The 72089-nt window shown below is 40.2% G+C and overlaps 2 protein-coding genes across 2 annotated transcripts; one reads left to right on the top strand and one right to left on the bottom strand.

Moving 5' to 3' along the window:
- Positions 1-15874: 15874 nt before the first annotated feature.
- On the top strand, positions 15875-34397 carry LOC148115634 (vomeronasal type-2 receptor 26-like). The gene is made up of 4 exons (XM_087885192.1): positions 15875-15888; positions 16420-16705; positions 32936-33062; positions 33496-34397. The coding sequence occupies exons 1-4, from the start codon at positions 15875-15877 to the stop codon at positions 34395-34397; spliced, it is 1329 nt and encodes a 442-aa protein (XP_087741318.1).
- Positions 34398-57075: 22678 nt separating this feature from the next.
- Positions 57076-58166, bottom strand: LOC148115633 (uncharacterized). The gene has a single exon (XM_087885092.1). It carries the CDS (start codon positions 58123-58125, stop codon positions 57076-57078), a length of 1050 nt encoding a protein of 349 aa, XP_087741218.1. The 5' UTR covers positions 58126-58166.
- Between the last annotated feature and the right edge of the window lie 13923 nt (positions 58167-72089).

Raw genomic sequence — 72089 nt, 5'->3', positions numbered from 1 at the left:
ACATGGGGCTGCCCTTGAAGACCACCCAGAGGCTTCAGCTGGTGCAGAATGCGGCCGCACGGGTAGTAATGGGAGTGTCCTGACACTCTCATGTTACACCTCTCCTGCGGACCTGCATTGGATACTGGTTGCCCTCCAGGTGAGATTCAAGGTGCTGGTAATTGCCTATAAAGCCCTACATGGCTTAGGCCCGGGGTATCTGGCAGACCATCTGCGGCCAGCGACAGCTCCCCATTGCCCGGTGTGTTCCCACAGGAAGGGCCTCCTTGGGGTACCATCGGCCAGACAATGTCAGCTGGTGATCCCTAGGGAGTGGGCCTTCCCTGTGGGTGCACCTACCCTGTGGAATCAGCTCCCCCTGGAGCTCCGGGTGGCCCCTAACCTCCGCTCTTTCTGCCGTGACCTTAAAACTTGACTCAGCCTTCCATCCTTTCTAAGGTAGGTAAATTGAGGACTCAGTTTGTGGGGGCAATAAGCTGACTTTGTATAAATATACAAAAGTATGAAGGCTATTGCTTAACGCATTGTAAGCCGCCCTGAGTCTCCGGAGAAGGGTGGCATATAAATCAAAATTTTTTTAAAAAAACATGGTTATTCTGCCTGGCTGGTTTGGACTGAAGGGGGTTTTAAAAGGGATTTTAATTGTCTTCCTATAATCTTATTGGGTATTTTAACATTGATTTGGCTTGTTTTTATTGTTGTGAGCCGCCCTGAGTCCCCTCAGAGATAGGGTGGCATACAAATTCAAATAATAAATAAATAAATTTTGGCTGTACCAATATTTATTCATGTTGCTTTTTAATATGCACTTCTTGTAGACAAATTATATCAAACTTTAATTTTTCTAATTTATGAAATATCATTTTTCTTTTGATAGCTAAATTAAGTCCATTTATGTTCATTATAATCAGTTTTTCTCTCTTCCATGTTTATATATTATATTTGATCTTTAATCTGCTTTATATATTATATTTGATCTTTAATCGGCCCCGATGGGGCCATACAGGGGCAACTCTATGGGTTGTGTTTTGACTCCATGTTTGGTTGAGCCTTGCTGGATGGTGATGTACTGAAAGGGCTTTGGGATTGCTATGATGGTTCTGCCTGAAGCAGGTAGATCTTTGTTATGTAGAATAGACTGGCTCAGGCCTTAATGACCCATTGACAAAGGTGGGGGGGGGGGCTGAGTTTCTGCCTCTCTTTTATGGGAAATATTCTTCCCTTTTAATATATCCTAAAATATCTCATTTTCCTAGGACGGGGGGGGGGTGCTAACTTCCTACACTACCAATAACTTCTCTTTCATCTTAGATCAACTATAATGTCATCAACCAGATGGCTGAGCAAAATCATCATTTTCCTTCTTCATATCGGATGACCCCAAATAAAGAACCTCCTTACTCAGCAATTGTCCAGCTGCTCCTACAGTTCCAATGGACGTGGATCGGCCTCCTCTCTCAGGACAATGAAATAGGAGAAAAATTCAAAAGACGCTTAGAAGTTCTAGCTCTAAAAAATGGGATTTGCATTGTCCTCTCAGGAACTGTCCCAGAAGCAAATATGCAGATAAGTGCTGGAGAAACTCACATTCAAGAAAAAAGGGAAAAGTTCCTTTCTCTTATCAAGAGTCAAATAAAAATTATAGTATTCCAACTGGATTTTCAGGCCTCAGGAATGTTAGCAGTAATATTACAAATAATTGATACGACTAATACATCCATTGTGGGAAGGGTGTGGATTGCAACAACTTTGACAGTTTTAAGTGTAGGTAGTTTTGACCTCTTGGTTGATCTCCAAAATAAAAATGCTTTGTTTTCCTTCCACATCCAGACAAAGAGAAGGACTCAGTATTATGACAAATCTTATGCATCCATGGTCTTATTGTATGGAAAGGAAGTGTTCCAATGTTCTTATTCAAGTCCTGTGTTATCTAAGAAAGTTTGGAAAAAATGCAGAGAAAAAGAGAATTGGGAATTCCCACCCCATGATGTGATTGCAAGAATCCTGTCTCAGGATTCCTCCAGTATTTCCCAAATAATTCAAATTGTGGCCTGGGTCCTCAGTGCTGCCTCCTCCTCCCAACGGAGCAAGAGGAGAATGCAAGTTGGAGAACATCAACCACCCCAGATTGTACAGCCATGGCAGGTAAGTCTTCTCCCTTGAGGTTCCATTGATTCTCCCCTTCCAATTCCTCAATATTAAAATAGATGTAGAAAGGGGTGAGATATTCCAAAGAACAGTTGCCCAGTTTGTGGTATTTGAGAGTGAGTGTCAACTCTGAAGCTGACCTGACTGAGGCCATGTTGGAAGCTTCAGTGTTGCTACACTGGAGCTGAGAGGTAGAGAGGGAGGGGAGGGATAGAGATAGCTGGAGTTTTGTAGCCAAAACAAAATACTTTTTCCTGGGAACCAAATAAATTCCCACTGATGGCCGGAGGGAGGATGAGTAAAATCACCAGGAAACCAGATGACACCTTGATTGGACCATGTGACTGATTGTTTGGAAAGGGGAGGTGAAAATTAGGTGAAAACTGTGGGAACATTTAGAGTCAGTTTTCACCAGCCTATGCCTCTATGATATGTCCAATAAAACTGATATTTGAGGAACCTGCTTGCCTCAGAGTCCTGTTTGCTATGGGCGTATTACTTGGAACCCTGATGGAACCCTGAGTGACTTACATTTTGGTACAAAAAAAATAAATAATATTCATCATATTTGCTACAGTTGACAAGCATAATGTATATAATTCTCGTAATATTACACATATTTTGTTGAATTATAATCTTACATTATTAGTTATTCCATATTTCCATATTTTATTTTTATGCCAATCACCATATTCTGAGTGTCATTCCTTTTACTGCAAATAAAATATTAATAATTATATTTGTTATAATTAACAAGCTTTTAGGGTTTTAACAGGGTTTTATATTCAACAGGCTTTTATGGTTCTAATAGTAATACACATATTTATGCTCAACTCTAATCCTCTATTATTTAATTATTCAATATTTCAATATTTTATGTTGACGGCAAGCGGGCATGTGTAGGCCACCAGGGATGATTGCTACTGGTTCAGCGAATTGATGCCAATCATCCCTACCGGTTCTCCAAAACCGGTCCAAACCAGTAGGATTTTACCCCTGCTGTAACTGTTCTTGGTGTGTTTCAGCCTTCAGCCCCCTAATCATTTTTGTTGCTCATCTCTACAATCTTTCCAGAGTTTCAATACCTTTTTTATATTGTGTTGACCAGAACTGGATGCAGTATTCGAAATATGGTCTTACTAAGGCTTCGTAAAGCAATATTAGAACTTCATGGGATCTTGATTCTATCCCTTTATTAATACAGCTTGGATTGCATTGGCATTTTTGTCTGCTGCCACTCATTGGCTCATATTTAAGTGATTGTCCACTAGGACTCCAAAATCGTTCTCACAGTTACTGGCATTAAGCCAAATTTCACGTAGTCTTTGCCTATATTGTTGGTTTTTCTTGCCTAAGTATAAAACCTTACTTTTATCTAAGTTCAAGTTCATTTTGTTAGGTAGGGGCCCATGTTCAATTTGTCAAGATTTTTGTGGATCTTGAGCTTGTCTTCTGGGGTGTTGGCTATTCCTGCCAGTTTAGTGTCATCTGCAAATCTGATGAGTTCCCTTTCAATTCCCTCGCCTAGATCTTTTTTGAAGATATTGAAGAGTGCTGGGCCTAAAATGGAAACTTGGGGTTGCTTACTTCCCTCCACGTGGATGAGGTTCCCCAGAGGACTACATGTTGAATATAATTTGTTAGCCAGTTACAAAGCCACCTGATGGTGGTGGTGTTATCTATTCCATGTTTTCAAGAATGTGAGACAATGAATTACTTGGATGAGGGGATAGATTGGAAACTCATCAAATTTGCAGATGACACCAAGCTAGCAGGAATAGCCAACACTCAGGAAGATAGGCTTAAGATACAGAAGGATCCTGACAGACTTGAACATTGGGCGCTATCTAACAAAATGAAATTCAATGGAGAAAAAAGTAAGGTTCTACATTTAGGCAAGAAAAACAAAGTGCACAGATACAGTATATGTGGTACCTTGCTCAACAGTAGTAATTATGAGAGGGATCTTGGAATCCTAGTGGATAACCATTTAAATATGAGCCAGCAGTGTGCAGCAGCTGCCAAAAAAGCCAACACAGTTGTAGGCTGCATAAACAGAGGGATAGAATCAAGATCACAGGAAGGGTTAATAACACTTTATAATTCCTTGGTAAGGCCATACTTGGAATACTGCATCCAGTTTTGGTTGCCACGATGTAAAAAAGATGTGGAGACTCTAGAAAGAGTGCAGAGAAGAGCAACAAAGATGATAAGAGGACTGGAGGCTAAAACATATGAAGATCGGTTGCAGGAACTGGGCATGGCTAGTTTAATGAAAAGAAGGACTGGGGAGACAGTGGCAGTGTTCCAATATCTCAGGGGCTGCGACAAAGAAGAGGGAGTCAGGCTATTCTCCATTGTCCATGGCTATTCTTATTGTCTCTGCAGATAGGACAGGATGTAGTGAAGGATTGTATGATAGCATGGGGGCGAAATTTTGGATATCCCCTTGACTTCCAGCAATGGGAACAGATTTGGTTGAAAAATATGAAATTAACCATGGCCTCCTCATATAAAGAAAACATATATAAAATGATCTACCGGTGGCATCTACCCCCGGCGAGATTAGCTAAAATGTTTCCCAGGACATCTGCCTGCTGTTGGAAGTGTGGTTACAGCAATGGAACCTATTTTCACCAATGGTGGACCTGCCCGCAGGCGGTTAAATATTGGAAAAAAATACGGCAATGGATTTTGGAAATTACACAGATTAATTTGGAATTAAGACCAATTTTCCTATTGGGGGCAAAACCTTTGAATGTTAAATCAGATATATGGTTCTTGTTGATTCACATTATCACTGCAGCAAGATTAGCGTATGCGCAGGAGTGGAAAAATCAATACTTACTGATAGATTTGAAAATAATATATAAAATTAATGAGTGAGCGGAATCAGATAGACTAACTAGATTGATCAATGGTAAAAAAGATTCAGAATTTTATAACAGTTGAAAAGTATGGGTCCAGAAAAGGTGGGATAGAATAGATATATGATGATGTATATATATGATGGCAAATATGTATGTATAAAGGAATGATTTTATACTTATGGACAATGTAATCATATTATACCATGGTGGCAGGATTGTATATTTTATTTGTGTATTAGTGTATAGAATATATTAATAAAAATTATATATATAAGGAGAGATGCAACCTAGAACATAGGAAAAATTTCCTGAGAAATTTCTCTTCTCTTCTCTTCTCTTCTCTTCTCTTCTCTTCTCTTCTCTTCTCTTCTCTTCTCTTCTCTTCTCGTCTCGTCTCGTCTCGTCTCGTCTCTTCTCTTCTCTTCTCTTCTCTTCTCTTCTCTTCTCTTCTCTTCTCTTCTCTTCTCTTCTCTTCTCTTCTCTTCTCTTGTCTAAATATTTGAAAAAAAGCTGTAAATTCCTGGCGAATGACTGGAAGAATCTTCCCATGAAATGCTGAATCAATCTGTTTCAGACTGTAGTGGTGATTTGAACAGGTTGAATTATTCAGAGTAACTCCAATCCAGAATAACATTGAATAAAGGCTCAAATTGGAATGTTTTTTTTTTCCCTGCAGCTTCATAAATTCCTGAGAAACTTCCAACATCACAATATTTCCATAGATGGAATTTCTTTTGATGAAAATGGAGTTCCTGTTGGTGACTTTGATATCATGCACTGGACATCTCTTTTGAACAAATCAGATGTGGGGGTGAAAATTGGGAATGTAGAAAGACAAGCCTCCTCAGAAGTCAAGATTTCTGTCAATCAAAGTGCCATCCAATGGCCAACTTTATTTAACAAAGTAGTTGAGGCTGCTTGGATTTTGCTCTTCTATTTATCTCCATATGTGGAATTTTTTCTCCTCAGAAATAATTCTTATTGAGGCCAGTTGGGATAACTGCCAAATAAGAGAACTTAAAGCCTCATTAATTCATTGGATATTATTTTACTTTACAGGTTTTACAATAATCTACCACACACTGGAACCTGCTGCATTGTATTGAGGGATTTGCAATCTACATTATTAAACTGAGATATGTTGCCATAATTTACAGTACATCAAATTATCTTGTTTTCAGTAAGAGAAAATCCAGAATGTCTATGGAGATTCAGTCATCCTGCTCACAGTTGTGCCAAAGGTACTTTTTCAAAAGGCACCTAGGCTTTGTTTTCCCTTGAAAATGTTTCACTTCTCATCCAAGAAGTTTCTTCAGTTCAGACTGAATGGTGGAGGATGAAAAGATTTGGAACTGCTGAAAAGACAGTGTTGTAACCACAATCATTTGCACTATTCACGTGACTCTGAGGGCAGAGATAAATTCCAAGTGGCCTCAACAACTTTCAGAAAGACTGCTAACGACCCAATGACTGTAAGGAATATAAATCCTTCCATACTCCACCATTTAGTCAGAACTGAAGAAGCTTCTGGAATGAGAAGTGAAACATCTTCAAGGGAAAACAAAGATCAGTTGTCTTTTGAAAAAACACCCTTGGGAGAAAAATCCAGAATATGAAGGTTTAGCCTACTGGATTGCATAAAAGAAAGATATCACTAAGAATGTGGCGAAGGAAATGAGGGCAGCTAAAAAAGTCATTTACAAATGATGATACAATGATCAGTTGTAGGAGAGAAAGATAGGGACTCTAGAGAAAGCTAGATATTGGAGGTTTCCTGAGAAAGCAAAGATGGAGAAAATATATATACCGTATTTTTTGGAGTATGAGACACCCCTCTTATAGGGGGACGTAAAATAATATTTCAATGTTTCTTTCTGTGATAATGGCTGTGGCTTGAATGTGTTGAAGATCAAAGTAAAGAGTAGTCGATATAAAGGAAATTAGATTATTTAAGTAGGTTAAGATAAAGTTATAATATATGTATATAATAAGAAAGGGTCACCTTAAATGAGCTGTTAACAACAGAAAAATGATATGTATATAAGTGTTGTCTGTTTTGTGTTTGCTTTAATGTGTTTAAAATAAGAAAACTTTTTAATAAAAAAAAGACACCCCTCCCAACCATTGCATTTTTGCCCGCCCCAGACCCCTAGGAGCACTTTGCAGGCCTCCCAAACCCTTTGTGCATCCCTTTTTTGGGAAAAACAGGCCCGTTTTTTGCAAAACGGGATGCAAAGGGGTTTGGGAGGCCTACAGCATGCTCCTAGGAGTCTGGGGAGGACAAAAACTTTTTTTCTTGTTTTCCCCTCTTGGTATGTCTTATAGTCCGAAAAATACGGTAAGCATTCTCATACATGCCCTAAGGAGAAATACCTTTTGCAATGGAAATACTTTCCTTTGGAAAAAAGAATGAGGAAATGAGTCTGTTTTGGGATCTACAATGGAGATTGATAGAGAAAGAGAATGACCTTTCATTTGCCCCTTGCAAGTAGAGTCATTAAAGTTCATGCCATGACTTCTTGACTGATTTTGCTCAATGTGTTCCTGGGCTTCTGGAAGCCACTTGATTTCAGTAAATCCTTCTCATTCATGTATCACCCTGACTAATTTTTCTGTTTATGTTTAGATGGTGCCTTATTCAAGATGTACAGAAAGTTGCTCCCCAGGTTATGCCAAGCTTGTGAGAGAGGGAGCCCCAGTTTGCTGCTACGACTGTTCTCTGTGTATGGAAGGAACATTCTCTGGGCAAGAAGGTAGAGTAGGTGGCTCGAAAAATAACCCCAAAAAATTCAAGATACAATCAATATTCTATCTTGTTTTTGGGGGCGAGTATTTGATCAAGAAGTAAGAAAAACATTAAATTTCTTGAAGGCATCCATGAACTTCAAAGATTGGGCACTATCGCCAAATTTGGATGATGATGTGAGCATTAAAATAAATAATAAAAGTTTGCTGATTTCTACTGAGTTGCTACTTTCTTGCTTTGTTTTAGGAAAGAAGATTTGAGAACTGATAATCACATTCATCTTCATTCATTCATCTTTAAATAGAGTGTTAACTAATGTAGTATCGCATGGATATCCCTGGGCAGAAATATTATATTATTCTTTGAAAATGAAGTAATTGATTTCTGATGCGGTTTTCATGCTCCTAAAGCTGCAGAAACAAATTCATGCTAAGCATTTTTATTCCTCAGATGCAGCCCATTGTGAAAAGTGTCCAGATGACCAGTATTCCAATAAGAAGCAAGATCAATGTGTCCCCAAAAATATAAGCTTCTTATCCTATCAAGAATTGTTGGGACTCAGCCTGGCTTTCTTTGCCATCACTTTGTCCCTAACCACCGCCTTTATTCTGGGAATCTTCATGAAATACCGAGACACTCCCATAGTCAAAGCCAACAACTGTGAACTCACCTACATCCTCCTGGTTTCACTCCTGCTTTCTTTCTTGACTTCCCTTCTATTCATTGGTCGCCCTGTGAAAATGACCTGTCTCCTTGCTGTATCTTCCTTGCTGGCCAAGACTGTCATGGTGGTGGTGGCCTTTCTGGCCACAAAGCCAGGCAGCAGCATGAGGAAATGGCTGGGGAAGAGTCTGGCCAACTCTATTGTTTTATCCTGCTCTGGTGTTCAAGTAGGCCTCTGTATGATGTGGCTGGGAGTCTTTCCCCCATTCCCAGATTCTGACTTTCATTCCCAACCAGAACACATCCTGCTGCAGTGCAATGAAGGCTCTGTCACCATGTTCTACTCTGCTCTTGGCTACATGGGTTTTTTGGCTGCCATCTGTTTCTTGGTGGCATTTCTGGCTCGAAATCTGCCAGGGGCTTTTAATGAAGCCAAACTGATCACATTCAGCATGTTGGTTTTTTGTAGCGTTTGGATCTCCTTTGTTCCCACCTATCTGAGCACCAAGGGGAAATACATGGTAGCCGTGCAGATCTTCTCCATCCTGGCCTCTGGCCTCGGTTTACTGGGCTGCATCTTTATCCCCAAATGCTACATTATTATCCTGAGACCTGACATGAACACCAAAGAACATCTGAGGATAAAAAATGATTAAGTCTCTTTTGGTTGGTGTTTATTTTGGTACAGTTTACATGCAACATGAAATCACATACTTTGAAGTAATGTTTCATGTCTTGTCGCTTAACTTTCTTCATTCCATTTGAATTTTGAATTATAATAATTGAGTAATAAAATTGCTAAAACAACTCAAACTATTTGAAATAATCATATCCTTCAATTGTCCTAATCTGAATTCATATTATGACATTAATAAAATTTCTGAAACCAGGCCAGATAAACTATGACCATAGATGTTCTGATATGGTTTTAGATTAAATTAAAGTCTATGGCTAATGTTGATGTATGTTTTTGTTACTATATAGGTTGGTGTGCTGGTGTTATATTTTATTTTCTGGCGTGACGTTCTGACTTTGTTTAAAAAAAATAGTTAATTTCAAATATTATATATATATATATATATATATATATATATATATATATATATATATATTTGATTCATCTCTTCTGGCTCAATGATATAAGATCATTCATAGTTTGATAGATGACATAGATAGATAGATAGATAGATAGATAGATAGATAGATAGATAGATAGATAGATCTAGAAAGAGAAAAACAGAGTGACAGATAACTTTCTATAGATTAAGAATTGATAAAATATCAACATGAACATTGGAGCAACTTTAATTTTTTTCTCCGTCCCTTTGAATAAATTAATGAGACAAATTATTATTTTTGACAGTCTTCAATCAAAAGAAAAATATATACAATTCTGAATGATATTTTTTTTGGGGGGGGGAATCATGTAGATATGATGTGACAATGAAGATGTGTTTATGAGTAATAAAATTGGTTCCTGTTTTTTATCCATGTCCATATCTATTTCAATATCCATTTCTATTTCCATGTACTGTACATACAGTGTCTGTTTCTCTCTGTGTGTGTCCTGCCAAACTAGCAATTCAAAAGCATATAAATGCAAGTAGATAAATAGGTACCACTTCAGCGGGAAAGTGACAATGTTTCATGCACCTTCATTGCATAGTCATGCCAGCCACATGACCATGGAAGCATCTTCAGATAAAGGCTCTTTATTTGTGAATCAAAGATGAGCACTGCCCCTTGGGTTGGTCATGACTGACAGGGGAAATCTTTACCTATACCCACTTAAACCTTTACCTATAAATATATTAATATATTTTTGTGCATGTATCCTTTCTTTGTCTTTGTCTTTTTGTCAGTCAGCCCTTCGCTGTATTCCAAATTAGGAAAGCTACATCATATAAGTCAGTACTACTTTTATCTGACCTTGTCTTGGCAATGGTCTCTCAATGCCATTACCTCTGCCTTCTACACTCTCTTTCAATATAGAAAAAGCATTGGAAAAGCAAAGCAATTTCCATATATCTTAATTCACATACTGATCGGTTTCACTCATTATGCTAAATCAGGATTCTAGATTGTCCTAATTTTGATTTATGTCATTGTAGTGTCGAATCTATCCTAGCCACTTCTAGGTTATCTGTAAAGATAAAAAACATTTTTCCCTCCAATTGTTTACCATATCAAAGTGTCCAGACCCCAGCACTCAGTAAGAATGAACTCAACAAGAATAAAATAGGATACAAAACTCCACAGTCCCTTCCAACTCTGTTATTCTATTCTATTCTATTCTATTCTATTCTATTCTATTCTATTCTATTCTATTCTATTCTATTCTATTCTATTCTATTCTATTCTATTCTATTCTATTCTGCTCTGCTCTGCTCTGCTCTGCTCTGCTCTACTCTACTCTATTCTATTCTACCCTTTCCAAGCAGTTTACAGAGTCCGCCTATTGCCCCCAATAAGCTGGGTCCTCATTTTACCAAGCTCGGAAGGATGGAAGGCTGAGTCAACCTTGAGCCTGGTGAGATTCGATCTGCCAAACTGCTGTCAGCCAGTGATCAGCAGAAGTAGCCTGCAGTGCTGCACTTAACCACTGTATCACCATGGCTCATCATCAACAATAATAATAGGTGGTTCAATATGTCATGATCTGGAGTTAACTCATTCTGGAGTATAAAACGTTCATTGAAGAAGATGGCCTCATCCACATCAGACAAAATAAGAAGGAATTATAATGGCCCACTGCCTAGTTCAAGAGTGTTGAACTGTTTTTCCACATTTAAACCTTTACAATCTCAAGAATAAGTTTGGAGACTAAAAAACAATCAAACTTCACTGAATTGTTCCTTTCTCGGCTCTCAAATTAGGATTATTCTCCTGAGTCAAAGAAAACTCTTTTCTCCAACGGCACTTTTATGGCCAAGTCTCGTTCCCAATTCCCCTTCTAATTATCAAAATCACGATTATTTATTCTCCTTTGAACAAGGTTTATGGGATTTCCACCACCACAATTAGTGGCCAATCTATGTGACAACAAATGGGATAGACAGCATGTGATAATCTGATTTGTAACAGCCTCCTCTGATGAGATCAGAGTTTGGGGTAAAGTTGGGCAAATACTCTAGCAGTCTGAAATTGCAGATAGCTCTTCCAAATCTGGGGGCAAACTGGACCTTCTTCTCTGTAGTTGTGGTCTTTTTGTGATCTCTGAGCTTTAACTCTGTGCTGAATAAAGAACTCTAGGAAGGTTCTCCTGCAGTATACTGTATGTCAAATGTTGCTACTGCTGCATATACAGCTATTTCTGCTTCAGTTTCTGTCTCAAATTCCCTGTGCCAGTACGCTGATGAAATGTCCATTTAAGGTGATCATAGAAGAAAATGAGTGGTTCCATTACTACAAGCCAGGAGACTACTGGATTACAGGAATAATGTCTGGAATTGTAGCTCTGTTATACCCATTTTCATTCTCCAAGCCTCCAACCCATCAACTGAAAAGGTAATTGTCAACTCATCAAAGGATTATGGTGATTGATTTTAGTTGCTCCAATGTCATATATATATATATATATATATATATATATATATATATATATATATATATATATATATATATATATATATATATATATATATATATATATATATATATATAATTTTATTTTAATACAAACATTCCCTCTTTCAGTAAACAGAATGTTGTCTGAGTACACATTTTTGTGTCATGACAATTACAATTTACCACCATATTCATTATTTATATTTATTCTTATATTACTACTAATATTTAACATACCTACTCTCATAACATTTCTCTTCTTAACTTATTTGCCTTTATAATACATTGCTTTCATATTTATTCTCTAACCATTGACAGAATATTATAATAATCAGATTCTTCCTTTCCTTTGATTGCAAGTGTTAATCTATATATCTATGTGTCTTTTCTTTTATGTACACTGAGAGCCTATGCACCAAGACAAATTCCTTGTGTGTCCAATCACACTTGGCCAATAAAGAATTCTATTCTGTTCTGTTCTGTTCTGTTCTGTTCTATTCTGTTCTATTCATTTCTGCACATTCTAATATTTTCTTAATCATATTTTCATCTGAGGGATGTCTTCACTTTTAAAATTTTGTGCAAATACAATTCTAGCTGCAGTTATTACATGAATAATCAAGTATACATTTTCTTTATTATAAACTTCGGGTAGAATCCCCAACACAAATAGTTCAGGTTTTAAACTGATATGTTTCCATGTCATCTTCTCCAACCACATACCTCCAATGTCTTTTCTAGGAATGATTTCCTTTCCCCTATTCGTCACCTTGAGAAAGGCAAACCATTAGTGCTCATCCCAATTTGCTTTAGAGAAAAGGCTCTTGGGGAACCTGATGATTTTGTAAAACCTGAGTTTGCAAAGTTTCTTTTTAAGTTCTTCCACAAGTGTCAGCTTCAACACTGGGCAACAATGGGCACTGCCAACTCTCTCCCACAATGAATCTTGCCTGGATGAGGTCCTGCCTGCTTTCAAAATGATTACCTTGGTACTCTGGAGAGTCAGCAACATATTTATTCAGATTTATTTTATTTATTTATTAACAATGGTTAAACAGTAACTCCCAATAAAGTAAATGAATGACACCTTAAAATAGAGTGAGATCTCTGGTATTTTCTCCCTACTGTTTCTTCCCCTTCCTTACATTTATTCTATAATTTCTATCACCCTCTCCGCTCTTTCTTTCCACCCTTCAACACTTTTGTGGCTTCCCTGTTCCTTTTGGTTTAGATAAAAGGGATACTTTTTAAAAACTGAATTCAAGGAGGGGAGAGACTTTATGAGATAAATTAATGTTTAGTGGCAGAGGAATCCCATTAACTGTAGTTAACTGTAGAATATAGGACAATAACTCTAAAGCCATGAATGTTGTTGTTCTTAGTCACAAAATCGTGTCTGACCCATCACCACCATGGACAACATTACTCCAGGCCTTTCTGTCCTCTACCATCCCCCAGAGACCATTTAAGCTCACACCAACTGCTTCAGTGACTCCATCCAGCCACCTCGTTCTCTGTTGTCTCCAGCACAATAGTTCAAAGGCCTCAGTTCTTTGGTGCTCAGCCTTCTTTATGGAAACCATGAGTATTTTGCAGCTAATATCTAGGTCTAAGGAAGGCTTGCTAAAGAGATATCCATCTTCAGATAGGTAATACCACTTGCTAATCTAGCACTGGAATCCCAACAGTTCGTCCTCTCCAGGGTGATATAACAGGAAGAAATCATATCATATGATCACAACCTATACACGTACACTTGGTAGCATCCCTCAATAGCATTCTTGAGGATTGGAAAGAAAAGGATCTTATATAGTTTTTCTGTGTAATTTTGCCACCTCTTTTTAATCTCTTCTGCCTCTGTTATGTCCCTACCATTTTGGTTCTTTATTATGCCTATCTTTGCATGAAACGTTCCCTTCATATCTCCAATTTTCTTGAAGAGATCTCTGGTCCTCCTTATTCTTTTGTTTTCTTCTATTTCTTTGCACTGTTCATTTAAGAAGGCACTCTTATCTCTTCTAGCTATTCTCTGGAATTCTGCATTCAATTGGCTGTATCTTTCTCTTTCTCCCTTGCCTTTCGCTTCCCGTCTTTCCTCAGCTATTTACAAAGCTTCCTCTGACAGCCATTTTGCTTTCTTGCCTTTCTTTTTCTTTGGGATGGTTTTAGTTGCTACCTCTTGTACAATGTTGTGATACTCCGTCCATAGTTTATTTATTTATTTATCAAATTTCTATACTGCCCTGCTCCCGAAGGACTCAGAGCGGTGAACAGCCAAGATAAAATACAGATAATACAAATATTAAAAATCCCTTAAAATTATTAAATATTTTGGCCGAAACACAGATTAAAACACCCAATTTATAAAATCACGAATTTAAAAATTTAAAAGAGGAGAGTTAGGCCAGGCCAGCCTGCTGAAATAAAAAAGTTTTGAGATTACGACAAAACATGTGCAGGTCCGGGATCCTCCGTATCTCTGGGGGGAGCTCGTTCCAGATGATAGGTGCCCCCACAGAGAAGGCTTCAGGCACTCTGTCTATCAGATCTAATTCCTTAAATCTATTTGTCACCTTTACTGTATATTCATCAAAGAAATGATTTAGTTCACACCTGAGTGGTATGATTTTAATTACATTTTACGGATTGTTGTGAATTGAAATGAGTGATATTTTAGCTTTGTAAATAGGTAAGTGAATAAAATAAATGCTTTGGTTTTGCAAAAAGTTTATTCTAAGCAGATTGAAACAGTTACAATACTAAGAAACCTTCACACTTTCTTTTTGAGAAGACGATGGTGTGGAGGTTTCTTGCTATTGTAACCATTTTCCTTACCTGGCTCCTGAACTATAAGAATAATTTTCCTCATTTTTTCCCCCCAAGTCATAATGTGGAGAAAATGATAGGCAGAATAAGTTCTGGTGATTTTGATAGGATTCCTTTGATCCTGACAAACTCGCAAAGCATCCCTGGCCTGCTCTCGAGTTGCCATAGGCAAAACACAATGACAGGGACGATAGCAGTGGTGAAATTCCAAATTTTTACTACCAGTTCTGTGGGCGTGACTTGGTGGGCATGATGTGGCTTGGTCAGTGTGGCAGGGGAAGGATACTGCAAAATCCCCATTCCCACGCCACTCCCGGGGCCAGCCAGAGGTGGCATTTGCCAGTTCTCCAAAGTACTCAAAATTTCCACTACTAGTTCTCCAGAACCTGTCAGAACCTACTGAATTTTACCCCTGGACGATAGGCACATTAGTGCACTTATGCATGCTCTCCGTACTGACCACTTAAGTATGAAGTAAGATCAATGGAAGTCAATTTGTGACTGAAACTGTGAAAATTTGTAGCTGAGACAACTGAATCAGGTAGGGCATTCCAGACTTTGACAACTCTGTTACAGAAATCATATTTTTACAGTAAAGTTTAGAACGATTTACATGGAATTTAAGGTGTTCGCCGACATATTATTGTGATTAAACAGAAAAAGTTATTTACAGGTAAAATATTACTGTTTAATATTGGATGCAGTACCTAGGCCTGGCCACAAGGGACGCAGTTCTAAATTATCCAAACTGAGAAATTTGAGCCTAGTAACATAGGGAATTCTATTGTGAAAAGAATTGTGCAAGACTTTTCTCGTGAAGTACTCCTGAACCCACTCAATTGTACCGATGTCAGATATATGGTGGAGATTCCAAACAGTTGAACAATACTCTAAGATTGGTCTAGCATAAGTTTTATAAGCTCTAATGAGCAATACAATGTTTCCAGAAAAAAAAGCTTCATCAAATTAACCTTACAACTCTTAATGCTTTTTTAGCAATGCTGTTACAGTTAGCATTGGAGCATAAATTGTCAGAGATACAGTAAGTACACCTATGTCCTTAACAAGGTGAGGGTCATCTGCTAGATCAGAGATCCCCAACCTTTTGGACCTCAGGGACCACTGAATTCATAATTTGAAATCCCACGGACCGCAAATATGATCTGCCTAATGACTGGCTGGGTGGATGTGGCCAGCTTGATGTCACTCACGTCAAGGGGTGCCTTGCCAGCCTCTACTTGCCACTCCTCGCCTACCCACCTGGGCCCCTTAGGGCCCCAGTTGTTGGAGCTAAGCAGCCACCACCAGTTGGTGACCACTGTGCTAGATCAATGCCACTTTTCTTATACTTGGCATTCTGATTATGTTTACTAATATATAAGACAGAGCATTTATGAATTGAAATTTGAAGTTGCCAAATAGATGACCATTCAGACACCATTCAGAAACATAGTCGAGACCACTTTGGAAAACAACAGAATTATCTGTAGAATTGAATAATTGTACGTCATTGGCAAAAAGAATGCAATTCCTTTTAAGTTGTTCACATAAATCATTGATATAGAGCAAAAAAAGATGATGAAATTTTTTACATTGCAGTGAGAACACCTTCTACCACATTCTGCCCTTCTTGTTGTCTGTTCATGAAGTCAACCAGAATTCAAGGCTCTTACCCAACATCACCCTGGGCTACAACATGTATGAGAACTTTTTCACTGCAAGGATAACCTATGAGGCTATGCTGGATGTGCTGTCTACAGGACAGGAGAATGTCCCAAACTACAGATGTGGAAGACAAAAGAACCTGCTGGCGATTCTTGAAGAGATGGATGCTGAACTCTTTGATCATATTTCCAATGTCTTGAGCATCTATAAAATTCCACAGGTATAAAGCCGAAGAAATTAATTCTGGGTTGTAAAATGTTCAGATTTGCCTAGAAGGCAGCACTAGAAGGTAAGCTATAGAGCTTGATATTGGTGTATTTTGAGCGCTGTACACAAATGCAAAGTGTGCGCTCACAGAATCAGTTTTTAAACTGGTTGCAGTCCACCATTCTATGAATATACATATTTTGGCTTTGGGCTATGTGGCCAGCAGGCCTCTGGTAGTAGAAAAAGTCTGGGTGTGACCATTGGGAATTTTGAAAATTATGACGTTTGAAAAGTTAGACTTTGTCAAACAATGTATGAGAGTTGAATCAGTGACTTTTAAACATTTTGAAAATTTAGTGACCAATGGAAAAGAGATTTTTTTTCCATAGAATCATAGAATAAAAAGTATATCTCCTTACACAGCCTTATTTGGGTGTGGTAACGAAAGTTAACTTCAAAGTACTTATCTGCGCTGACAGTCTCTGCTGCTAATAAACAGAATTTGTTTCAAAAGAAAGAAGAATTAAATTGGACTGTAGAGAAATTTAAATTTACTGAGGACTGAAACTAATTGGAAACTGAGTTCATTTCTGGGATTGGTTGTTGTAAAAGTTTTAATCTGGATCTGAAAATTGGAAAATGGCTTCTAAGCAAATAAAGATTGCTGGGGATAAAATTACTGTGAGTTCCCCTATTCCACCCCCAAACCACAATCTTTGACAGCAGAACCACAAGTTTTATCCCTGGAAGCCTTGCAGCAAGCCTTCAAGCTGCAAGCCTTCTCTTTAGAGGAAAAAAATTACTTCTGTTCTTGATGAAAAAATAAAAGTGGTGACTGATAAAATGGATGAAGTAACTGGAGAAGTGACAGAAATTAAGGATGAAATTCAAGCTCGAAATAAGGCAATTAGAGAAGATATTATTTTTGCATTTAAAAGTTTGGCAAGCCATATTGAAGGGTTAGATGAAAGATTAGAGGAAGTTAATCAATCAAACGTGAATTTGGAGAATAGAATGGGAGAGGTGCAGATTCAGATAGAAAAAGCAGACTCAGAGGTGATGATGATACAATATAGATCGATGGAATTTGCTATAAGAATAAGAGGCCTGAAAGAAAATACCCAAGAGAACTTGAGAGAGATTTTGGCAGAAGCCTTTGCACAGATAATTCAAGAAAGAAAGGAGGATCTGGATTGGCAAATGGATAAAATTTATTGCATTAATTCATGGGTGGCCAGGCAAAGAAATTTACCAAGAGACATTGTAATTTACTTTACAACAAGAAGGCTAAGAAATATGATATTGCAGGCTTCCTACAAAAATAAACTTCAAGTGGCAGGGCAAGAAGTTTTAACATTAAAAGAAATCCTTCCTAAAATGTTGAGAGCAAAGAAGGACTATGCTTTTCTGGTGGATGAACTCAGAAAACATCAGATACAGTATAGATGGGAGATTCCAACTGGATTGGTGGTGGATTATTGGTGGACAGAGATTCCGTCTTAATACATTATGGAAGGCAAGGGATTTTTACTTTAATGTATTAAAGGCTGGAGGTTCTTCTTCTCCAGAAACCAGAAGAAGAAAGGAAATAGAGGAAACAAGAATGGGAGTGAAAGAAATTACTCAGGCTCAGGCAGAGACTCAAGGAGGGGCTCAAGGAGGGGCTTTGATTGTTGAAGAAGATTTACTACAACTTATGAGCTCTGCCCAAGATATGGAGTTATTTGGCAAAGTAGAGGAGCCGAGGGATCAAAGACAGACTCAAGCAGCAAAGAAACGCCAAGAAAAATTAAAGGTGCAGCAAGCTCAGATCAAAGCAGAAGAAACTACAAAATCAGAAGCAGTGGGAGGGGTTAGGCCAAAGATCAAAGTGAAAGATGACCTTCAGCTAATGCTTGGAAAGCTTCAAAGTGCCAAAAATGACAAGTAAATTTCTAACTTGGAATGTCAATGGATTAAACTCACCGCAAAAGAGGAGGAAAATATTTCATTATCTGAAGCAGTATAAAAATGACATTATATGCCTACAAGAGACACATATTAGAATGCAAGATCAAAAATATTTAACAAATGCAAGATTGGGGACACATTTTATAGCATCTGCACCGGAGAAGAAAAATGGTATAGTTATATATATATATAAAGGCTTAAAGGCTTAAATTAATTGAAGCAGACCCACAAGGAAGATATATTGCAATTGAAATCTTAACAGAAGGGGAAAAAAACATTATTGATTGGACTATATGCACCAAACCAGCAACAAGAAAGTTTTTGTAAGACTTTACATGCTAAATTAATACAGTGGAATTATAAAACACATATAATGATGGGAGACTGGAATGGAGTTTTGGATATTAAAAAGGACAAAAGAGGATCTCTACAAAATATTCAAACATGTGCTAGATTGCCTAAATCTTTTTTTGATATGATGGAGAATATGGAGTTGAGAGATATTTGGCGTGAAAGGAATGGAGAAGAGAAAGATTTTACTTTCTTTTCTGACAGACATCAGTCATTTTCCAGGATTGATTTTATATTAATTTCTAATGAATTCTTTTCCAGGGTGAAGAAAACAAAGATATGTCCAAGAACATTAACAGATCATAGTCTGGTTTGGATGGAATTAGAATATGAAAAGGCACCCAGGAGGTCCTGGAGGCTGAATGAAAATTTGTTTAGATATGAGGAAAATGTGAAAGAATGTAAACAATTTATGAAATAATTTTTTGTTATGAATTTGCATAAAGGTACGCCTATGGAGATGGTTTGGGATGCAAGTAAAGCATATATGAGAGATACTTTAATTTATTTGAAAAATAAATATAGATGTAAACAGGAAAGGAAACGGAAGGAGAAATAAAAAATAAAGAGCAAGTATTAATTTTAAACCCAATTGATAAGAAAACAAAAGAAGCAATTAACTTACTGCGAGGACAATTTAATATGTTGATGGCAGACCAGGTGGCAACTAATTTGCAATATGCCAAACATAATTCCTTTTGTAATGCGAATAAACCAGGCAGATGGTTGGCATATTTGCTTAGGAAAAAACAAAAGCTACGTACTATAGAGAAAATAGAATATAAGGGTAAAGAGGTGTACCAGCAAAATATGATTAAAAAAGCATTTTCAGAATTCTATACGAAGTTGTATACTAGAGATAAGATTCAAGGTATAGATATAGATAAATATTTACAGAGGGAGAATATTTCTATAATCTCAGAAGAACAAAGGGAAGGTTTGAATCAATTGATAACTGTTGAGGAAATTATTTTAGTAATTAAATAATTGAAGGTGGGAAAAGCCCCCGGGACAGATGGGCTGACAGCAGTTTATTATAAAAAACTGCATGTAGAAATGGCTGAATCACTTAAAGAATTATTTAATAAAATACAAACTGGAGGACAAATGCCTCCTTCTTGGAGAACAGCATTTATCTCACTGATGCCAAAGGAAGACCAAGATCATATTCAGCCAAAAAACTACAGGCCTATATCTGTTAAATACAGATTACAAGATTTTTACTAAAATATTGGCAAATAGGCCAGTTATGCAACAAATGATTCACAATGACCAAACTGGTTTCATTAATAGGCGATATATGAGGAGTAATGTAAGACAAATAGTTAATATATTAGAGTATTTGGGAAAAAACAACCAGGTCCCTGCGGTGCTTATATTTTTAGATGCGGAAAAAGCTTTTGATTGATTGAACTGGAATTTTTTATTGAAAATAATTGAAAAGATGCAATTTGGAGAGTATTTTATACAGTCTATTAAGGCAATATATCAGCAACAAACAGCACAAGTAATAATTAATGGTAGTTTAACGGAAATTTTTAATATAGAAAACGGAACAAGACAAGGATGTCCTTTATCTCCATTATTGTTTATTTTGACTCTGGAATTTTTGTTGAATAAAATACGTGGTTCAGATAAAATAAGGGGAATTAAAATTAGGAATGAGGATTACAGGGTACGAGCATTCGCAGACGACCTGGTTGTGACTCTGACGGTTATAGGTTTAATGGACATAATTAACCAATACGGACAAGTCTCTGGATTTAAAATTAATGTAGGGAAAACAAAGATAATAATTAAAAATATGGTTACAAGTCAAAAAGAAGAAATTGAAAGGATAACAGGATTTGAATCAGTTAAGAAGGTTAGGGGTTTATATTACAACATCAAATGCGAAATTATATAAGTGTAATTATGAAGTACTGTGGCAAAAAATTCAGAGAGAGATGGAAAGTTGGAAAAAATTGCAATTATCATTGCTGGGAAGGATAGCTGCAGTAAAGATGAATATTTTGCCAAAGTTTTTATTTCTTTACCAAATGATACCAATACTGAAAAAAGATGGAAATTTGAACGAATGGCAGAAGGGTATTACTAATTTTGTGTAGGCAGGAAAGAGACCAAGAATAAAACGAAAAATAATGTAAGATATACGTGAAAGAGGAGGTCTCAAAATGCCTAATTTAAGATTGTATTATGAGGCAGCTGTGCTCTCAGCAATTAGTGATTGGATTAATCTAACAGAAGAGAGAATATTGAATATTGAAGGGTATGATTTCTTATATGGATGGCATGCATATTTACTATATGATAAAAAGATGGGTAAGAATTTTAAAAGTCATATATTAAGAAATGCATTATTACGTGTATGGAAAAAATATCAATATAAATTAAATAATAAATTACCTGTTTGGACAATACCTAGACATATGATAGAGAATATAAGTGTGGAGCAGAAACAAGATGTGACTACTTATAAAGAGCTTCTTATTCTGGAAAGAGGTATATTGCAATTAAAATCTTTAGAGGTATTAAAGGAAGAAAGGAAAATTCAAACCTGTTTTCAGTATAGGCAATTGTATACTAGGTGGAAAGAAGATCAGAAAATTGGCATTTTGCAAAATGAAGAAAACTTAATAAAACAAATTAGAGATCAAAGTCCAATGCATATTAAAAGGTTGTATAATGCACTGATAGAAATAGATTCAGAAACTGAGTTAGTGAAGGATTGTATGATAAAATGGGCACAAAACTTTGGGGAATCAATATCTATGGATGTATGGGAGAAAATATGGGTTAGAAATGTGAAGTTTACTGAAGCCCAAAATTTAAGAGAATATTTCTACAAAATGTTTTATAGATGGCATTTAGACCCCCAAAAGTTAGCCTGTATGTACCTGAGTTTACAACCTACGTGTTAGAAATGTAAATGTGATGATGCAACGTATTTTCATGTATGGTGGACATGTAAGAAAATTAAGGCATTTTGGATTAAGATATGGTGGATTATACAAAATATTCTTAAAAGGAATATAAAATTTACTCCACAGTTGTTTTTATTGGGTATAATTGAAGGATGTACAGTTATAGAGACTAATTTGATTTTGAATTTAATAACGGCAGCCAGACTTTTGGTGGTGCAATATTGGAAGAAGGAAGAAATACCTACTATTGAAGAATGGACATTAAAAGTAGCCAATTTGGCGGAGATGGCTAATATTTCTGCATATTTGAAGGATCGTTCGAATGAAAGATATGTAATGGAATGGAGAAGATGGATTGACTATATACAAAACAAATATGGGACTAAAAAGTTGCAAATAGCTTATGAATGAAATATTTAGATGATTTTTCTTTTTCTTTTGATATTTTAGTACCTATGGCGGAGTTAAAGAGTAAGGGGAAGTTAAGAGCTTATAGTTAGTTTGCTTATGTTAGATTATGTTTTGTTAAATGCAATACCCTGTATTTTGCTCTGGGAAGTTGGGGAGGGGGAGGGAGAGGGGAAGGGGTGGAGGAAGGGAGGGGGATTTGTCTGTAAAATATTTTAAAACTTTTCAATAAAAAAAAATAGTGTACATAAAAAAGGCTGAGTGCCAAAGAACTGAGGCCTTTGAACTATGGTGCGGGAGAAGACTCCTGCGAGTCCCTTGGACTGCAAGGTGATCAACCAGTTAGTCCTAGAGCAGGGGTCCCCAACCTTTTGAACCTCAGGGATCACTAAATTCATAATTTTAAATCCCGCGGACCACTAATATGATCTGCCAAATGACCGGCTGGGTGGGTGTGGCCAACTTGATGTCACTCACATCGAGGGATGCCTTGCCAGCCTCTACTTGCCACTCCTCACCTACCCGCCTGAGTTCCTTAGGGCCCCAACAGGAAGCAGTTGTTGGAGCTAAGCAGCCACCATGAGAAAGAGTTGGCAAAACATCTGGCTCAGTTCAAATTCAATCTGACCGAGGAGGCTCAGCAGAAGCACCTCACTGAGGACTACGAGCATAGGCTTTCCAAGCAGAGGGAATACCTGCGGGAGTACAAGGCCAGTTACTGGTACCTGGAGGCTCAGCAGACTGAGATGGTCAGCCAATTCTAGGCCATGATGCAGTCTCTCTGGAACAAGGCCCTCCGGATCTTCGCCACCATCGGCACTTCCCTCCAGCCTTCACCCAAAGCCTCGCACCAGGAGGCTGAAACAGACAAGTCAGAATTTCTTCCCCGCTCTGACCCACACAAGAAGACCCCAAAGGGGGAGATTCTGCAGCAACACAAATGTTCATTGCACGTATCCGACCCAGGGGCCGTAGTTTGAGTACCCCTGATTTAGTGAAATATAAAAAATGCAAATAATTTTTCTGAGGATTACCAGTGGTCCATGGACCATCAGTTGGTGACCACTTTCCTAGAGGAGATAAACCCTGACTGCTCTTTAGAAGGCCAGATCCTGAAGATGAAGCTCAAATACTTTGGCCACCTAATGAGAAGGAAGGACTCACTGGAGTAGAGCCTAACACTGGGTAAGGAAGAAGAAGGAGACGACAGAGAACGAGGTGGTTGGATCGAATCACTGAAGCAGTAGGTGTGAGCTTAAATGGATTCCAGAGGATAGTAGAGGACAGGAAGGCCTGGAGAAACATTGTCCATGGGGTCACGATGGGTCAGACACAGAGGTGAAATGCTTCCCGGTTAGGACTGGATCACCCGAAAATCCCTGCTCACCCCACCACCACCATGCCCAGCTGAGCCGCATGATCATCAGAAGCATTTTTTTTTTACTTTTAAAAGCATTTTTTTTACAACTTCTTCCGCCAAAAAAAAATGCTTTTAAAAGTAAAAAAAAAAAGCCTCTGATGATCGCGCAGCTCAGCTGAGATCGTCAGAGGCTTTTCAAAGCATTTTTTTTCTGCAACCTCTTCCGGGGAAGAGGTGGTTTAAAAAAATGCTTTAAAAAGCCTCTATCAGGCAACAAAGCTGGGATCGTCAGAGCCTTTTCAAAGCAGTTTTTTAACCACCTCTTCCGCTGAAGAGTTTGCAGAAAAAAATGCTTTAAAAGTCTCTCTGACGATCCCAGCTGAGTTGCCTGATCGGCAGAGGCTTTTCAAAACATTTTTTTGCATTTGAAAAGTTTTTTTTAAAAAAAGTTGGCCACGCCCACCAAGCCACGCCCACAGAACCAGTAGTAACACATTTTACATTTCACCCCTGGTCAGACATGACTTCACAACTAACAACAATGATTAATGTACAACACAGAAGAAAGTATGTCATAATATTCTTTCCTATTTTGAACTGGAGCTTGGCAAAATGCCAGTTGATTTGGGGTTTTTTTTTAAGGGAGGTTATTAAACTGAGTTCTGCATTTCAAATGTCTGAAAGAAATTCAGCCAATTAAAGAGTTTATATAGAATGATTTGAAATCAATTATATGAATGAAGACAATGAAATAATACACCAATATTAAACAAATTCCTGAGGGGGGTTGTAACAATATTTCAAGCCCAACATACAAAACAATCAAGTAAGCCGTAATAATCTATGAGAAATTAATATGTTTGTCAGTTTAAAAAGATATTCAATGAGTGTATAGCAGTTTTCCAGTATTTGTGAGGCTGCCATAAAGAGGAGGAGGTCAATTTATTTTCCAAAGCACCAGAAGGCAGGACAAGAAGCAATGGATGGAAGCTAATCAAGGAGGGAAGCAACCTGGAATTAAGGCTTTGAGGATAATTAATCATTGGAACAGATTGCCTTTAGAAGTTTTGGGTGCTTCATCACTGGGTTTTTTAAGAAGAGACTTGTGTAAAATGGTCTTGGTTCTGCTGCTTGAGCAGGGGGTTGGACTAGGGCTGGGATGTCACTCGATTTCATTGAGAGCCACATCCAGGTTGTGTCTGACTTTGGGCGGAGGCATGGCCAAGGTGGGAATGGGCAGCATGATGTCACTTGTGTCAGGGGAACCTGCCGTGGCCTGAATGCTCTGCCAGCGAAAATGGGCTCCCGAGATCTTTTTTCATCTGGGACGGCCTCCTGCAACCCTCTGCCAGCTTAAACAGAGCTCGGAGGGGGCATGCATGGCCCTCGCAAGCTTTATTTTTGGCTGGGAATCTCCTGCAACCCTCTAGCTGCCAAAACAGAGCTCGGGAGGGCCATGCCCGGCCCTCTCTAACTCCATTTTCACTGGCAGAGGCACTGTGGGCTGGTCCTTTGCTATTTCAAGGGCGGCCACACAGGCCAGATCTAAGCACCCTGCAGGCCAGATCCAGCCCTCGGGTCTTGTGTTTGATACCCCTGGACTAGGGTCTCCTGCATGAGCAGGTGGTTGGACTAGAAGACTTTCCAGCTCTATTCTGATTGACTAATTGACTGAGTGGATGAGTGACCCACAGATTTCTAATGTGACAGAAGGGTGTGCTCTATGAGGACCTCCAATGAACATCACCCACAGATAATTCAGAGCTCCCTGGTTTCAAAGGCAGCATACAAGACAACAGGACAGAACATCCAGAGAACCAGCAAAATTCATGCAGTTCTCATTTGAAACATCTCTCAGCAGTGTGGAAAGGCCCTTAGATTTACCATCTGACTTTTATCATTAAAACTGGCACAAACTACTGTTGGAAGAAATATCCTTCTGGGTTCAGTTCCAAGGTGGGGGGAAAGACTCAGGATTCAAGGAAGTTGCTTGGAAAGGTGGTACTAACGGTGGACAGGATCACCTGCCTTGATGATGTTGGGTGAAGAAAAAAAGGGAAGAGATGCTGAGAGTGCCTGAGTTTTATGCCCTCTCTGGGATTTTGAATTTGAGCTTTATTCTGATTGGTTGTCAGACTCCCATGGGGGCATACAGGGGCAACAATGTAAATTGTGTTTGAGTCCATTATTGGTTGAGCCTTGCTGGATGGTGATGTAATGAAAGGTCTTTGGAATTGCTATTATGGTTCTGCCTGAAGCAGGTAAATCTTTGTTATGTAGAATAGACTGTCTCAGGCCTTAATGGCCCATTGACAAAGGTGGGGGGCTGAGTTTCTGCATCCATTTTATGAGAAATATTCTTTCCTTTTAATATTTTCTAAAATATCTCATGTTCCTAGGATGGGGTGGGTGTTAACATCCTACACTACCAATACCTTCTCATTTATCTTAGATCAACTATAATGTCATCAACCAGACAGCTGAGCAAAATCATCATTTTCCTTTTTCATATCGGATGACCCCAAATCAAGAACCTCCTGACTCAGCAATCGTCCAGCTGCTCCTGCACTTCCAATGGACGTGGATCGGCCTCCTTTCTCAGGACAATGAAAAAGGAGAAAAATTCAAAAGACGCTTGGAAGTTCTCGCTCTAGAAAATGGGATTTGCATTGTCCTCTCAGGAATCGTCCCAGAAGCAATTCTGCCGACAAGTGCTGGAGGAACTCTCATGCAAGAAAAATGGAAAATATTACTTTCTCTTATCAAGAGTCAAATAAAAATTATAGTATGCCAACTGGATTTTCAGGCCTCAGGAATCTTAGCAACAATAATAAAAACGATTGATAGATCCATTGTGGGAAGGGTGTGGATTGCAACAACTTTGACAGCTTTAAGTGTAAGTACTTTTGACCTCTTGGTTGATCTCCAAAATAAATATGCTTTGTTTTCCTTCCTCATCCAGACAAAGAGAAGGACTCAGTATGATGACATTAATTCTTATGCATCCATGGTCTCGTTGTATGGAAAGGAAGTGTTTCAATGTTCTTATTCAAGTCCTGTATTATCTAAGAAAATCTGGAAAAAATGCAGAGAAAAAGAGAATTGGGAATTCCCACCCAATGATGTGATTGCAAGAATCCTGTCTCAGGATTCCTCCAGTATTTCCCAAATAATTCAAATTGTGGCCTGGGTCCTCAGTGCTGCCTCTTCCTCCCAACGGAGGAAGAGGAGAATGCAAGTTGGAGATCATCAACCACCCCAGATTGTACAGCCATGGCAGGTAAGTCTTCTCTTTTGAGGTTACATTGTCTCCCCTTCCAATTCCTCAATATTAAATTAGATGTAGAAAGGGGTGAGATATTCCAAAGAGCAGTTGCCCAGCTTGTGGTATTTGAGAGTGGGTGTCAATCCTGAAGCTGACCTGACCAAGGCATTTTGATTTTTCAGTGTTGCCACATTGGAGCTGAGGGATAGAGAGGGAGGGGAGGAATAGAGATAGCTGGAGTTTTGTAGCCAAAACAAAATACTTTTTCCTGGGAACCAAGGACATTCCCACCAATGGCCGGAGGGAGGATGAGTGAAGTCACCAGGCAACCGGATGACACCTTGATTGGACCATGTGACTGGTTGTTTGGAAAGGGGAGGAAAACTTTTACTTTTAATTAGGTGAAAACTATGGAAACATTTAGAATCAGTTTTCACCAGCCTATGCCTATATGATATGTCCAATAAAACTGATGTTTGAGGAACCTGCTTGCCTCAGAGTCCTGTTTGCTATGGGCGTATTACTTGGAACCCTGACAGTGAGTTAGAGAGAGATGATAGAGAAAAATCTTCCAAAGTTAAACAACCTGTGCTAGTTTGGGATGCTTTTGTGACAGAAATAGCTCTATGGTGACAACGTAATTTTCAAAACTAAACAAGCATCAGAATATTCCAGCAATCCTCAACCTTTATTGTGATCTCCAAGCTAAGGAATTCAGCTGGATTTTTTTTTTCTGGATTAAGATTGAATTTTGCTAGCTAACTCCATAACTTCATCTTCATCAGGTCTGAGGGCAAAATTGTATTCTCCCTCTTCTCCCATTACATGTTTTCCCATATCTGCAAATGGTCTTGCCTCTGATGGACTGTGATAGTGAAGCAGCAAAACATAGGTTTTGCTGCTTCATAAAACATAGAATAATAAGAGTTTGAAAGGACCTCAGAGGTTTTTCTAGTCCAACCCACAAATAGAGCAGGTGACCCTGCAACATTTTAGACAAAGATGCAGCAGCTGCAGTCTTGTTGTAGCGAAAGTTACAGGAAGCTGCTCCTTTTCTTAAATGTGCTGCCGCCATTGCCACCCTGTTCCATGCACATGCGCACACCACTGATAAATGCTGAAGGAATAAGTAAATGATGTGTGCATGTGCACCCAGCACATGGAACAGAGTGGCGATGGCAGCGACATGTTTAAGAAGGAGAGCGGCTCTGCTACAAGAAGCCTGCAGCTGCTGCATCTTTTGTGACAAGAAGCACCTACAGGAGCACCAAAAAAAAAAAAGAGGCTGCAGCTGCAGGCATCTTGCGACAAGGGGGGGGAGGCAAGATGCACGCTGCCATTCAGCCCAGTGGCGATGTCTCAGCCCTGGCTTGCCTTCCTTTAAGTTAAGGACACATAATGTGGCAAAAGGAGAGTGGGCAGCCGCTCAGGGACAAGGCCGGAGCCAGGAAATGATGCATTCCCTGACCCGGTCAAGGCAGGCAGTGAGTGGGTGGCAGCTGCAAGGACTCTGGGAATCACATGTTCCTGGGCCCGGGCCGTGGCACCCAACCCAAGTCGAAAGATGAGCAGGCGGCATGCATTGGTTACCTTTGGTGAGCTGAGCAGGAGAGGTGACTGGTGAGGAAAGTAGCTGGGCTGCATGGCAAAGGGAACTTACATACGGTGGGAGTGGGTGGGTGGGCTGAGCAGCCAGAAGCAGTGAGTGAGCCAGAAGGGGCGAGAGAGCTGGAAGAGGCGAGTGGGCATGTGTGGGCCACCAGTGATGATTGCTATGGTTCGGCGAACTGATGCCAATCATCCCTACCGGTTCACCCAAATCGGTCCAAATTAGTAGGATTTTACCCCTGCTGTAATTGTTGTTGGTATGTTTTAGCCTTCAGCTCCCTAATCATTTTTGTTGCTCATCTCTAAAGTCTTTCCAGTGTTTCAATATCTTTTTTATATTGTGTTGATCAGAACTGGATGCAGTATTATAAATGTGGTCTTACTAAGGCTTTGTAAAGCAATATTAGAACTTCATGGGATTTGGATTCTATCCCTTTATTAATGCAGCCTAGGATTGCATTGGCATTTTTGTCTGCTGCCACACATTGTTGGCTCATATTTAAGTGATTGTTCACTAGGACTCCAAGATCCTTCTCACAGTTACTGGCATTAAGCCAAATTTCCTGTAGTGTCAACTTACAAAGCTTTCAAGTTGCCATGAGCAGGAGGGAGAAAGAACTGGAGTGAATTCCATACATTCTTTCTCACCGCAATCAGAAGGAGGGTGTTAGGTTTCACAGCCAGCCAAAGTGGTTAATTGGAGAATGTGATTTATGACATGCCAGAGAGGAGGGGAGAGACAGGGTCATAGGGGAACGTAAATCTACGTAGCATCAGTCCTAACTGCATCCGAGTATTGCCGGAATGGTGCTCCTAATAAATGAATATATTTCCTTGAAGTTTGGATCATGGCGCATGAATTAATTAGGGCATCTTTCAGAATCTTGACACGTAGTCTGTACCTATACTGTTGGTTTTTGTTGAATAAGTGTAAAACCTTACTTTTATCTAAGTTGAATTACATTTCGTTAGGTAGGGGACCATGTTCAATTTGTCAAGATCTTTTTGGATCTTGAGCTTGTCTTCTGGAGTGTTGGCTATTCCTGCCAGCTTAGTGTCATCTGCAAATGTGATGAGTTCCCCTTCAATTCCCTCACATAGATCTTTTTTGAAGATGTTGAAGAGTGCTGGGCCTCAAATGGAAACTTGGGGAACCACATTGCTTACTTTCCTCCATGTGGATGAGGTTCCCCAGAGGACTACATCTTGAATATAATTTGTTAGCCAGTTACAAAGCCACCTGATGGTGGTGTTATCTATTCCATGTTTTCAAGAATGTGAGATAATGAATTACTTGGATGAGGGGATAGATAGGGAACTCATCAAATTTGCAGATGACACCAAGCTGGCAGGAATAGCCAACACTCTGGAAGATAGGCTTAAGATACAGAAGGATCCTGACAGACTTGAACGTTGGGCGCTATCTAACAAAATGAAATTCAATGGAGAAAAAAGTAAAGTTCTACATTTAGGCAAGAAAAACAAAGTGCACAGGTACAGTATATGTGGTACCTTGCTCAAGATCCTAGAGGACAACCATTTAAATGTGAGCCAGCAATGTGCAGCAGCTGCCAAAAAAACCAACACAGTTGTGGGCTGCATAAACAGAGGGATAGAATCAAGATCACAGGAAGTGTTAATAACACTTTATAATTCCTTGGTAAGGCCATACTTGGAATACTGCATCCAGTTTTGGTTGCCACAATGTAAAAAAGATGTTGAGACTCTAGAAAGTGAGCAGGGAAGAGCAACAAAGATAATTAGAGGACTGGAGGTTAAAACATATTAAGAACGGTTGCTGGAATTGAGTTTAATGAAGAGAAGGACTAGGGGAGACATGATAGCAGTGTTCCAATATCTCAGGGGTTTCCACAAAGAAGAGGGAGTCAAGCTATTCTCCAAAGCACCTGAGGGCAGGACAAGAAGCAATGGGTAGAAACTAATCAAGGAGAGATGCAACTTAGAACTAAGGAGAAATTTCCTGACAGTTAGAACAATTAATCAGTGGAACAACTTGCCTCCAGAAGCTGTGAATGCTCCAACACTGGACCTTTTTAAGAAGATGTTGGATAGCCATTTGTCTGAAGTTGTGTAGGGTTTCCTGCCTAAGCAGGGGGATGGACTAGAAGATCTCCAAGGTCCCTTTCAACTCTTCTCTTCTCTTCTCTTCTCTTCTCTTCTCTTCTCTTCTCTTCTCTTCTCTTCTCTTCTCTTCTATAAATATTTGAAAAAGAACTGTAAAATACAGGAGAATGACTGAAAGAAGCTTCCCATGAAATGCTGAATCAATCTGTTTCAGACTGTAGTGATGATTTGAAGAGGTTAAATTATTCAGAGTACCTCCAATCCGGAATAATAGCAAGAAAAATATTGAATAAAGGCTCAAATTGGAATGTTTTTTTTCCTGCAGCTTCATAGGTTCCTGAGAAACTTCCAACATCACAATATTTCCCGAGATGGGATTTCTTTTGATGAAAATGGAGTTCCTGTTGGTGACTTTGATATCATGCAGTGGACATCAGTTTTGAACAAATCAGACGCAGGGGTGAAAATTGGGACTGTAGAAAGACAAGCCTCCTCGGAAGTCAAGATATCTGTCAATCAAAGCACCATCCAATGGCCAACTTTATTTAACAAAGTAGTTGAGGCTGCTTGGATTTTGCTCTTCTATTTATCTCCATATGTGGAAATTTTTCTGCTCAGAAGTAAATCTTATTGAGGCCAGTTGAGTTACCCTTCAATTCCCTCACTTCCAAATAAGAGAACTTAAAGCCTCATTAATTCATTAGATATCATTTTACTTTAGAGGTTTTACAATAATCTATCACACACTGGAATCTGCTGCATTGTATTGCGGGATTTGCAATCTACATTATTAAACTGAAATATGTTGCCATAATTTATAGTACATCAAATTTATCTTCTTTTCAGTAAGAGAAAATCCAGAACGTCTATGGAGATTCTCAGTCATCCAGGTTGTATCAAAGGTGCTTTTTCAAAAGGCACCTGGACTTTGTTTTCCCTTGAAGACTTTTCGCTTATCATTCCAGAAGATTCTTCAGTTCTGACTGAATGGTGGAGGATGGAAAGATTTGGAACCGCTGAAAAGACTGTGTTGTAAACAGGATATAGATATAGATTCAGCAATTGCAGGAAGGTTCCACACCCATTTGCACTATTCAGGTGACCCTGAGGGCGCAGATAAATTTCACGTGGCCTCAACAACTTTCAGAAAGACTGCTAACGACCAGATGACTGCAAGGATTATAAATCCTTCCATACTTCACCATTCAGTCAGCACTGAAGAAGCTTCTGGAATGAGAAGCGGAATGTCTTCAAGGGAAAACAAAGATCAGTGGTCTTGAAAAAGCACCTTTGTGAGAAAAATCCAGAATATGAAGGTTTAGCCCACTGAATTGCATAAAAGTGGAACGTCTTTAAGGTAAAACAAAGATCAGTTGTCTTTTGAAAAAGCACCTTTGGGAGAAAAATCCAGAACATGAAAAGCAAAGATGGAGAAAAAATATATACCGTATTTTTTGGTGGATTAGACACTCCGGAGTATAAAGTGCACCTTAGTTTTGGGGGAGGAAAATAAGAAAAAAAAAATTGCCTCTGCCTACCAGCATCCATCAGTATTCAGCTGGCTAGCATCCTGTCAGTGTGTGAGAGAGTTGAGGGCTGTTTGGAAACTGAAACATTATTTGCTGTGGGAGCAACATGAATGGAGCCTGGGCGTGGCTTAGGTCAATTATTCTAAAGCTGCATGCTGTGCTGATCTCTAAAACTGAAACTGAAACTCCTCTGTTCTACTTGTGTTTTCCTTGCTGCTGCAAACTGTGACAGTCCTTGCACAAACAGCCAGGTCAGCCTCAGCACATTATTGCAGCCTGATTCAGTATGAGCAGCTGATTGGCGGGTGGATTGGTCTCTCAGAATACCCCCAATCAGCTGTTCCAGGCTGCAGGGATTGCCGAAGACCATTGCTTCCTCTGTGCCTCGCATTTTTGGCTACGTTCAGTGTATAAGATGCACTGAAATTTTCACCCTCTTTTGGGGTGTGTCTTATAGTCCGAAAAATACGGTAAGCATTCTCATACATGCCCTAAGGAGAAACACCTTTTGTAATGGAACTACTTTTCTTTGGGGAAAAAAATAAGGCAGTAAGTCTGTTTTGGGATCTACAATGGAGATTGATAGAGAAAGAGAATGATCTTTCATTTGCCCCTTGCAAGTAGAGTAATTACAGTTCATGCCACTACTTCTTGACTGATTTCGCTCAATGTGCTCCTGAGCTTTTGGAAGCCACTTGATTTCAGTAATTCCTTCTAATTCATACAGTATATCACCCTGACTAATCTTTCTGTTTATGTTTAGATGGTGCCTTATTCAAGATGTAGAGAAAGTTGCTCCCCAGGTTATGTCAAGCTTGTGAGAGAGGGAGCCCCAGTTTGCTGCTATGACTGTTCTCTGTGTATGGAAGGAACATTCTCTGTGCAAGAAGGTACAGTAGGTGGCTCAAAAAAAAAATCAAGATACAATCAATATTCTATCTTGTTTTTGGGGGGATATTTGATAAAGAAGCAAGAAAAACATTAAATTGCTTGAAGGCATCCACAAACTTCAAAGATTGGGCACTATCACCAAATTTGGATGATGTTGTGCGCATTAAAACATATAATGAAAGGTTGCTGATTTCTACTGAGTTGTTACTTTCTTGCTTGGTTTCGGGAAAGAGGACAAGTTTTGAGAGCTGATAATCACATTCATCTTCAGCTTTTAAAAAGACTGTTTAATTATTTTAACTAATGCTGTATAATATTAATATCACTGAGGAGAAATATTATTCTTTGAAAATGCAGTATTTGATTTCTGATGTGGTTTTCATGCTCCTACAGCTGCAGAAACAGATTCATGCTAACCATTTTTTTTCTCAGATGCAGCCCTTTGTGAAAAGTGTCCAGATGACCAGTATTCCAATAAGAAGCGAGATCAATGTGTCCCCAAAAATATAAGCTTCTTATCCTATCAAGAATTGTTGGGACTCATCCTGGCTTTCTTTGCCATTGCTTTGTCCCTAACCACCGCCTTTATTCTGGGAATCTTCATGAAATACCGAGACACTCCCATAGTCAAAGCCAACAACTGTGAACTCACCTACATCCTCCTGGTTTCGCTCCTGCTTTCTTTCTTGACTTCCCTTCTATTCATCGGTCGCCCCGTCAAAATGACCTGTCTCCTTCGACAAACCATTTTCAGTGTTCTTTTCTCAGTTGCTGTGTCTTCCTTGCTGGCCAAGACTGTCATGGTGGTGGTGGCCTTTCTGGCCACAAAGCCAGGCAGCAGCATGAGGAAATGGCTGGGGAAGAGTCTGGCCAACTCTATTGTTTTATCCTGCTCTGGTGTTCAAGTAGGCCTCTGTATGATGTGGCTGGGAGTCTTTCCCCCATTCCCAGATTCTGACTTTCATTCCCAACCAGAACACATCCTGCTGCAGTGCAATGAAGGCTCTGTCACCATGTTCTACTCTGCTCTTGGCTACATGGGTTTTTTGGCTGCCATCTGTTTCTTGGTGGCATTTCTGGCTCGAAATCTGCCAGGGGCTTTTAACGAAGCCAAACTGATCACCTTCAGCATGTTGGTTTTTTGTAGTGTTTGGATCTCCTTTGTTCCCACATATCTGAGCACCAAGGGGAAATACATGGTAGCCGTGCAGATCTTCTCCATCCTGGCCTCTGGCCTGGGTTTACTGGGCTGCATCTTTATCCCCAAATGCTACATTATTATCCTGAGACCTGACATGAACACCAAAGAACATCTCATGATAAAAAATCCTTAAGTTTCCTTGTGTTAGGTTTTATTTTTGTACAGTTTACATCAGGGGTGAAATCTAAAAATTTTCGCTACCGGTTCTGTGGGCGTGGCTTAATTAGTGGGCGTGGCTTGTTGGTCAGGTGACTGGGTGGGTGTGGCTTGTTGGTCAAGTGGGCGTGGGCAAGTTGACATCACTTCTTTGCCCTTTTTTGTCCTACAAAAAGAAGTTATACTAATTATTTCATGCAATAAATTCTTAAATAATAAGCGAAGTACACAAAACATTAAGATGTAGACAAATACTTACATAAGAGCAATAAAAATGTTGTCTTCAATGTCGCTTCTTGCAGCAATGATTATAATGGCCTACAAGGAGATAACATGATATATAAATTTAACCATTTAATATGTAAATAAGATTAACAAAAGTACACAAAACAATAAAAAACAATAAAAGAGGTACATAAATACTTACATAAAACTGTTAGTCATCTTTAGCTTTGAGATTTTTCCACATAGCTATTTCAGTGGCACTCTCCTCAGTTCCACTTTTCTTGCATTTGATGCGCGGATCATTGGCTGAGCGATGGTGTTCTCTAAACCATTTTTCACTGAAGGAATAGGGTCCCATTTTGGAAGAGGTAGTCCAATAACGCTGATGGTTATGAGGTTGTTTAGATTGGAAACAGCTAGGCGACTTCTGCTCTCTGAACATATCAGGTTCATTTTCGAAAAACCCCTTTCCGCTTCTGCAGAACTCACTGCAATTGTTCTGACAATATTGTTTGCTTTTTTGATACTGTCAGGAATTGCATACCTCTTCAGATCTTTTAAGACAATCTCAACAAAATCTCTATAGTCGTTGATGTCAATGTTGTAGCTGAAAATGTCAGTAAATGTGTGCAGTTGTCCTTCAGCTGCTGCTCATGGAATGACTATTTCCTCGAAATCCCAGTACTCTGGCACTAAAAACTGTAGAAACTGTAGTTTGTTTGTGGTGTCTTGTAGTTGGTTCCCAGTTTTTAAATGGTCACAGTCCATCAATCGTTTCTGCAAATTTTTGATGATACTTTGTAAAAGTCTTTCTCGATGAAGACCAGTAAATCGATAGTTTTTTTATGAAGTTTATATTCCTGAAGGTTTCTGAGGTAATTCTTCAACTTTTCTTTCGTATGGGCCCTTTCCCTTTGTTAGCAGTTCAAATGCTTTTACTGATCTTCTCACCAGTTTTTCAGCTTTTATTATGTCCGTATTGCGTGCTTGCAGTGCAGTTGAAAGAAGTGAAATTTCCTCCAAAATGTCTATCATCAATGCCAAATCATTTTAAAAATATTTATTTTCCAGATGGGCAGCCATACCTGAGTATTTTGCACTCCCATGAAAATATTGATGTAACACAGGATAAGCATGCTACACAGCTATGGTCGTCCGTAAACTACAGGCAGCCCATCTTGGCCCAAAAACTCGACCAATCCTTATGATGTTAATTTCAAGTTTTCCATTCCATTCATTGAATTATACTAATTGAGTAGTAAAGTTGCTAAAACTACTCAAACTATCTGAAATAATCATCTCCTTCAATTGTCCTAATCTGAATTCATATTATGACATTAATAATAATAGAGCCTTGGTAGTATAGTGATCTAAAGCACCCTGTTATTAACACCAGCTGCCTGCAATTATTGCAGATTCGAATCTCACCAGGCTCAAGATTTACTCGGCCTTCCATCCTTTCTAAGGTAGGTAAATTGAGGACCCAGTTGTGGGGGCAATAAGCTGACTTTATATAAATATACAAAAGTATGAAGGCTATTGCTTAGCGCATTGTAAGATGCCCTGAGTCTCCAGAGAAGGGCAGCATATAAATCAAATAATAATAATATAAAAATTCTGAAACCAGGCCAGATAAACTGTGACCAGAGATATTCTGATATGGTTTTAGATTAAATTAAAGTCTATGACTAATGATGTGTGTTTTTGTTACTATATAGGTTGGTGTGCTGGTGTTATATTTTATTTTCTGCATTGATAGTTAATTTCAAATTCTGTCTATATTTGATTGATCTATTCTGGCTTGATGATGTAAGATCATTCATAGTTAGATAAATGAGATAGATAGATAGATAGATAGATAGATAGATAGATAAATAGATAGATAGATAGATAGATAGATAGATAGATAGATAGATAGATGAGATCAAGAAAGAGAAAAACAGAGAGACAGATAACATATATTAAGAATAGATAAAATATCAATATGAACATAGGAGCAACTTTAATTTTTTTCTCCATCCCTTTGAATCAAATAATGAGACAAATTATTTTTTTTTACAGTCTTCAATCAAAAGAAAAATATGTACAATTCTGAATGATTTGGGGGGAAAATCATGTAGACACCTAATCTGACAATGATGTGCTTATGAATATTAAAATTGGTTCCTGTTTTTTATCCATGTCCATATCCATTTCAATAGCCATTTCCATTTCCATTTCCATATACTGTATATATAGTAACATACAGTGCTTTGTATATACAAAGCACTGTGAAGTAGTATATAAGTCTGCTATTGCTATTGCTATCATGAAGAAGTCAGTAATGGGCCATTGTTTCAGATTAATGCCCCAGGGAATTTTGACATTTTATTTTATTTTATTTTATTTTATTTTATTTTATTTTATTTTATTTTATTTTATTTTATTTTATTTTATTTTATTTTATTTTATTTTATTTTATTTTATTTTATTTTATTTTATTTTATTTTATTTTATTTTATTTTATTTTATTTTATTTTATTTTATTTTATTTTATTTTATTTTATTTTATTTTATTTTATTTTATTTTATTTTATTTTATTTTATTAGATTTTTATACCGCCCTTCTCCTACTGGACTCAAGGTGGTGAACAGCCAAGGATAAAAACATCACATGAAAAATTTAAGATTAATTTTAAAAGAATTAAACACGTTTTGGCCCAATATAAAATTTAAAACACCCCAACTAACATCAATTAATAATTAAAAATATCTAAGGGGGTGGTCAAGGTAGCTCAGCTTGATGAAATAAAAAAGTTTTAAGGGCACGGCGAAAAGCATGGAGATCCAGGATCCTACGTATCTCCGGGGGCAGGTTATTCCAAAGGTCAGGTGCTGCCACAGAGAAGGTCCTCCCCCTGGGGGTCGCCAGACAACATTGCCTGGCCGACAGCACCCTGAGGTGCCCCTCTCTGTGGGAGCATACTGGCCGGTGGGAGACCATTGGTGGCAGAAGACAGTCCCGTAAGTACCCAGGCCCTAAACCATGGAGCTCTTTAAAGGTGGTAACCAACACCTTGAAGCTCACCCAGAAGACCACCGGGAGCCAATGCAGCTCGCGCAGGAGAGGTGTCACATGGGAGCACCCCATCGCTCCCATAATCCCCTGTGCGGCCACATTCTGCACCAGTTGGAACCTCTGGGTGCTCCTCAAGGGGAGCCCCATGTAGAGAGCATTATAGTAGTCCAGGCGAAAAGTGACGAGTGCCTGAGTGACCGTGCATAAGGAGTCCCAATCCAGATAGGGACGCAACTGGCGAATCAGGTGAACCTGATAACCCCCCCCCTGGCCACAGCCATCATATGCACTTCTAAAGAATGCCGTGCATCCAGGAGGGTGCCCAAGTTGCGAGCCCTCTCCGTGGGGGGCAGTAACTCACCTCCAATAGCCAGCGATGGCACCAGATGGCTATATCAGGACGCCAGAAGCCACAGCCACTCGGTCTTGGAAGGGTTGAGTCAGAGCCTATTTCTCCCCATCCAGACCCGCACAGCCTCCAGGCACCGGGACATCATTTCAAAGACTAGATCGTCTTTGTAAACATTAAGACTGATAGTCTCTTCTACATTTTGAAAGATACAAGAAATTTAACAGGGGGCTCCAATAGCAATAGCACTTAGATTTATATAACGCTTCATAGGGCTTTACAGCCCTCTCTAAGCAGTTTACAGAGTCAGCCTATTGCCCCCAACAATCTGGGTCCTCATTTTACCGACCTCAGAAGGACGGAAGGCTGAGTCAACCTTGAGCCTGATGAGATTCGATCTGCCAAACTGCTGGCAGCGGTGATCAGCAGAAGTAGCCTGCAGTGCTGCACTTAATCACTGCATCACTGCGGCTCACCAATAACAACAATAGATTGCTCAATATGTCATGATCTGGAGTTAACCATCCTGGAGTATCAAACCGTCATTGAAGAAGATGGCCTCATCCACAACAGACAAAATAAGGAGGAATTATAATGGCCCACTGCCTAGTTCAAGAGTGTTGAACTGTTTTTCCACATTTAAATCTTTACAATCTCAAGAATAAATTTGGAGACTAAAAAACAATCAACTTCCCTGAATTGTTCCTTTCTCGACTCTCAAATTAGGATTATTCTCCTGAGTCAAAGAAAACTCTTTTCTCCAATGGCACACTTTTATGGCCAAGGCTCGTTCCCAATTCCCCTTCTAATTATCAAAATCACAATTATTTATTCTCCTTTGAACAAGGTTCATGGGATTTCCACCACCACAATTAGTGGCCAATCAATGTGACAAAAAATGGGATAGACAGCATGTGATAATCTGATTTGTAACAGCCTCCTGTGATGAGATCAGAGTTTGAGGTAAAGCTGGGCAAATACTGTAGCAGTCTGAAATTGCAGATAGTTCTTTCAAATCTGGGGGCAAATTGGACCTTCTTCATTGTAGTTGTGGTCTTTTTGTGATCTCTGAGATTTAACTCTGTTTTGAAGAAAGAACTCTAGGAAGGTTCTCCTGCAGTATACTGTATGTCAAATGTTGCTGCTGCTGCATATACAGCTTTTTCTGCTTCAGTTTCTGTCTCAAATTCCCTGTGCCAGTACACTGATGAAATGTCCATTTAAGGTGATAATAGAAGAAAACGAATGGTTCCATTACTACAAGCCAGGAGACTACTGGATTACGGGAATAATGTCTGGAGTTATAGCTCTGTTGTACCCATTTTCATTCTCCAAGCCTCCAATCCACCAACTGAAAAGGTAATATATATTGTTTAAAATTTCTTTTAATACAAACATTCCCTCTTTCAGTAAACAGTGAGTACATATTTTTGTGTCATGATAATTAAAATTTACCACTATATTCATTATTTGTATCTATTCTTATATTACTACTAATGTTTAACATACCTACTATTATAACATTTCTCTTCTTAACTTATTTGCCTTTATAATACATTGCTTTCATATTTATTCTCCAACAATTGACAGAATAACTCCCATATATTATAATAATTAGATTCTTCCTTTCCTTTGATTGCAAGTGTTAATCTTTGTATCTATGTATCTTTCTCTTTCTCCCTTGCCTTTCGCTTCCCTTCTTTCCTCAGCTATTTGCAAAGCTTCCTCTGACAGTCATTTTGCTTTCTTGTAGTACTTTTTCTTTGGGATGGTTTTAGTTGCTACCTCTTGTACAATGTTGCGATACTCTGCCCATAGTTCTTCAGGCACTCTGTCTATCAGATATAATTTCTTAAATCTATTTGTCACAGTGGTGGGTTGCTACCAGTTCTCCCTGGTTCTTGCGAACCGGTAGTGGAAATTTTGAGTAGTTCAGAGAACTGGTAAATACTACCTCTGCCTGGCCCCGCCCCCCATCTATTCGCTGCCTCCCAACTCCCAGCTGATCGGCTAGAAGGAAAAAATCAGGGCTCACTTGACAAAGAAGAGGAGGAAAAAAACAAGACATCGTCGCTTTACATTGAGAAGCCAAAAAGCCTCCCAGCCGCACCAAATCTGACCGGACACTGGTGAGGTCCTATATCAAGACCTACCTAGTGGCGATAAGAGTGGCGAAATCCAACTATTTTTCCACTCTTATTGCATCTGCAGAGAACCGCCCAGCCACCCTGTTTAGGGTGATCCGCTCTCTCCTACGGGTGGGAACGAGGGAGGATCCCTTGCACAGTAGAGCTGAGGATTTTGGACAATTCCTGCATGATAAAATTGCTCAGATTTGGACCGGCCTGCACTCCGATTGGATTGCCTCGGACAGGATGACGGAGGTGAGTCTTGAGAGTGTCACCTGGGAAGAGTTTGACCATGTGACTCCTGAGGAAGTGGACAGGATTTTGGGGAGGCTTAACACTACCACATGTTTACTGGACCCGTGTTCCTCCTGGTTGGTGCTGGCCTCCCGGGAGGTTACACAAGGCTGGTTTCAGGAGATTACCAATGCTTCATTGAGTGAGGGTGTCTTCCCATCTGCCCTGAAATAGGCGGTGGTGAGGCCCCTCCTCAAGAAGCCTTCCCTGGACCCGGCTGTATTATCTAACTATCGTCTTGTCTCCAACCTCCGCTTCGCGGCGAAGGTTGTTGAGAGTGTGGTGGCAGGACAACTTCCTCGATTCCTGAATGAAGCTGTCTATCTAGATCCATGTCAGTCGGGCTTCAGGGCGGGTTACAGCATGGAAACAGCATTGATCGCATTGGTTGATGATCTCTGGAGGGCCCGGGACAGGGGTTGCTCCTCTGTCCTGGTCCTCCTAGATCTCTCAGCGGCTTTTGATACCATCGATTATGGTATCATGCTGCGTTGGCTAGAGGGGGTGGGAGTGGGGGGCACCGTGCTACAGTGGTTCTCCTCCTTCCTCTCTGACCGTACGCAGTTTGTGTTGATGGGGGGGAAGAGGTCGACCTCAAGGTTCCTCATTGTGGGGTGCTGCAAGGGTCGGTCCTCTCGCCCCTTCTGTTCAACATTTATGTGAAGCCGCTGGGTGAAATCATCCGTGGCTTTGGGGTGAAGTGTCAACTGTATGCCAATGACATGCAGTTGTACATTTCAACCCCAGGGCACCCCAATGATGCCCTTGACGTGATGTCCCACTGCCTGGAGGCCATGCGGATCTGGATGGGGAGGAACAGGCTCAAACTCAACCCCTCCAAGACTGAGTGGCTGTGGCTCCCGACGGCCCGATATAGCCAGCTGACACCATCGCTGGCTATTGGGAATGAGATCTTACCCCCCTCAGAGATGGCTCGCAACTTGGGCATCCTCCTGGATTCACAGCTGTCCTTGGAGGATCATATGACAGCCGTGGCCAGGGGGGCTTTTTATCAGGTTTGCCTGATCTCCCAGTTGCATCCCTTTCTGGATCGGGACGCCCTGTGCACAGTCACTCATGCCCTCGTCACTTCCCGGCTGGACTATTGTAATGCTCTCTACATGGGGCTCCCCTTGAGAAGCACCCGGAGGCTCCAGCTGGTCCAGAATGCAGCTGCGCAAATAATAATGGGGGCGACTCATCGGTCCCATGTAACACCCATCTTGCGCGAGCTCCACTGGCTCCTGGTAGTCTTCTGGGTGCGCTTCAAGGTGTTGGTTACCACCTTTAAAGTGCTCCATGGCTTAGGACCTGGTTACCTACAGGACCGCATTCTGCCACCAATTGCCTCCCACTGACCAATATGCTCCCACAGAGAGGGCCTCCTCAGGGTGCCATCAGCTAAACAGTGTAGGCTGGCAACCCCCAGGGGGAGAGGCTTCTCTGTGGGGGCCCCGGCCCTATGGAATGAACTGCCCCCGGACATACAAAGGATTTCTGACCTCTGTGCCTTTCGTCGCGCTCTGAAGACCCTATTATTCCAGCAAGATGGTTTGACAGGATAAAGATTTTTTAAATTGGGTTTTGATAGGGGTTTTAAAATGATTTTAGTTGGATGTTTTAAATTTGGCCGAATTATTGAATTATTTTAATAAGCTTTTAATTTTTGTTGTATATCGTTTTTACCATGGCTGTTCACCGCCCTGAGTCCCTTGGGAGAAGGGCGGTATATAAATATAATAAACTAACTAAATAACTAACTGATATGCTAGAAGGAAAAAATCAGGACTCATTTCTCAGCCAGGAGATCACTTGGCACAGAAGAAGGAAAATTAAAAAAAAAAGACGCTGTCGCTTGAAATTGACAAGCCAAGAAGCAGCTTCTGGAGGGAGGTATTTGCTTGCAGAAGTGAAGTGACATTCAACAGTTTGTTTCCGGGTCAGCTGAACAACAAACTGGATAAAAGGAGGGATTCTTATATGGTTCTATGTTTTTGAAGTTTTGGGGTTTGTGCAACATGGACTTTGTGTTTCTAAAAAGGTTTGGGTGATTTCCATTGTGAAATATCCTGTCTTGAATGAGTTTTCTGCCTGCTTGTAAATGGAGCTGAACTTCCGGCTTCCACTTTCTATTATCTCTAAGCACCGGTAGCTGTTTTGTTCTTGCAAAGTTTCCTTTATGCAGCTGGCAGGAATGTGGAATGAGTATCAGGCAGGTTCCTTGTTAGCAGATTGATTTTTCCTTGCTTTTCTTATGAGTAATATTTATTTGGGGAAATGAAGAGGGGGGGAGAGTTTGATTCCTTCCCAAAGCAGGTTAGTGGGGTGGGGAGGGAATGGGGATTTTGCAGTAACCTTCCCCTGGAGTGGTGAGGGAATGGGGATTTTGCAGTATCCTTCCCCTGTCATGCCTGCCACGCCATGCCACACCCACAATGCCACACCCACAGAACCAGTAGTAAAAAAAATTGAAACCCACCACTGCATAAATCCACCTTATTATGCTATTCCTGGTATGTGGTGTTTTGTATACATACAGAAAAAGAAGCACTCTTGTAATCTTTGACTTTTAGGCTTGTTGTCAAACATCAGCCATAATACTAATGACTGTTTTGAACAATATGCAGGTTGTATTATACGAATGGCTATTTTAGATGTAAAATTATGACTGAAATATTTCTGCACCTATATTGGTTTTCACTGTCAGGAAGTTTCTCCTTAGTTTTAGGCAGGGGTGAAATCTAAAAATTTTCACTACCTGTTCTGTGGGCGTGGCTTAATTACTGGGTGTGGCTTGGTGGTCAGGTGACTGGGTGGGAGTGGCTTGGTGGTCAGGTGGGGGTGGCCAAGTCGACATCACTTCTTTGCCCTTTTTTAACCTACAAAACACAACACAACACAACTGGCTCACCCACAATGTAAAAGCAGCTGTGCTAGACCCAAAATGGCCCCTGCAACAAGCAGGAACCTCACACAGCCACAAAAAGCCCAAAAAAACAACTTTCACACTTCACACACACACAATTCCACATACAGCTTTGTGAGATTTTGTATGTTTGTGTAGTTAGAATGAAACACTACAGAAACACACACAATCTCAGAGAGCTGCACAAATATTATTTTATTTTATTTTATTTTTATATAAAAGCAGCTAAATTTAAAACTTCCTAAACTTTAAATGGCTAGCTCTAAAAAAAGAAATTTTTTAAAAAACCCAATTAACTTTTTTTTTTAAAGCTCCCAAAGGGGAAAAAAACTTACAGGCAGGCAGGCAGGCAGATAGAGCTGCTCACCGATGAGCTTGATTGCAGGCAGGGAGATTCAGTTGCTTGCTGATACAATGGATTGCAGGGATTACAGCAAGTGAAGCAAGGCAGGTATTGCAACCAGCGAGGTAAGGTAAGCAAGCTGGAGGGTGGGGGGGAAGGGATTTTTGCTACCGGTTCTCCGAACTGCCCGCAGCCATCTCTACCTAATCGCCCAAGCCGGTCTGAACCGGGAGCATTTCACCCCTGGTTTTAGGTTACTTCTCTCTTTGTTCAGTTTCCATCCATTGCTTCTTGTTTTGCCTTCTGGTGCTTCACTTGGGAACGTGGTGACATAAAGCTCCTAATAAACCAGGAGGAGCATTTGAAAGACAATACGTGGCTCCTCACAAGCCATCTGTGGAGCCTCCAGAGCAGAGTTGCTCTAGAGTTGTTTTAATTTTTTTGTTTGAACTTACTTGACACCTTTGTGCTCGAGATATTAATTTTATTAATTTTACCTTGGGGAGGGTGCATGTGTGTGTATGTGTGAGTGTGTCGGGGTGGATTGGATGGAAGGAGCGGGTTTGGAGTGGCTGAATTTGGGGAGAATGAGGGAGCCAGGGGCAATAAATGGTGCGCCCTTTACTGAGTGTGCAAACAGAAGCAGATGGGGGCTCAGATACAAACCCTGCCTCAGTGTGAGTGAAGTGCCTTGCCTGCCAGAGAGGAGGGGGTCTGTTGAGGTGGGGGAGGGGATCTCTGGGGCATTAGAGAGCCGGAGCATTGCGGTTATGACTGGGAGAGGTAGATATGGCAGGAGCCGAGGGGTAGGCCACCCTCGGGGAACTAGGACTCGCTGTCTCAAAGCGATTACTTGTTCCGGCACCTCTGGTTCTGGTTCACTGGGCTCACCTCGTATACCTGATGACTCGGGATGTCAGGGCCCTGGCCTCAGGCTGCTGCTGTTTAATGCCAGGTCTGTTGTCAACAAGGTCCCCCTCATTCGGGACTTAATCCTGGAGGAGGGGGCTGACCTGGCATGCATAACTGAGACCTGACTGGGCCAGGAGGGGGCTGTGCCCCTCTCAGAGATATGCCCAGACAGGTTCCAGATATTGCATCAGCCGCGACTCCAGGGAAGAGGTGGAGAAGTGGCAGCTATTGTCCGGAAGAGTCTTTGCCCTCGCAGGATCCCTGCCCCTGAGATTGTTAGATGTGAGTCTCTCCTCTTGAGGTTGGACTCAGGGGTTCAGTTGGGCTTGTTGCTGATGTACCTGCCTCCCAGCTGTGTTACAACAGCTCTGCCTGTGCTGCAAGAGGCGGTAGCTGGGCTGACGGTGGAGTTCCCCAGGCTTATGGTACTGGGGGAACTTTAATTTGCCGTCACTTGGTGATTCCTCAGATGTGGCTCAGGAGTTCATGGCTTCCATGACAACCATGGACCTGACCCAAGTAGTTCAGGGTCCAACTCATGGGGGGGGACACATACTTGACCTGGTGTTCCTCTCGGGGCAGGGGAGATATGATCTGGAATTAAGGGGTATAGATGCTTCTCCCTTGTCGTGGTCAGATCATTTCCTGCTGTGGTTAGACTTCAGGACGCTACTCCTCCATCGCAGGGAGGCGGAACCGATTAAGTGGTTCCGCCCCAGGCACCTAATGGACCCTGAAGGGTTCCAGAAAGAGCTTGGGGAGATACATGACTCCCTTGTCCACAGTCCGGCTGAGTCCCTGGTGGCTGCCTGGAATAGGGCGGCATCTGGGGCACTGGACTGGATTGCGCCTTTGCAACCTCTCCATGGTGGTGGATCCAGGAAAGCTCCCTGTTTTATCGAGGAGCTCTGGGAAATGAAGCACCAGAAGAGACATCTAGAGCGACACTGGAGGACCAGTAACTCTGAATCTGACCGAACACTCTTAAGAGCCTTTATTAGGACTTATTTAGTGGCGATATGGGCGGCAAAATGTTCGCATTTTTCCGCACTTATTGCCTCTGCTGATTCGCACCCGGCCGCCCTATTTAGGGTGACTCACTCCCTCCTTAATGCAGGAGGAGTGGAGGAGCCCTTGCAGGGTAGAGATGAGGAGTTTGTGCAGTTTCTGTTGGATAAAGTCGCTCAGATTCGGATGGATCTGGACTCTGATTGGGCAATTATGACCGAGATGACGGGGACAGGTCTTAGTCCTATTGTGTGGGATGAATTTGAGCCTGTGACTCCTGAGGAAGTGGACAAGGCTGTAGGAGCGATGAGTTCCTCCACTTGTTTGTTGGACCCGTGCCCCTCCTGGCTGGTTTTGGCCAGCAGGGAGGTGACACGAGGCTGGCTCCAGGCTTTAGTTAACATGTCCTTGAGGGAAGGGGCCTTCCCGCAACCATTAAAGGAAGCGGTTGTAAGGCCCCTCCTCAAGAAGCCTTCCCTGGATCCAGCAGAATTAAAGAACTTCCATTCAGTCTCCAACCTACCCTTTGTGGGAAAGATTGTAGAGAAAGTGGTGGCACTTCAACTCCTGCGGTCATTGGAGGAAACGGATTATCTAGACCCTTTTCAGTCTGGCTTCAGGCCTGGCTTCAGCATGGAAACTGCCTTGGTCATGCTGATGGATGATCTCTGGCGAGCCTGAGATGGGGGTCATTCCTCCATCTTGGTGCTACTTGACCTCTCAGTGGCTTTCGATACCATTGACCATGGTATCCTTCTGGGATGACTAAGGGAGTTGGGAGTGGGAGGCACCGTGTTATGGTGGTTCTCCTCCTATCTTTCTGGTTGGTCACAGTCGGTGTTGGTAGGAGGACAGAGGTCGACCCCTAGGCCCCTCGTTTGTGGAGTGCCTCAGGGCTTGGTCCTCTCTCCCCTCCTATTTAACATCTACATGAAGCCACTGGGTGAGATCATCCAACGATACAGGGTGAGGTATCAGCAATACGCTGATGATACCCAGCTGTATATCTCTACCCCGCCTCAATTCAGTGAGGAGGTGGATATGATGTGCCGATGCCTGGAGGCCATGAGGGTCTGGATGGGAGTCAACAGGCTCAGACTTAACCCAGACAAGACCGAGTGGCTGTGGGTATTGCCTCCTAAAGACTATATTGATTGTCCATCCTGAGGGAGAAATTGTCCCCCTCAGAACGGGCTCACAATTTGGGTGTCCTCCTAGACTCACAGCTAAGATTAGAGCAACATCTGTCAGCTGTGGCTAGGGGGACCTTTGCACAGGTTCGCCTGGTGCACCAATTGCGACCCTACTTGGATCAGGAGGCTCTTCTCACAGTCACTCATGCTCTTGTCACCTCACGGTTAGATTATTGCAACACGCTCTACCTGGGGCTACATGGGGCTAAGTGTTTGGAGACTACAGTTGGTCCAGAACGCAGCCGCGTGAGCGGTCGTGGACCTAGGTACACCCACATTACACCAATTCTCCGCGAGCTGCACTGGTTCCCTATTAGTCTCCGGTCACAATTCAAGGTGTTGGTTATTACCTTTAAAGCCCTACATGGCTCAGGGCCAGGTTATCTACGAGACCGCCTTCTACCGCATAGCTCCCAGCGACTGGTAAGATCCCACAGAGTTGGTCTCCTCTGGGTCCCGTCAGCTAAACAATGCTGGCTGGCTGTCCCGCAGGGGAGGGCCTTCTCTGTGGCTGCCCCAGCTCTCTGGAAGCAGTTACCTCCTGAGATCCGGACCATCCCCACCCTATTGGCCTTCCGAAAAGCGGTGAAGACCTGGCTTTTCCAGCAGGCCTCGAGCCGTTGATCTCGCTTTGCGATCTGACAAGATCTGGCCATGAATGGTGTGAATGGGTTTTAATTGTTTTTAATGTTTTAATTTTTAATGTTTTTATATGTGGTTTTTAAATTCATTGTAAGCCGCCTTGAGTCTTCGGAGAAAGGCAGCATACAAGTTGAACAAATAAATAAATAAAATAACTGGATTTCTTTTGAAGCTTGGCTCAAGGGTCATGATTTAATTAGGAGACTTCTGGTTGGCACCTTGGTGATTCAGTCAGGGAAAGGCGGGGCTCTTAAGTGCCCCGCAAAAACCCCAACTGTCGAGCCGCTCTGTGGACCTACCCTGTCCTGGAGGGACAGGGGAAGAGAGAGGGACCCCTTGGGCTGCCAAGAGGAACAGGCAAGTTCCTCGGGCCCAGAGGAAGCCCTCTGAGCCGGCAGTGGGGGAGCGGCAGCCATGGTGGCTGCCTTGAAGCCCGGGCCAACCGGAGAAAGCACTGTGCTGGAGGAAGAAGGAAGAGAGAGAGAGAGGTGTTCAGATGCTGGGTAAGCGAGATCAAACCCAGCAGGAACAGCGCTTAAACTGTGGATATTTACAAGTGTGTCCCAGCCTTAATTAGCGGCTATGGTGTATTGGGGCAAGAAGATCTGCAGAATACTTTTTAAAAGGGAAAGACCCACTAAAGAATTATGGATTTTATTGTCTGACTTGGAATGACTGCCTTTCTGGAAAGTTATAAAACTTTGAAAATCGTTTTTTTAAAAAACGGGAATGGATTACTCTGGGAAGAGAGAAAGAGGGAAGAGGCAATAAATAGGACTTTTCTAAAACAAAGGAAAAAGACAAGCAGATAGTTTTGCAATACACAAAATAGAGACTGTGATGAAGTGAAAGTGTAATTGTGGATTGCTAGTAGTTTGGAAGAGAAGCTATGTGTCTTGTTATTTTAACTGGATTACTGTGGCAACAAATAAGGAGCTTTGAGTCTGGAGACACTCAATCTGTCTATTGGAAGCATTATTGATGGAAAGAAAGAAGAAATAAAATGGAATAACTATAATTGAATTAACAGGCGCAGCAAGAAAAGAAAAAAAGGCGTGGCACCAAAAGAAGAGATGATAATATTATATATGGAATGATACAAAAGAACTAAACTTTATAAAACTTTTAACTTTGATAATATTGAAATTGAAAAGGAACAATTTTGAACAGATTGGAAAAAGATTAAATGGAATATAGTAGGTTGAAAGATAAGAAAAATAACATAGTTTAATTAAAATGGAAATGTAATGCCTAATGCATATTTGAAGTTTGAATATTGATATGAGGTATTATACCTCTTTTTCTTTCCTTCCCTTTGCTATTTCTCTGATCTTTTTCTTTCTTTTGTTACTTTCTTTTTTCCTCTTTATTTCTACGCTCCCTCTTTCCTCCATTTCTGCTTTTTTTTTTTTACTCTTTATTTCTATTCATTCTAAATTGGACTATAAATATATATATTTGGTCATGAAATAAGACTATAAATGATTGAAGCAGAATATGATTTTTTTAAAATGTTCTAAATGCTTAAATGAATCTTTGAGTTTTAAAATAAATATAAAGAGAGGTGGCTTTAAAGGGAATTTATAACCCAGGAGAAAGTATGTCAGAAGATATGTGCTAAAATTTATGCTGAGTCAAAACTGTAGGATTGTGTTGAAAAAGCAATCTATGTAATATGATGTGAATTAGTTAAAATAAAATAGCTAAAATAACAGATGTAGGTGTGGAGGAAAATATGCTGGTAACGCCAGCCAAATAAGAGAAGGAGACTCGGAGGAGAATATGCTGGAAATCAGCCAAAATAAAACATGCTGGAAATCAGCCAAATAATAGTGGGAGGTTTGGAGGAAATTATGCTGGAAATCAGCCAAAACATAATATGCTGGAAATCAGCCAATAACAGGTGGAGGTATGGTGGTGACTATGCTGGAAATCAGCCAAAATAAAGCATGCTGAAAATCAGCCAAACAAAAACTGGAGGTATGGAGGAGAATATGCTGTTAATCAGCCAAACAATAATATGCTGGAAATCAGCCAACAATAGTAGGAGATATGGAGAAGATATGGATTTTGAGAAATATTTGAGTAATATGTAAAATTAAAAGTAAATTAATAAAGATTTACGGTTTAAAGACCTGATACAGGGGTCAAGAGATTAAGAAATATGGATTGTATTTGTATTTGTATTTATTAAACTTCTATACCGCCCTTCTCCCGAAGGACTCAGGGCGGTGTATAGCCATATTAAAACAAACATATACTCACAAAATTTAAAAACAATTTAAAATAAATATATAAATTTGGCTCTTATGTTAAAAGCTACAAACACCCAATTTAAAATTCATTTTTTAAGCTAGCCCAGCCAGTTGGAACAAAAGAGTCCTAAGGGCCCGGCGAAAGGTACATAGGACGGGGATCATGCAAACCTCCAGGGGCAGTTCATTCCAGAGGGCAGGTGCCCCCACAGAGAAGGCTCTCCCTCTAGGTGTCGCCAGTCGAAACTGTTTGGCCGATGGCACCCTGAGGAATCCCTCTCTGTGGGAGCGTATTGGCCGGTGGGAGGCTATCGGTGGCAGAAGTTGATCTCGTATATACCCAGGTCCTAAGCCATGGAGTGCTTTAAAGGTGGTGACCAATACCTTGAATCGCACCCGGAAGACCACCGGAAGCCAGTGCAGCTCGCGCAGGAGAGGTGTTACATGTGTGCGCTGTGTCGCCCCCATAATCACCCGCGCAGCTGCATTCTGGACCAGTTGGAGCCTCCGAGTGCTCTTCAAGGGGAGCCCCATGTAGAAAGCATTACAATAGTCCAGACAGGATGTGACGAGGGCATGAGTGACCCTGCGCAAGGCGTCCCAGTCCAGAAAGGGACGCAACTGGTGGATCAGGCGAACCTGATAAAAAGCTCCCCTGGCCACAGCCATATGGTCTTCTAAAGACAGCCGTGCATCCAGGAGAACACCCAAGTTGCGAGCCCTTTCTGAGGGGGTCAAGATCTCGCCCCCAATAGTCAGCGATGGAGCTAGCTGGCTATATCTGGATGCCAGAAACTACAGCCACTCAGTCTTGGAAGGGTTGAGTCTGAGCTTGTTTCTCCCCATCCAGATCTGCATGGCCTCCAGGCACCGGGACATCATGTCAAGGCCATCTTTGGGGTGGTCCAGGTTGGAGATGTACAGCTGAGTATCATCAGCGTACTGATGGCACTTCACCCCAAAACCATGGATGATCTCACCCAGCGGCTTCACATAAATGTTGAACAGAAAGGGCGAGAGGATCGACCCCTGCAGCACCCCAAAAACAAGGCACCTCGAGGTCGACCTCTGTCCACCTGCCAACATAAACTGTGTACAGTCAGAGAGGAAGGAGAGAACCACTGCAACACGGTGTCCCCCACTCCCAACCCCTCCAATCAGCGCAGCATGATACCGTGGTCAATGGTATCAAAAGCCGCTGAGAGATCTAATAGGACCAGGACAGAGGAATAGCCCCTGTCCTGAGCCCTACAGAGATCATCAACCAATGCGACCAATGCCGTTTTGGTGCTGTACCCTGGCGTGAAGCCCGACTGGTATGGATCTAGATAGACAGCTTCATCCAGGTACTGGGGAAGTTGTCGCGCCACCACACTCTCAACAACCTTTGCCACAAAGCGAAGGTTGAAGACTGGATGATGGTTCGCTAGTACAGCCGGGTCCAAGGAAGGCTTCTTGAGGAGGGGCCTCACCACCGCCTCTTTCAGGAAGGGAGGGAAGAAACCCTCACTCAAAGAAGCGTTAATAATCCCTTGGAGCCAGCCTAGTGTAACCGCCTGGGAGGCCAGCACCAACCAGAAGGGACATGGGTCCAATAAACATGTGGCAGCGCTAAGCCTACCCAGAATCCTGTCCATGTCCTCAGGAGTTATAAGGTCAAACCCCTCCCAGATAACACTCTCAAGACCCACCTCCGTCACCCCATCTGAATCTACCCAATCGGAGTCCAGGCCTTCCCGAATCTGAGTGACTTTGTCATGCAGAAATTGCACAAAATCCTCAGCCCTACCCTGCAAGGGGTCTTCCCTCACTCACAAATGGAGGAGGGAGCGGGTCACCCTAAATAAGGCTGCTAGGCGGTTTTCTGCAGACGCAATAAGAGCGGAAAAATAATTTGATTTTGCCGCCCTTATCGTCACTAGGTAGATCTTAATATGTGACCTCACCAGTGTTCGGTCAGATTCGGAGCGGCTGGCCCTCCAGTCGCTCTCCAGGCGTCTTTTCTGGTGCTTCATCTCCCTCAGCTCCTCGGAGAACCAGGGAGCCACCTGGGATTGGCACCGGGTCAGAGGCCGCAAAGGCACGACACAGTCCAAAGCTCCAGCGGCCGCCCTATCCCAGGCGGCCACCAGTTCTTCAGTTGAGTCATCAGCCAGAGCCTCAGGGAATGGCCCAAGCTCCATCAGGAACCTATCCAGATCCATCAGGCGCCTGGGGCGGAACCACCTTGTCGGTTCCGCCTCTCTGCGGCGAGGTGTGGTGGTACGAAAGTCGAGGCAAAGGAGTAAATGATCTGACCATGACAAGGGTTCAATAACTATATCCCCTATTTCTGTGTGGTGAGAAATTATAAGGTAAATAATTAGACTAAGAGGTTAGAATTTTTTTTTTTTAATGTTTTAATATTGATGTTAAAAGATGTAATGAAGACAGCTGGTAAAAGAATCAGAAATAATTGAACTTACAAATCAGTATAACAATGAATTAAATGTGTATTTGGAAATTAAATTGATGGTGATATAATAGAATGGTTCTGATCAAGATATTAGAATTTATGACTAAAAATTTCTCTACGTTTTGATTATTAATTTTAAAAGATATAATGGGAAATTATGAATGGAGTTTTTTAAAATGTAAGCAATTGTACCTATCTATGACCGGATCAAGACTTCGCTCTCGAAAGAGATATATTTTATTTGTTATGTTGGAAAAAATAAACAATATTTTACAAAAAAAAAAAAAAAAAGGCTCATGATTTAATTAGGGCATCTGTTGGATCCCTGACATAAATAATGAGAAGTTGATTAACTTTTTGGCACTGCACTCAGTGGTGGGATTCAAGTAATTTAACAACCAGTTCTCTGCCCTAATGATTTCTTCCAACAACCAGCTTGCCAAACTGCTCATAAAGTTAACAACCGGTTCTCCCAAAGTAGTGCAAACTGGCTGAATCCCACCACTGATTGCACTATATAGATATAAAGCTATAGTAAATATGACATGCTTTCATGAAAATCCAAACTGAAGATTTCTTTCTTTCTTTATTGAATTTGTCAAAGAAAAATGAGAACAAGAATAAGAGAATAAAAATACAATGACAGGGACGATAGCAGTGGTGAAATTCAATTTTTTTTAATTAAAAAGTTTTTAAAAATTTTACAAATGTTTTCCCATCCCACCTCCCACCTCCCTCCCCAACCCTCCCCCCTCCACTTCCCAGATCAAAATACAGGGTATAGCATTTAACAATCATATACTAACATATGCTAACTATCTATAGACTCCTATCTCCCTCTTGTACTTTTAACTCCCCTTTTACATGACTAAATTTAAATACTTTCTAAAAACTCTTTATTCATTCATAAAATATTTGAAACTTTTTAATCCCATATTTTTTTTGAATATAGTCAATCCATCTTCTCCATTCCAAAATATATCTTTCATTTGAATGGTCCTTCAAATACGCTGAAATTTTGGCCATCTCTGCTAAGTTCATTACTTTTAGTCCATTCTTCAATAGTAGGCAAGTCTTCCTTCTTCCAATACTGTGCCACCAAAAGTCTTGCTGCGGTTATTAAATTTAAAATCAAATTAGTCTCTATAACCATACAATCTGTAATTATACCCAGCAAAAACAGCTGTGGAGTAAAGTTTATCTTTTTTTTAAGAATGTTTTGCATAATCCACCATATTTTTATCCAGAATGCTTTGATTTTTTTACATGTCCACCATATATGATAATACGTGGCTTCATCACACTCACATCTCCAACACTTAGATTGTAAACTTGGATACATACAAGCTAACTTTTTAGGATCTAAGTGCCATCTATAAAACATTTTATAAAAATTTTCTCTCATATTTTGAGTTTGCATAAATTTTACATTTCTAACCCGTATTTTTTCCCATGTTTCCATCATTATTGGTTCCTCAATATTTTGTGCCCATTTTATCATACAATCTTTAACTAACTCCATTTCTGAATCTATTTCTATCAATGTATTATACAACCTTTTTATATGCATTTGACTCTGGTCTCTGATTTGTTTTACCAAGTTTTCATCTGTTTACATGATACCAATTTTCTGATCCTCTTTCCATCTAGCTTGTAACTGTCCACACTGAAACCAAGTTTGAATTATCCTTTCTTCTTTTAGTACATTCAAAGACTTTAACTGTAATATACCTCTTTCCATATTGAGAAGCTCTTTATATGTAATCACATCTTGTTTTTGTTCTACACTTATATTCTCTATCGCATGTCTGGGTACTGCCCATAAAGGTATCTTATCATTTAATTTGTATTGATACTTTCTCCAGACACGCAATAAAGCATTCCTTAATATATGGCTTTTAAAAGTCTTATCCACCTTCTTTTCATATAATAAATAAGCACGCCAACCATATAACAAATCATATCCCTCAATATTCAAAATTCTTCCTTCTGTTAAATTAATCCAATCACTAATTGCTGATAGGGCAGTTGCTTTGTAATATAATCTTAAATTGGGCATTTTGAGACCTCCTCTTTCACGTATATCTTGCATTATCTTTAATTTTATTCTCGGTCTTTTCCCTGCCCAAACAAAATTATTAATACCCTTCTGCCATTCCCCCAAATTTGCATCTTTTTAAAGTTTTTGTATCATTTGAAAAAGAAATAAAAACTTAGGCAAAACATTCATTTTTATTGCTGCTATTCTTTCCAACAGAGACAATTGTAGTTTTTTCCACTTGTCCATCTCTTTCTGTATTTTTTGCCATAACAGTTCATAATTATACTTATATAATTTCACATTTGAAGTTGTATTATAAACCCCTAAATATTTAACCTTTTTTACTATTTCAAATCCTGTTACTTTTTCTAATTCTTCTTTTTTATTTGTAGTCATATTTTTAGTTATTATCTTTGTTTTCCCTATATTTATTTTAAAACCTGATACTTGACCATATTGATTAACTATATCCATTAAACCTATAGCTGATTGCACTGGTTAGGTTAAAGTTACAACCAAGTCATCTGCAAATGCTCATAATCTGTAATCATAATGCCTAATTTTAATTCCCTTTATTTTTTCTGACTCCTGTATTTTGTTCAGCAAAAATTCCAAAGTCAAAATAAACAATAATGGGGACAGGGGACACCCCTGTCTTGTTCCTTTTTCAATTTTGAAGATTTTTGTTAAGCTACCATTAATTATTATTTATGCTGTTTGTTCCTGGTATATTACCTTAATAGATTGTGTAAAATACTCTCCAAACTGCATCTTTTGTATTATTTTCAGGAAAAAATGCCAATTCAATCGATCAAATGCTTTCTCCGCATCCAGAAATATAAGCACTGCAGGGACTTGGTTGTTCTTCCCCAAATACTCCAGTACTTTAACAATTTGCCTTACATTGCTTTTCATCTGTCTCCCATTTATAAATCCAGATTGATCATTGTGAATCATTTGTTGCATAACTAACATTAACCTATTTGCTAATATTTTGGCAAAAATCTTATAATCTGTATTAAGTAGCAATATAGGCCTATAGTTTTTTGGCTGACTATGTTCTTGGTCCTCCTTCGGGATCAAAGAAATAAAGGCTGTTCTCCATGATGGGGGTACATTTCCTCCAAATTGTATTCTACTAAATAGTTCCTTAAGTGGTTCCACCATTTCTAACTGCAAATTTTTATAATAAACAGCTGTCAATCCATCCGTTCCAGGAGCCTTACCAACCTTTAACTGCTTAATTGCCAAGAAAATTTCCTCTGAAGTTATCGGTTGATTCAATTTTTCCCTTTGCTCATCTGTAAGTATAGGGATATTCTCCTTTTGTAGGTATCTATCTATATCCTTCTTCTGTAGGTATCTATCTATATCTATACCTTGAATTTTATCACTAGCATACAACCTCGTATAAAATTCTAGAAATGCTTTCTAAAATTCTAGAAATGTCCTGATTTTATGCTTGGTTTTTAAAATTTTGATATTGATTTTAATTGAAATGTTTTAAATTATGGGCCAAACCTTATTTAATTATTTTAAACCTATTTTAACTTTTGTGTACAAATGTTTTATTTTGGCTGTTCACCGCTCTGAGTCCGAAAGGAGAAGGGCAGTATAGAAATTTGAAAAATTAAATAAATAAATAAATAAATAAATAAATAAATAAATAATCATATTTTGTTGATACACCTCTTTACCTTTATATTCTATTTTCTCTATAGTACGAGACTTTTGTTTTTTCCTTAGCAAATATGCTAACCATCTACCTGGTTTATTCGCATTGCAAAAAGTATTGTGTTTAGCATATTGTAAATTAGTTGCTACCTGATCTGACATCAACATCTTAAACTGCCCTCGCAATAAGATAATTGCTTCTTTTATTTTCTTATCTGCTGGATTCAATATTAATGCCTGCTCTTTCTTTTTTATTTCCTCTTCTAATTCCATCCATTTTTTCACCTGTCTATGTCTATATGTATTGTTCAAATATATTAAAACACCTCTCATGTATGCTTTGCTTGCATCCCAAACCATTTCCATGGGTGTACCCTTATGCATATTCATAACAAAAAATTCTTTCATTAATTTTTTACATTCTTTCACATTTTCCTCATATCTAAATAGATTTTCATTTAACCGCCAAGACCTCCTGGAACCTTTTCCATATTCCAATTCCATCCAAACTGGGCTATGATCTGTTAAAATTCTTGGGCATATCTTCATCTTCTTCACCCTAGAAAGAAAATCGTTAGTAATTAATATGAAATCAATTCTAGAAAAGGATTGGTGCCTATCAGAGAAAAATGTAAAATCTTGTTCTTCAACATTCTGTTCTCACCAAATAACTCTCAACTCCATATCATCCATCATATCAAAAAAGGATTTAGGCAGTCTAGCACATGTTTGGATGTTTGACAAGAGCCCTTTCTTATCTTTTTGGGTATCCACTACTCCATTGTATTAATTTGGTATGCAGAAGCTTATAAAATTTCTCTTGTTGTTGATTAGGTCCATATACTCCAATTAAAAGTATTTTCTTTCCTTCTATTAAAAGTTCAATTGCTATATATCTTCCTTGAGCATCTACTTCAATTGATTTAGCAATTAAGTCTTTCCTTAAATATATTATTATACCATTTTTCTTCTCTGGAGCAGATGCAACAAAGTGTGTTCCCAATCTTGCATTTATCAAATATTTTTGGTCTCTTGTTCTAATATGTGTTTCTTGCAAACAAATTACATCATTTTTAAACTGTTTCAGATAATGAAATATTTTTTTTCTCTTCTGCGGTGAATTTAAGCCATTAACATTCCACGTTAAGAATCTAATTGCCATTCTTGGCCCCCTGAAGCTTTTGGAGCACCAGCTGAAAATCTTCATGGATTTTCTTCTTCGGCCTTGCTCCTCCCACTGCTTCTGTATTTGTAGTTTCTTGAATTATTATCTGAGTTTGCTGTGCCTTTAATTCTTGTTCTTTATGTTTGGCTGCTGCTCGAGTTTGTCTTTGATCCTTTGGTCCTTCTATTTTTTCAGATAATTCCAAAGCTTGAACAGTACCCGAAAGTTGCAATAAATCTTCTTGCATAATCAAAGCCCCTCCTTGGGCTTGTGCCTGCATACCTTCCTTTTCCCCCTTTCTTGCCTCCTCTGCTTCTTTTCTTCTTCTAACTTCTGGGGATGGTGGGCGTCCAGCCTTTACTACATTGATGTAAAAATCTCTAGCCTTCCAAACTGTATTAAGACGATAGATTTCTCCTGAGTAATTCATCACTAATCTAGCTGGAACCTCCCATCTGTACTGCATCTGGCATTTTCTGAGTTCTTCAACTAGAAATGCATAATCCTTTCTAGTTCTCAACATTTTGGGGGGAATTTCTTTCAATACTAAAACCTCCTGTCCTGCCACTTGGAGTTTATTTTTGTAAGAAGCTTGTAAGATTTCATTTTGTATCCTCCTTGTAATAAAGTAAATTACAATATCTCTTGGTAATTGTCTCTGTCTGGCAACCCATGAGTTAACACGATAGATTTTATCTATTTGCCATTTAAACTCTGCCTTTGAGTCTCCAGTTAGCTGTGCAAAAGCTTCTGCAAAAATCTCTCTCAGGTTCTCTTGATTATTTTCTCTCAGACCTCTTACTCTCAGGGCAAACTCCATTGCTCTATATTGTATCATTGTAACTTCTGCGTCTGCCTTTTCCATCTTAGTTTGAACCTCGCCAATTTTATTTTCCAAATTCACATTAGACTGATAAATTTCTTCCACCCTTTCCTCCAACGATTCAACATGACCTGCCAGACCCTGAAGTGCCAAAACAATGTCTTCTCTTATTTCTTTATTTCGAGTTTGGATTACTTCCTTAATTTCAGCCATCTCATCAGACACGTCTTTAATTTTTTCCTAAAAAACAGATGTAATTTTTCCTTCTAGAACAGAGGCTTGCATCTTTAAAGCCTCCTGAAGGGCTTCTAGTGTCAATAATTGTGTATCCGCTGGGGCTAACAAAGATTGCAGTTTAGATGATTGAGCTGGTGATTGAGCTGGTGATGCCCCAGCACTTTTAGTAACTCCAATTTTTATTTGCTTTGAGGCCATTTTTTAATTTTCAAATTGCACTTTTACAACAGCCAAATCAATAAATCCAATCCTTAATTCCCAATCCTTAGTAGATATTATAATTTGTTAAAAGTCAATACTGTATTCTTCAATCCTGAAGTCTTAATTCTTTTAAGCCAAGGTCCATTAATTTTAAACGGGGCTGTCAATGTTAACAAACACTTTCCATTTAACTTTCATTTTCACACCCTTCTAAAGTTCCGGCGCCATTTCCTTTCCTCTTTGTTTTACAAAATAGCCTCAGAAGGAAGAAGTATAAATACAGAGTTAAAGTTCAGTACTTGAGATTCCTGTAACTCCTGTCTTTGTTCTGCCTGCTTTTGAATTCATTGTTAATTGTTGATTGCAGGGGTGGTCGTGGCATCTTGTTCTGCTTAAAAGCAGAAGAGTCCTGGATCCGGAGCTCTGACAGGCTTCTAGGGAGTTCTCACCCTCCAAGCTCCAGATTTATTCCTGGGGCTTTTGGGGAGCTCTACCTTCGCCCGGCTGCTCACCTCCCCCTCTTCTCCCGAGGGGAAAGTTTCCAAACTGCTAGATGGCAGATTTATGCTGTCTTGGCAGTTTTACAAGATCACGAGGCTGACGATCCCAAAGGAATGTCTTCCAATGCCTGTGGTGCCACCGGAAGCCAAAAATTCAAAAAATTTTACTACCAGTTTGGTGGGCATGGCTTGGTGGGCATGGTGTGGCTTGGTGGGTGTGGTAGGGGAAGGATACTGCAAAATCCCCATTCCCACACCACTCCTAGGGCCAGCCAGAGGTGGCATTTGCCAGTTCTCCAAACTACTCAAAATTTCCACTACCTGTTCTCCAGAACCTGTCAGAACCTGCTGAATTTTACCCCTGGATGATAGGCACATTAGTGCACTTATGCATGCTCCCCCTATTGACCACTTAAGTATGATGTAAGTTCCATGAAAGTCAATTTGTGACTGAAACTGGGAAAATTTGTAGCTGAGACAACTGAATCAGGTAGGGCATTCCAGACTTTGACAACTTTATTACAGAAATCATATTTTTACAGTAAAGTTTAGAACGATTTACATGGAATTTAAAGCGGTTGTTTGCAGACATATTATTGTGATTAAAACAGAAAAAGCCATTTACAGATAAAATATTACTATGTTTAATTTTGGATGCAATACGTAGGCCTGGCCACAAGGGACGCAGTACTAAATTATCCAAATCGAGAATTTTGAGCCTAATAGCATAGGGAATCCTATTGTATAAAGAATTGTGCAAAACTTTTCTCGTGAAGTACTTCTGAACCCACTCAATTGTACTGATGTCAGATATATGGTGGGGATTCCAAACAGTTGAACAATACTCTAAGATTGGTCTAGCATAAGTTTTATAAGCTCTAATGAGCAATACAATGTTTCCAGGAAAAAGAACTTCACCAAATTAACTCTTAATGCTTTTTTAGCAATGCTGTTACAGTGAGCGTTGGAGCATAAATTGTCAGAGATAAGTATACCTATGTCCTTAACAAGGTGGGGGTCATCTGCTAGATCAGGGATCGCCAAGCTTTTGGACCTCAGGGACCACTAAATTCATAATTTTAAATCCCGCGGACCGCTAATATGATCTGCCTAATGACCGGCTAGGTGGGTGTGGCCAACTTGATGTCATTCACGTCAAGGGGCGCCTTGCCAGACTCTACTTGCCACTCCTTGCCTACCTGCTTGGGCTCCTTAGGGCCCCAAAAGGAAGCAGTTGTTGGAGCTAAGAAGCCACCACCAGTTGTTTACCACTGTGCTAGATCAATGCCACTTTTCTTATACTTGACATTCTGATTATGTTTACTAATATATAAGACCGAGCATTTATGAATTGAAATTTGAAGTTGCTAAATAGATGACCATTCAGAACCATAGTTGAGATCACTTTGCAAAACAAGAGAATTATCTGTAGAATTGAATAATTTTATGTCATCGGCAAAAAGAATGCAATTGCTTTTAAGTTGATCACATAAATCATTGATATAGAGCAAAAAAAGATGATGAAATTTCTTACGTTGCATTGACAACACCTTCTACCAAATTCTGCCCTTCTTGTTGGCTGTTCATGAAGTCAACCAGAATTCAAGGCTCTTACCCAACATCACCCTGGGCTACAACATCTATGAGACCTTTTTCAGTGCAAGAATGACATTTGAGGCCATGCTGGATGTGCTGTCTACAGGACAGGAGAACATCCCAAACTACAGATGTGGAAGACAAAAGAACCTGCTGGCGATTCTTGAAGAGATGGATTCTGAACTCTTTGATCATATTTCCAATGTCTTGAGCATCTATAAAATTCCACAGGTATAAAGCCAAATGAAATTAATTCCATGTTGTAAATTGTTCTGATTTGCCTAGCAGGCAGCACTTGTATATATTTCTCCAAATAAATTGAAAGTCAGAAAGTCAGAGAGATTAGAAGAGTTGAAAGAATTGTTAATTCACAAAGTATATGTGTATACATAAAGTGATGGGCTGCCGGAACCGGTAGTTCCAGCGATCAGTTGTCCCTGCCCACCTACCTGCCCCCATCCTATCCTGTCCTATATTTTCAAGTCAGAATTTCTTCCCCCCTCTGACCCACACAAGAAGACCCCAAAGGGGGAGATTCTGCAGCAACACAAACTTTCATTGCACGTATCCAATCCAGGGGCCGTAGTTTGAGGACCCCTGATTTAGTGCAATATAAAAAATGCAAATAATTTTTCTGAGGACCACCTAAATTTTCTCCATGGACCATCAGTTGGTGACCACTTTCCTAGAGGAGATAAACCCTGACTGCTCTTTAGAAGGCCAGATCCTGAAAATGAAACTCAAATACTTTGGCCACCTAATGAGAAAGAAGGACTCACTGGAGGAGAGCCTAATGCTGGGTAAGGAAGAAGAAGGAGACGACAGAGAACGAGGTGGTTGGATCAAATCACTGAAGTAGTAGGCGTGAGCTTAAATGGACTCCAGAGGATGGTAGAAGACAGGAAGGCCTGAAGAAACATTGTCCATGGGGTCACGATGGGTCAGACACAGGGGTGAAATGCTTCCCGGTTCAGACTGGATCGCCCGAAAATCCCTGCTCCCTACCACCACCACCATGCCCAGCTGAGCCGCACAATCATCAGAGGCTTTTTTTTTTAACTTTTAAAAGCACTTTTTTTTACAACTTCTTCCTTCTTCAGTTCCAAGTTGGGGGAAAGACACTGGATTCATGGAAGTTGCTTGGAGAGATGGCTTTAATGGTGAACAGGATCACATGCCTTGATGATGTTGAGTGAAGAAAAAAAGGGAAGAGATGCTGAGAGTGACTGAGTTTTATGCCCTCTCTGGGCTTTTGAATTTGAGCTTGTGTTCTGATTGGTTGTCAGACTCCCATGGGGCCATGCAGAGGCAACTCTGTAGGCTGTGTTTTGAGTCCAGGTTTGGTTGAGCCTTGCTGGATGGTGCTAGAATAGAATAGAATAGAATAGAATAGAATAGAATAGAATAGAATAGAATAGAATAGAATAGAATAGAATAGAATAGAATAGAATAGAATAGAATAGAATAGAATAGAATTCTTTATTGGCCAAATGTGATTGGGCACACAAGGAATTTGTCTTGGTGCATACACTCTCTGACTACATAAAAGAAAAGATACATTCCTCAAGAATCATAAGGTACAACACTTAATGATAGTCATAGGGAAACAGTCAATATAAATCTTAAGGATACCAGCAACAAGCTTACAGTCAGACAGTCATAAGTGAGAGTGTAGAATAGATTGGCTCAGGGCTTAATGGCTCATTGACAAGGGTGTGGGGGGTCTGAGTTTCTGCCTCCCTTTTAGGGGAAATATTCTTCCCTTTTAATATTTCCTAAAATATCTCATTTTCCTAGGAGGGGGTGGGTGCTAACTTCCTACACTACCAATACCTTCTCTTTTATCTTAGATCAACTATAGTGTCATCAACCAGATGGCTGAGAAAAATCATCATTTTCCTTTTTCATATCGGATGACCCCAAACCAAGAACCTCCTTACTCTGCAATCATCCAGCTGCTTGTGCAGTTCCAATGGACGTGGATCGGCCTCCTTTCTCAGGACAATGAAAAAGGAGAAAAATTCAAAAGACGCTTGGAAGTTCTTGCTCTAAAAAATGGGATTTGCATTGTCCTCTCAGGAACCGTCCCAGAAGCAAATATGCAGCCAAGTGCTAGAGAAACCCTCATGCAAGAAAAAAGGGAAAAGTTCTTTTCTCTTATCAAGAGTCAAATAAAAATTATAGTATTCCAACTGGATTTTCAGGCCTCAGGAATGTTAGGAGTAATAATACAAACGATGGATACATCCATTGTGGAAAGGGTGTGGATTGCAACAACTTTGACAGCTTCAAGTGTAGGTACTTTTGACCTCTTGGTTGATCTCCAAAATAAATATGCTTTGTTTTCCTTCCTCGTCCAGACAAAGAGAAAGTCTCAGTATGATGACATTAAATCTTCTGATTCTATGTTCTCATCGTATGGAAAGGAAGCGTTCCAATGTTCTTATACAAGTCCTGTGTTATCTAAGAAAGTCTGGAAAAAATGCAGAGAAAAGGAGAATTGGGAATTCCCACCCCCTGATGTGATTGCAAGAATCCTGTCTCAGGATTCCTCCAGTATTTCCCAAATAATTCAAATTGTGGCCTGGGTCCTCAGTGCTGCCTCCTCCTCCCAACGGAGGAAGAGGAGAATGCAAGTTGGAGACCATCAACCACCCCAGATTGTACAGCCATGGCAGGTAAGTCTCCTCCTTTGAGATTTCATTGATTCTCCCCTTCCAATTCCTCAATATTAAGTTAGATGTAGAAAGGGGTGAGATATTCCAAAGAGCAATTGCCCAGTTTGTGGTATTTGAGAGTGGGTGTCAATCCTGAAGCTGACCTGACTGAGGCCATTTTGATTTTTCATTGTTGCCACATTGGAGCTGAGGGATAGAGAGGGAGGGGAGGAATAGAGATAGCTGGAGTTTTGTAGCCAAAACAAAATACTTTTTCCTGGAAACCAAGGACATTTTCATCCACCAAGGAAGGTGGATGAGTGAAGTCACCAGGCAACCGGATGACACCTTGATTGGACCATGTGACTGATTGTTTGGAAAGGGGAGGAAAACTTTTACTTTTAATTAGGTGAAATCTGTGGAAACATTTAGAGTCAGTTTTCACCGGCCTATGCCTATATGATATGTCCAATAAAACTGATATTTGAGGAACCTGCTTGCCTCAGAGTCCTGTTTGCTATGGGTGTATTACTTGGAACCCTGATGGTGAGTTAGAGAGAGATGATAGAGAAACATTGTGCAAAGTTAAACAACCTGTGCTAGATTGGGATGGTTTTGTGACAGAATTAACTCTATAGTGACAATTTTCCAAATCAAACAAGCATCAGAATATTCCAGCAATCCTCAACCCTTTATTGTGATCACAAAGTGGTCTCCAAGCTAAGGAGTTCAGCTGGATTTTTTTTTCTGGATTAAGATTGAATTTTGCTAGCTAACACCATAACTTCATCTTCATCAGGTCTGATGGCGAAATTGTATTCTCCATCTTTTCCCATTACATGTTTTCCCATATCTGCAAATGGTCTTGCCTCTGATGGGCTGTGATGGTGAAGCAGCAAAACATAGAACATAAAACATAGAATAATAAGAGTTTGAAAGGACCTCAGAGGTTTTTCTAGTCCAACCCACAAATCGAGCAGGAGACCCTGCACCATTTCAGACAAAGATGCAGCAGCTGAAGGCTTGTTGTAGCGAAAGTTACAGAAAGCTGTTCCCCTTCTTAAAAGTGCTGCTGCCATCACCACCCTGTTCCATGCACATGCGCACACTGTTCCCTGCTGCCACTGATCAATGATGAATGAATAAGTAAATGGTGTGTGCATCTGCACCCAGCACATGGAACAGAGTGGCGATGGCAGCGACATGTTTAAGAAGAAGAGCGGCTCTGTTAACTTTCGCTACAAGAAGCCTGCAGCCGCTGCATCTTTTGGCACAAGAAGCACCTCCAGGCGCACAAAAAAAAAAAGTGGCTGCGGCTGCAGGCATCTCGCAACAAGGAGGCCTAGGTACGGACTGGCATTCAGCCCAGCAGCGATGGCTCAGCCCTGGCTTGCCTTCCCTGGCAGCCAGCCATGAGAAGAAGTTAAGGACGCATAACATGGCAAAGGGAGAGCCGGCAGTGGGCAGCAAGTGGGCGGCAGCTCCAGGACAAGGCCGGAGCCAGGAAATGATGCATTCCCTGACCCGGTCGAGGTGGGTGGCAAGCGGGAGGTGGCTCTATGGCAAGCCTGGAGACAGGGAATCGTGAATTTCCTGACCCGGTGGAGGTGGGCAGTGAGCGGGTGGCAGCTACAAGGACTCAGGGAATCACATGTCCCTGGGCCCGGGCCCCAGCACCACACGCAAGTCGAAGGACAAGCAGGCATAATGCATTGCTTACCTTTGGTGAGCTGAGCAGGTGAAGCGACTGGTGAGGCAAGTAGCTGGGCTGCATGGCAAAGGGAACTTATATAGGGTGGGAGTGAGTGGGTGGGCCGACAGCTAGAAGCAGTGAGTAAGCCAGAAGGGGCGAGCGAGCCGGAAGAGGCGAGTGGGCATATATGCGCCACCAGGGATGATTGCTATGGTTTGGCGAACTGATGCCAATCATCCCTACCGGTTCACCCAAACCGGTCCGAAACAGTAGGATTTTACCCCTGCTGTAATTGTTCTTGGTATGTTTTAGCCTTCACCTCCCTAATCATTTTTGTTGCTCATCTCTACAGTCTTTCAATATCTTTTTTATATTGTGTCGATCAGAACTGGATGCAGTGTTCTAAATGTGGTCTTACTAAGGCTTTGTAAAGCAATATTAGAACTTCATGTGATCTTGATTCTATCCCTTTATTACTGCAGCCTAGGATTGCATTGGCATTTTTGTCTGCTGCCACACATTGTTGGTTCATATTTAAGTGATTGTCCACTAGGACTCCAAGATCCTTCTCACAGTTACTGGCATTGAGCCAAATTTCATTTAGTCTGTACCTATACTGTTGGTTTTTCTTGCCTAAGTATAAAACCTTACTTTTATCTAAGTTGAATTTCATTTCGTTAGGTAGGGGACCATGTTCAATTTGTCAAGATCTTTTTGGATCTTGAGCTTGTCTTCTGGAGTGTTGGCTATTCCTGCCAGATTAGTGTCATCTGCAAATTTGATGAGTTCCCCTTCAATTCCCTCACCTAGATCTTCAAAAGATATTGAATGGTGCTGGGCCTAAAATGGAAACTTGGGGTTCCCCATTTCTTACTTTCCTCCATGTGGATGAGGTTCCCAAGAGGACTACATGTTGAATATAATTTGTTATCCAGTTACAAGGCCACCTGATGGTGGTGTTATCTATTCCATGTTTTCAAGAATGTGAAATTTGCAGATGACACCAAGCTGGCAGGAATAGCTAACAATTAGGAAGATAGGCTTAAGATACAGAAGGATCTTGACAGACTTGAAGATTGGGCGCTATCTAACAAAATGAAATTCAATGGAGAAAAAAAGTAAGGTTCTACATTTAGGCAAGAAAAACAAAGTGCACAAGTATAGTTTATGTGGTAACTTGCTCAATAGGAGTAACTGTGAGGGGGATCTAGTGGACAACCATTTAAATATGAGCCAGCAGTGTGCAGCAGCTGCCTAAAAAGCCAACACAGTTGTGGGCTGCATAAACAGAGGGATAGAATCAAGATCACGGGAAGTGTTAATAGCACTTTATAATTCCTTGGTAAGGCCATACTTGGAATACTGCATCCAGTTTTGGTTGCCACAATTTAAAAAAGATGTTGAGACTCTAGAAAGAAGGCAGAGAAGAGTAACAAAGATGATTAGGGGACTGGAGGCTAAAACATATGAAGAACCGTTGCAGGAACTGGGTATATCTACTTTAATGAAAAGAAGGACAAAGGGGAGACATGATAGCCGTGTTCCGATATCTCAGGGGCTGCCACAAAGAAGAGGGAGTCAAGCTATTCTCCAAAGCACCTGAAGGCGGGACAAGAAGCAATGGGTGGAAACTAATCAAGGAGAGATGCAACCTAGAACTAAGGAGAAATTTCCTGACAGTTAGAACAATTAATCAGTGGAACATCTTCCTCCAGAAGTTGTGAATGCTCCAACACTGGATGTTTTTAAGAAAATTTTGATAGCCATTTCTCTGAAGTGGTGTAGGGTTTCCTGCCTAAGCAGGGGGATGGACTAGAAGATCTCCAAGGTCCCTTTCAACTCTTCTCTTCTCTTCTCTTCTCTTCTCTTCTCTTCTCTTCTCTTCTCTTCTCTTCTCTTCTCTTCTCTTCTCTTCTCTTTTCTCTTCAATAAATATTTGAAAAAGAGCTGTAAATTCCTGGAGAATGACTGGAAGAGGCTTCCCATGAAATGCTGAATTAACCTGTTTCAGACTGTAGTGGTGATTTGAAGAGGTAGAATTATTCAGAGTACCTCCAATCTGGAATAACATTGAATAAAGGCTCAAATTGGAATGTTTTTTTTTCTTTTTTTCTGCAGCTTCATAAGTTCCTGAGAAACCTCCAACATCACAATATTTCCCGTGATGGGATTTCTTTTGATGAAAATGGAGTTCCTGTTGGTGACTTTGATATCATGCACTGGACATCAGCTTTGAACAAATCAGATGCAGGGGTGAAAATTGGGACTGTAGAAAGACAAGCCTCCTCGGAAGTCAAGATATCTGTCAATCAAAGTGCCATCCAATGGCCAACTTTATTTAACAAAGTAGTTGAGGCTGCTTGGATTTTGCTCTTCTATTTATCTCCATGTGTGGAAATTTTTCTGCTCAGAAATAATTCTTATTGAGGCCACTTGAGATAACTTCCAAATAAGAGAATTTAAAGCCACATTAATTCATTAGATATCATTTTACTTTAGAGGTTTTAGAATAATCTATCACACACTGGAACCTGCTGCATTGTATTGCAGGATTTGCAATCTACATTATTAAACTGGAATATGTTGCCATAATTTATAGTACATCAAATTATTTTGTTTTCAGTAAGAGAAAATCCAGAATGTCTATGGAGATTCTCAGTCATCCAGGTTGTATCAAAGGTGCTTTTTCAAAAGGCACCTGGGCTTTCTTTTCCCTTGAAGATGTTTCACTTCTCATCCAAGAAGCTTCTTCAGTTCTGACTGAATGGTGGAGGATGGAAAGATTTGGAACTGCTGAAAAGACTGTGTTGTAAACAGGATATAGATATAGATTCAGCAATCGCAGGAAGGTTCCACACCCGTTTGCACTATTCAGGTGACCCTGAGGGCGCAGATAAATTTCAAGTGGCCTCAACAACTTTCAGAAAGACTACTGAAGAAGCTTCTGGAATGAGAAGTGGAATGTCTTTAAGGGAAAACAAAGATCACTTGTCTTTTGAAAAAGCACCTTTGGGAGAAAAATCCAGAACATGAAGGTTTCTCTTATGCACTGAATTGCATAAGAGAAAGATATCACTAAGAATGTGGTGAAGGAAATATGGGCAGCTAAAAACGTGATTTACATATGATGATACAACGATCAGTTGTGGGAGAGAAAAATAGGGACTCTAGACAAATCTAGATGTTGGAGGGTTCCTGAGAAAGCAAAGATGGAGAAAAATATACTGCTCAAAAAAATAAAGGGAACACAAGCAGAAGACATCCGAAATCTGAACGAATGAAATAGCCTTATTAAATACTTTGTTCGTTACCTACAGTAGTTTTGTGTTCCCTTTAGTTGTTTGAGCAGTATATAAACTACTGTAGGTAACGAACAAAGTATTTAATAAGGCTATTTCATTCATTCAGATCTTGGAGGTCTTCTGCTTGTGTTCCCTTTATTTTTTTGAGCAGTGTATATATACCGTATTTTTCAGAGTATAAGACCCCTCCCAATCATTCCATTTTTGCCCTCCCCAGCCCCCAGAAGCAATCTGCAGGCCTCCCAAACCCTCTGTGCATCCCTTTTTTGGGAAAAATAGACCTGTTTTTTGCAAAAACGGGATGTGCAGAGATTTGGGAGGCCTGCAGAGTGCTCCTAGGGAGCTGGGGAAGGCAAAACCTTTTTTTTCTTGTTTTCCCCTCAAAATCTTGGTGTGTCTTATAGTCCAAAAAATAAGGTAAGCATTCTCATACATGCCCTAAGAAGAAACACCTGTTGCAATGGAACTACTGTTCTTTGGAAAAAAGAATGAGGCAACAAGTCTGTTTTGGAATCTACAATGGAGACTGATAGAGAAAAAGAATGACCTTTCATTGGCCCCTTGCAAGTAGAGTAATTAAAGTTCATGCCACTACTTCTTGACTGATTTTGCTCAATGTGCTGCTGAGCTTCTGGAAACAAGTTGATTTCAGTAAACCCTTCTAATTCATATATCACCTTGACTAATCTTTCTGTTTATGTTTAGATGGTGCCTTATTCAAGATGTACAGAAAGCTGCTCCCCAGGTTATGCCAAGCTTGTGAGAGAGGGAGCCCCAGTTTGCTGCTATGACTGTTCTCTGTGTATGGAAGGAACATTCTCTGTGCAAGAAGGTACAGTAGGTGGCTCCAAAAAAATCAAGGTACAATCAATATTCTATCTTGTTTTTTAGGGGAGAATTTGATCAAGAAGTAAGAAAAACATTACATTTCTTGAAGGCATCCACAAACTTCAAAGATTGGACACTCTCGGCAAATTTGGATGATGATGTGAGCATTAAAATAAATAATGAAAGGTTGCTGATTTCTATTGAGTTGTTACTTTCTTGCTTTGTTTTAGGAAACAAGATTTGAGAACTGATAATCACATTCATCTTCAGCCTTTAAAAAGAATGTTAACTAATGTAATATCACATGGATATTCCTGGGGAGAAATATTATATTATTCCTTGAAAATGAAGTAATTGATTTCTGGTGCAGTTTTCATGCTCCTACAGCTGCAGAAACAGATTCATGCTAACCATTTTTTTTCTCAGATGCAGCCCATTGTGAAAAGTGTCCAGATGACCAGTATTCCAATAAGAAGCGAGATCAGTGTGTCCCCAAAAATATAAGCTTCTTATCCTATCAAGAATTGTTGGGACTCATCCTGGCTTTCTTTGCCATCGCTTTGTCCCTAACCACCGCCTTTATTCTGGGAATCTTCATGAAATACCGAGACACTCCCATAGTCAAAGCCAACAACTGTGAACTCACCTACATCCTCCTGGTTTCACTCCTGCTTTCTTTCTTGACCTCCCTTCTATTCATCGGTCGCCCCGTGAAAATGACCTGTCTCCTTCGACAAACCATTTTCAGTGTTCTTTTCTCAGTTGCTGTGTCTTCCTTGCTGGCCAAGACTGTCATGGTGGTGGTGGCCTTTCTGGCCACAAAGCCAGGCAGCAGCATGAGGAAATGGCTGGGCAAGAGTCTGGCCAACTCTATTGTTTTATCCTGCTCTGGTGTTCAAGTAGGCCTCTGTATGATGTGGCTGGGAGTCTTTCCCCCATTCCCAGATTCTGACTTTCATTCCCAACCAGAACACATCCTGCTGCAGTGCAATGAAGGCTCTGTCACCATGTTCTACTCTGCTCTTGGCTACATGGGTTTTTTGGCTGCCATCTGTTTCTTGGTGGCATTTCTGGCTCGAAATCTGCCAGGGGCTTTTAATGAAGCCAAACTGATCACCTTCAGCATGTTGGTTTTTTGTAGCGTTTGGATCTCCTTTGTTCCCACATATCTGAGCACCAAGGGGAAATACATGGTAGCCATGCAGATCTTCTCCATCCTGGCCTCTGGCCTGGGTTTACTGGGCTGCATCTTTATCCCCAAATGCTACATTATTATCCTGAGACCTGCAATGAACACCAAAGAACATCTCATGATAAAAAATCATTAAGTCTTCTTTTGTTGGTGTTTATTTTTGTACAGTTTACATGCAACATGAAATCACATACTTTGAAGTAATGTTTTCTGTGTTGTCACTTATCTTTCTTCATTCAATGTGAATTTTTAATTATAATAATTGAGTAGTAAAGTTGCTAAAACAACTCAAACTATTTGAAATAATCATATCCTTCAATTGTCCTAATCTATATTCATATTATGACACTAATAAAATTTCTGAAACCAAGCCATTTAAACTGTGACCAGAGATGTTCTGACATGGTTTTAGATTAAATTAAAGTCTATGGCTAATGATGATGTGTGTTTTTGTTACTATATAGGTTGGTGTGCTGGTGTTATATTTTATTTTGCATGTAAATGCAAGTAGATAAATAGGTACCACTTCAGCGGGAAAGTAACAATGTTTCATGCACCTTCAGTGCATAGTCATGCCAGCCACATGACCATGGAAGCATCTTCAGATAAAGGCTCTTCATTTGTGAATCAAAGATGAGCAGTGCCCCTTGGGTTGGTCATGACTGACAGGGGAAATCTTTACCTATACCCACTTAAACCTTTACCTATAAATATATAAATATATTGTTGTGCATGTATCCTTTCTTTGTCTTTGTCTTTTTGTCAGTCAGCCCTTCGCTGTATTCCAAATTAGGAAAGCTACATCATATAAGTCAGTACTACTTTTATCTGATCTTGTCTTGGCAATGGTCTCTCAGTGCCATATCCTCTGCCTTCTACACTCTCTTTCGTTATTGAGAAAGCATTGGAAAAGCAAAGCAATTTCCATATATCTTAATTCACATACTGATCGGTTTCACTCATTATGCTAAATCAGGATTGTAGATTGTCCTAATATTGATTTCTGTCATTGTAGTATTGAATCTATCCTAGCCACTTCTAAGTTATCTGTAAAGATAAGAAACATTTCCTCCCTCCAATTGTTTACCATATTGAAGTGTCCAGAACCCACCACTCAACAAGAATGAACTCAACAAGAATAAAATAGGATATGTAACTCCACAGTCCCTTCCAACTCTATCTTTCTATTCTATTCTATTCTATTCTGTTCTGTTCTGTTCTGTTCTGTTCTGTTCTGTTCTGTTCTGTTCTACTCTACTCTACTCTACTCTACTCTACTCTACTCTACTCTACTCTGTTCTGTTCTATTCTGTTCTATTCTACCCCTTCCAAGCAGTTTACAGAGTCAGCCTATTGCCCCAAATAAGCTGGGTCCTCATTTTACCGAGCTCGGAAGGATGGAAGGCTGAGTCAACCTTGAGCCTGGTGAGATTTGATCTGCCAAACTGCTGGCAGCCGGTGATCAGCAGAAGTAGCCTGCAGTACTGCACTTAACCACTGCATCGCCGTGGCTCATCATCAACAATAATAATAGGTGGTTCAATATGTCATGATCTGGAGTTAATCATTCTGGAGTATCAAACATTCACTGAAGAAGATGGCCTCATCCATATCAGACAAAATAAGAAGGAATTATAATGGCCCACTGCCTACTTCAAGAATGTTGAACTGTTTTTCCACATTTAAATCTTTACAATCTCAAGAATAAGTTTGGAGACTAAAAAACAATCAAACTTCACTGAATTGTTCCTTTCTCGGCTCTCAAATTAGGATTATTCTCCTGAGTCAAAGAAAACTCTTTTCTCCAACGGCACACTTTTATGGCCAAGGCTCGTTCCCAATTCCCCTTCTAATTATCAAAATCATGATTATTTATTCTCCTTTAAACAAGTTTCATGGGATTTCCACCACCACAATTAGTTGCTAATCTATGTGACAACAAATAGCATAGACAACATGTGATAATCTGAT

The sequence above is a fragment of the Pantherophis guttatus genome, chromosome 2 (assembly GCF_059756535.1).
Source record: "Pantherophis guttatus breed Tessera chromosome 2, ASM5975653v1, whole genome shotgun sequence".
NCBI classification, from domain to species: Eukaryota; Metazoa; Chordata; class Lepidosauria; order Squamata; family Colubridae; genus Pantherophis; species Pantherophis guttatus.
Note: the sequence above shows the minus strand (reverse complement) of the source record. Positions and strands in the feature narration are given on the sequence as shown.

Bases quoted from the DNA above. Each gene is read 5' to 3' on its own strand.
- LOC148115634 (XM_087885192.1), top strand. The intron at 16,706-32,935 runs GTATAAAGCCGA...GTTTATGTTTAG, and splicing joins GCATCTATAAAATTCCACAG to ATGGTGCCTTATTCAAGATG. The intron at 33,063-33,495 runs GTACAGTAGGTG...TTTTTTTCTCAG, and splicing joins AACATTCTCTGTGCAAGAAG to ATGCAGCCCTTTGTGAAAAG.
- LOC148115633 (XM_087885092.1), bottom strand. From the start codon at position 58,125: ATGGCTGAAATTAAGGAAGTAATCCAAACTCGAAATAAAGAAATAAGA.